Source organism: Moschus berezovskii, chromosome X, assembly GCF_049115385.1.
Source record: "Moschus berezovskii isolate FMDL1 chromosome X, NW_MosBer_1.0, whole genome shotgun sequence".
In the NCBI taxonomy this organism is placed as follows: domain Eukaryota; kingdom Metazoa; phylum Chordata; class Mammalia; order Artiodactyla; family Moschidae; genus Moschus; species Moschus berezovskii.
This window is the reverse complement of record NC_142488.1, coordinates 106,429,168-106,501,087: the sequence shown is the minus strand read 5'-3', so window position 1 is coordinate 106,501,087 and position 71,920 is coordinate 106,429,168.

The window sequence follows — 71,920 nt, the reverse complement described above, 5'->3', positions numbered from 1 at the left end:
GAACAAACCCTAGACCTAGTCGAGTGCCCCATTGTGCCAGGACACTCATCCCTCGTGGGAACCAGTGGGTGGTAAGCGGGAGAATGTCTGTGTATCTGTGGTTGCAGGGCTAACAGGTTATTCATTCCACAGACCTCAGGGCCAGTCGTTTAGGTAAGCGGGAAAGGTCATCAGTACGTTAAACCACAAGCTCAGTCCCAGCAAGTGCGTCTCCGAGCGGCTAAGTGTTCACAGTGAGTTGCATCACACAGTGGGTTTGCAGTATAGAGTCCAGACCATCCGGACATTTAGGCTGCCTCTCCTAAGGGTAGGTAGTGTCGTTTAATCGGGTGTTTTTGTTTCCGTTCTGTTGATGGAGCTAGGAGGTGACTGGTGCGTTTTTTGTTTGGTTTCTTATATTTTTGAAGCGGCATTCTTACCTCAGGATGTTGCTGTGCATCTGTGGCAAAGGGATTCAACGGTATTTTCTTTCGTTTCAGGTGGCAGCTTGCTAAGAGAATCAAAGAGTGTGATCAAGGGTTTCTGCGTTGCCTTGGGGTGGAGCCAGCGTTGAGGCGTGGAAGAGCAGGCACTGATGCCACATCTCTCATAAGTAGGTAATACAGCCCTCAGTCGTGCTTTGGTTCTATTACCTGCTTGTCTACAATAGGAACCTCTCTCAAGGCAGGTCTCTCACCGAATTTGTCGGGTTACTATCAGGTTAGTAGTGTGTTCAGCTAACTTAGTCGCTACAGTTGTAGCGTCGTAATGATCAGAAAAGTGTTCCCTGCTTGAATCAGCTATCAACCAATTGCAAGTTCAAAGGCGCCTGAATTCAACTTTCGCTGGAGCCCGGCAAGGGCCATTCTCTTCCTGGAGCAGATTTCACACATCTGATGGGTTTGGAAGACAACTCCCCAGTGTACTTTGTGTTTTACTCCTCTGCCTTTCAGAAAGATGATTTTCGGAAGTATTTTCGTCCGTTTTCTACTGGTTCCGTGGCGGTGCGTCCTTAATGCTCAGACTGAGCAAAGGCAGTGTTCGTTCAGCCACCAGAGTCCTTCTAAACGTATCAAAAGTAGCCTTCCTGCAGGATGGGCCAGGTGTCCCGGGGCAGGAGCTTCAGTGCTTTGTTCGTGAACATGGCCGCTCAGGACGCCACAACCCCGAGGGCCTGACAGCCAGGGGCTCCTTGGTGGGTAAGCCGGCCCCCAGAACACCGCTACCTGTTGCTCCCACACCTGCTGTGGTGAGGTGGGCGGCCTGCAGGTTTGCCCAGGATCTTCTGAGCGCTGGAAACCCTCACTTCCTCCCATCAGAGGCCTTCCTCCAGCAGGGTCCACCGGAAGGGCCTGCACGCCATGCTGAAAAGGCTTCCGCTTGATGGCACTGTTGCTGCAGAAATGGCAACCACCCTCTGGAGCTGGGCCTCTCCCTCCGCCCTTAGCGTGTTAAAAAAGGCCCAGGGTAGCCAACAAAGCCTTCCAAACCCTCCCAGCTGGGTTAGGTCCCCTGGAGCGTTGGGAGATGAGGTGTCTCTCCTTTGGGGGACTCTCCTGGGCAGTAAGACCATAGGGAAAAGGACATCCCGGGGAGTCGTCCAGCTCTGGGTCCATGTCCACAGCTGTCTCTGAGACCCTGAGCCGTGGGGCCTGGCCACTGCTTCCTGGGGACACCGGGATGTGATGGATTCTGTCACTTTGTCACTCCTGATGAGGGTTAGGACCAAAATTACCTCGATGTTTCACGTATTAGGGTTTGGTTGAGAACTCTTGCCACTTGAAATAAATCCAGGTTCTACCCGCGCATCTTAGAGTGCGCTCCTGTATTCATGGATCCTTTTGGAAGAGGTGTAGAGATTGGTCCCCACAGAGCATTCTTACTTAAGTGGCTCCGTCCACTTTGGTAACTTGTTTCTCTCTAGGTGACTGAGAGTGCTGAACAAACCCTAGACCTAGTCGAGTGCCCCATTGTGCCAGGACACTCATCCCTCGTGGGAACCAGTGGGTGGTAAGCGGGAGAATGTCTGTGTATCTGTGGTTGCAGGGCTAACAGGTTATTCATTCCACAGACCTCAGGGCCAGTCGTTTAGGTAAGCGGGAAAGGTCATCAGTACGTTAAACCACAAGCTCAGTCCCAGCAAGTGCGTCTCCGAGCGGCTAAGTGTTCACAGTGAGTTGCATCACACAGTGGGTTTGCAGTATAGAGTCCAGACCATCCGGACATTTAGGCTGCCTCTCCTAAGGGTAGGTAGTGTCGTTTAATCGGGTGTTTTTGTTTCCGTTCTGTTGATGGAGCTAGGAGGTGACTGGTGCGTTTTTTGTTTGGTTTCTTATATTTTTGAAGCGGCATTCTTACCTCAGCATGTTGCTGTGCATCTGTGGCAAAGGGATTCAACGGTATTTTCTTTCGTTTCAGGTGGCAGCTTGCTAAGAGAATCAAAGAGTGTGATCAAGGGTTTCTGCGTTGCCTTGGGGTGGAGCCAGCGTTGAGGCGTGGAAGAGCAGGCACTGATGCCACATCTCTCATAAGTAGGTAATACAGCCCTCAGTCGTACTTTGGTTCTATTACCTGCTTGTCTACAATAGGAACCTCTCTCAAGGCAGGTCTCTCACCGAATTTGTCGGGTTACTATCAGGTTAGTAGTGTGTTCAGCTAACTTAGTCGCTACAGTTGTAGCGTCGTAATGATCAGAAAAGTGTTCCCTGCTTGAATCAGCTATCAACCAATTGCAAGTTCAAAGGCGCCTGAATTCAACTTTCGCTGGAGCCCGGCAAGGGCCATTCTCTTCCTGGAGCAGATTTCACACATCTGATGGGTTTGGAAGACAACTCCCCAGTGTACTTTGTGTTTTACTCCTCTGCCTTTCAGAAAGATGATTTTCGGAAGTATTTTCGTCCGTTTTCTACTGGTTCCGTGGCGGTGCGTCCTTAATGCTCAGACTGAGCAAAGGCAGTGTTCGTTCAGCCACCAGAGTCCTTCTAAACGTATCAAAAGTAGCCTTCCTGCAGGATGGGCCAGGTGTCCCGGGGCAGGAGCTTCAGTGCTTTGTTCGTGAACATGGCCGCTCAGGACGCCACAACCCCGAGGGCCTGACAGCCAGGGGCTCCTTGGTGGGTAAGCCGGCCCCCAGAACACCGCTACCTGTTGCTCCCACACCTGCTGTGGTGAGGTGGGCGGCCTGCAGGTTTGCCCAGGATCTTCTGAGCGCTGGAGACCCTCACTTCCTCCCATCAGAGTCCTTCCTCCAGCAGGGTCCACCGGAAGGGCCTGCACGCCATGCTGAAAAGGCTTCCGCTTGATGGCACTGTTGCTCCAGAAATGCCAACCACCCTCTGGAGCTGGGCCTCTCCCTCCGCCCTTTGCGTGTTAAAAAAGGCCCAGGGTAGCCAACAAAGCCTTCCAAACCCTCCCAGCTGGGTTAGGTCCCCTGGAGCGTTGGGAGATGAGGTGTCTCTCCTTTGGGGGACTCTCCTGGGCAGTAAGACCATAGGGAAAAGGACATCCCGGGGAGTCGTCCAGCTCTGGGTCCATGTCCACAGCTGTCTCTGAGACCCTGAGCCGTGGGGCCTGGCCACTGCTTCCTGGGGACACCGGGATGTGATGGATTCTGTCACTTTGTCACTCCTGATGAGGGTTAGGACCAAAATTACCTCGATGTTTCACGTATTAGGGTTTGGTTGAGAACTCTTGCCACTTGAAATAAATCCAGGTTCTACCCGCGCATCTTAGAGTGCGCTCCTGTATTCATGGATCCTTTTGGAAGAGGTGTAGAGATTGGTCCCCACAGAGCATTCTTACTTAAGTGGCTCCGTCCACTTTGGTAACTTGTTTCTCTCTAGGTGACTGAGAGTGCTGAACAAACCCTAGACCTAGTCGAGTGCCCCATTGTGCCAGGACACTCATCCCTCGTGGGAACCAGTGGGTGGTAAGCGGGAGAATGTCTGTGTATCTGTGGTTGCAGGGCTAACAGGTTATTCATTCCACAGACCTCAGGGCCAGTCGTTTAGGTAAGCGGGAAAGGTCATCAGTACGTTAAACCACAAGCTCAGTCCCAGCAAGTGCGTCTCCGAGCGGCTAAGTGTTCACAGTGAGTTGCATCACACAGTGGGTTTGCAGTATAGAGTCCAGACCATCCGGACATTTAGGCTGCCTCTCCTAAGGGTAGGTTGTGTCGTTTAATCGGGTGTTTTTGTTTCCGTTCTGTTGATGGAGCTAGGAGGTGACTGGTGCGTTTTTTGTTTGGTTTCTTATATTTTTGAAGCGGCATTCTTACCTCAGCATGTTGCTGTGCATCTGTGGCAAAGGGATTCAACGGTATTTTCTTTCGTTTCAGGTGGCAGCTTGCTAAGAGAATCAAAGAGTGTGATCAAGGGTTTCTGCGTTGCCTTGGGGTGGAGCCAGCGTTGAGGCGTGGAAGAGCAGGCACTGATGCCACATCTCTCATAAGTAGGTAATACAGCCCTCAGTCGTGCTTTGGTTCTATTACCTGCTTGTCTACAATAGGAACCTCTCTCAAGGCAGGTCTCTCACCGAATTTGTCGGGTTACTATCAGGTTAGTAGTGTGTTCAGCTAACTTAGTCGCTACAGTTGTAGCGTCGTAATGATCAGAAAAGTGTTCCCTGCTTGAATCAGCTATCAACCAATTGCAAGTTCAAAGGCGCCTGAATTCAACTTTCGCTGGAGCCCGGCAAGGGCCATTCTCTTCCTGGAGCAGATTTCACACATCTGATGGGTTTGGAAGACAACTCCCCAGTGTACTTTGTGTTTTACTCCTCTGCCTTTCAGAAAGATGATTTTCGGAAGTATTTTCGTCCGTTTTCTACTGGTTCCGTGGCGGTGCGTCCTTAATGCTCAGACTGAGCAAAGGCAGTGTTCGTTCAGCCACCAGAGTCCTTCTAAACGTATCAAAAGTAGCCTTCCTGCAGGATGGGCCAGGTGTCCCGGGGCAGGAGCTTCAGTGCTTTGTTCGTGAACATGGCCGCTCAGGACGCCACAACCCCGAGGGCCTGACAGCCAGGGGCTCCTTGGTGGGTAAGCCGGCCCCCAGAACACCGCTACCTGTTGCTCCCACACCTGCTGTGGTGAGGTGGGCGGCCTGCAGGTTTGCCCAGGATCTTCTGAGCGCTGGAAACCCTCACTTCCTCCCATCAGAGGCCTTCCTCCAGCAGGGTCCACCGGAAGGGCCTGCACGCCATGCTGAAAAGGCTTCCGCTTGATGGCACTGTTGCTCCAGAAATGGCAACCACCCTCTGGAGCTGGGCCTCTCCCTCCGCCCTTTGCGTGTTACAAAAGGCCCAGGGTAGCCAACAAAGCCTTCCAAACCCTCCCAGCTGGGTTAGGTCCCCTGGAGCGTTGGGAGATGAGGTGTCTCTCCTTTGGGGGACTCTCCTGGGCAGTAAGACCATAGGGAAAAGGACATCCCGGGGAGTCGTCCAGCTCTGGGTCCATGTCCACAGCTGTCTCTGAGACCCTGAGCCGTGGGGCCTGGCCACTGCTTCCTGGGGACACCGGGATGTGATGGATTCTGTCACTTTGTCACTCCTGATGAGGGTTAGGACCAAAATTACCTCGATGTTTCACGTATTAGGGTTTGGTTGAGAACTCTTGCCACTTGAAATAAATCCAGGTTCTACCCGCGCATCTTAGAGTGCGCTCCTGTATTCATGGATCCTTTTGGAAGAGGTGTAGAGATTGGTCCCCACAGAGCATTCTTACTTAAGTGGCTCCGTCCACTTTGGTAACTTGTTTCTCTCTAGGTGACTGAGAGTGCTGAACAAACCCTAGACCTAGTCGAGTGCCCCATTGTGCCAGGACACTCATCCCTCGTGGGAACCAGTGGGTGGTAAGCGGGAGAATGTCTGTGTATCTGTGGTTGCAGGGCTAACAGGTTATTCATTCCACAGACCTCAGGGCCAGTCGTTTAGGTAAGCGGGAAAGGTCATCAGTACGTTAAACCACAAGCTCAGTCCCAGCAAGTGCGTCTCCGAGCGGCTAAGTGTTCACAGTGAGTTGCATCACACAGTGGGTTTGCAGTATAGAGTCCAGACCATCCGGACATTTAGGCTGCCTCTCCTAAGGGTAGGTAGTGTCGTTTAATCGGGTGTTTTTGTTTCCGTTCTGTTGATGGAGCTAGGAGGTGACTGGTGCGTTTTTTGTTTGGTTTCTTATATTTTTGAAGCGGCATTCTTACCTCAGCATGTTGCTGTGCATCTGTGGCAAAGGGATTCAACGGTATTTTCTTTCGTTTCAGGTGGCAGCTTGCTAAGAGAATCAAAGAGTGTGATCAAGGGTTTCTGCGTTGCCTTGGGGTGGAGCCAGCGTTGAGGCGTGGAAGAGCAGGCACTGATGCCACATCTCTCATAAGTAGGTAATACAGCCCTCAGTCGTGCTTTGGTTCTATTACCTGCTTGTCTACAATAGGAACCTCTCTCAAGGCAGGTCTCTCACCGAATTTGTCGGGTTACTATCAGGTTAGTAGTGTGTTCAGCTAACTTAGTCGCTACAGTTGTAGCGTCGTAATGATCAGAAAAGTGTTCCCTGCTTGAATCAGCTATCAACCAATTGCAAGTTCAAAGGCGCCTGAATTCAACTTTCGCTGGAGCCCGGCAAGGGCCATTCTCTTCCTGGAGCAGATTTCACACATCTGATGGGTTTGGAAGACAACTCCCCAGTGTACTTTGTGTTTTACTCCTCTGCCTTTCAGAAAGATGATTTTCGGAAGTATTTTCGTCCGTTTTCTACTGGTTCCGTGGCGGTGCGTCCTTAATGCTCAGACTGAGCAAAGGCAGTGTTCGTTCAGCCACCAGAGTCCTTCTAAACGTATCAAAAGTAGCCTTCCTGCAGGATGGGCCAGGTGTCCCGGGGCAGGAGCTTCAGTGCTTTGTTCGTGAACATGGCCGCTCAGGACGCCACAACCCCGAGGGCCTGACAGCCAGGGGCTCCTTGGTGGGTAAGCCGGCCCCCAGAACACCGCTACCTGTTGCTCCCACACCTGCTGTGGTGAGGTGGGCGGCCTGCAGGTTTGCCCAGGATCTTCTGAGCGCTGGAAACCCTCACTTCCTCCCATCAGAGGCCTTCCTCCAGTAGGGTCCACCGGAAGGGCCTGCACGCCATGCTGAAAAGGCTTCCGCTTGATGGCACTGTTGCTCCAGAAATCCCAACCACCCTCTGGAGCTGGGCCTCTCCCTCCGCCCTTTGCGTGTTAAAAAAGGCCCAGGGTAGCCAACAAAGCCTTCCAAACCCTCCCAGCTGGGTTAGGTCCCCTGGAGCGTTGGGAGATGAGGTGTCTCTCCTTTGGGGGACTCTCCTGGGCAGTAAGACCATAGGGAAAAGGACATCCCGGGGAGTCGTCCAGCTCTGGGTCCATGTCCACAGCTGTCTCTGAGACCCTGAGCCGTGGGGCCTGGCCACTGCTTCCTGGGGACACCGGGATGTGATGGATTCTGTCACTTTGTCACTCCTGATGAGGGTTAGGACCAAAATTACCTCGATGTTTCACGTATTAGGGTTTGGTTGAGAACTCTTGCCACTTGAAATAAATCCAGGTTCTACCCGCGCATCTTAGAGTGCGCTCCTGTATTCATGGATCCTTTTGGAAGAGGTGTAGAGATTGGTCCCCACAGAGCATTCTTACTTAAGTGGCTCCGTCCACTTTGGTAACTTGTTTCTCTCTAGGTGACTGAGAGTGCTGAACAAACCCTAGACCTAGTCGAGTGCCCCATTGTGCCAGGACACTCATCCCTCGTGGGAACCAGTGGGTGGTAAGCGGGAGAATGTCTGTGTATCTGTGGTTGCAGGGCTAACAGGTTATTCATTCCACAGACCTCAGGGCCAGTCGTTTAGGTAAGCGGGAAAGGTCATCAGTACGTTAAACCACAAGCTCAGTCCCAGCAAGTGCGTCTCCGAGCGGCTAAGTGTTCACAGTGAGTTGCATCACACAGTGGGTTTGCAGTATAGAGTCCAGACCATCCGGACATTTAGGCTGCCTCTCCTAAGGGTAGGTAGTGTCGTTTAATCGGGTGTTTTTGTTTCCGTTCTGTTGATGGAGCTAGGAGGTGACTGGTGCGTTTTTTGTTTGGTTTCTTATATTTTTGAAGCGGCATTCTTACCTCAGCATGTTGCTGTGCATCTGTGGCAAAGGGATTCAACGGTATTTTCTTTCGTTTCAGGTGGCAGCTTGCTAAGAGAATCAAAGAGTGTGATCAAGGGTTTCTGCGTTGCCTTGGGGTGGAGCCAGCGTTGAGGCGTGGAAGAGCAGGCACTGATGCCACATCTCTCATAAGTAGGTAATACAGCCCTCAGTCGTACTTTGGTTCTATTACCTGCTTGTCTACAATAGGAACCTCTCTCAAGGCAGGTCTCTCACCGAATTTGTCGGGTTACTATCAGGTTAGTAGTGTGTTCAGCTAACTTAGTCGCTACAGTTGTAGCGTCGTAATGATCAGAAAAGTGTTCCCTGCTTGAATCAGCTATCAACCAATTGCAAGTTCAAAGGCGCCTGAATTCAACTTTCGCTGGAGCCCGGCAAGGGCCATTCTCTTCCTGGAGCAGATTTCACACATCTGATGGGTTTGGAAGACAACTCCCCAGTGTACTTTGTGTTTTACTCCTCTGCCTTTCAGAAAGATGATTTTCGGAAGTATTTTCGTCCGTTTTCTACTGGTTCCGTGGCGGTGCGTCCTTAATGCTCAGACTGAGCAAAGGCAGTGTTCGTTCAGCCACCAGAGTCCTTCTAAACGTATCAAAAGTAGCCTTCCTGCAGGATGGGCCAGGTGTCCCGGGGCAGGAGCTTCAGTGCTTTGTTCGTGAACATGGCCGCTCAGGACGCCACAACCCCGAGGGCCTGACAGCCAGGGGCTCCTTGGTGGGTAAGCCGGCCCCCAGAACACCGCTACCTGTTGCTCCCACACCTGCTGTGGTGAGGTGGGCGGCCTGCAGGTTTGCCCAGGATCTTCTGAGCGCTGGAGACCCTCACTTCCTCCCATCAGAGTCCTTCCTCCAGCAGGGTCCACCGGAAGGGCCTGCACGCCATGCTGAAAAGGCTTCCGCTTGATGGCACTGTTGCTCCAGAAATGCCAACCACCCTCTGGAGCTGGGCCTCTCCCTCCGCCCTTTGCGTGTTAAAAAAGGCCCAGGGTAGCCAACAAAGCCTTCCAAACCCTCCCAGCTGGGTTAGGTCCCCTGGAGCGTTGGGAGATGAGGTGTCTCTCCTTTGGGGGACTCTCCTGGGCAGTAAGACCATAGGGAAAAGGACATCCCGGGGAGTCGTCCAGCTCTGGGTCCATGTCCACAGCTGTCTCTGAGACCCTGAGCCGTGGGGCCTGGCCACTGCTTCCTGGGGACACCGGGATGTGATGGATTCTGTCACTTTGTCACTCCTGATGAGGGTTAGGACCAAAATTACCTCGATGTTTCACGTATTAGGGTTTGGTTGAGAACTCTTGCCACTTGAAATAAATCCAGGTTCTACCCGCGCATCTTAGAGTGCGCTCCTGTATTCATGGATCCTTTTGGAAGAGGTGTAGAGATTGGTCCCCACAGAGCATTCTTACTTAAGTGGCTCCGTCCACTTTGGTAACTTGTTTCTCTCTAGGTGACTGAGAGTGCTGAACAAACCCTAGACCTAGTCGAGTGCCCCATTGTGCCAGGACACTCATCCCTCGTGGGAACCAGTGGGTGGTAAGCGGGAGAATGTCTGTGTATCTGTGGTTGCAGGGCTAACAGGTTATTCATTCCACAGACCTCAGGGCCAGTCGTTTAGGTAAGCGGGAAAGGTCATCAGTACGTTAAACCACAAGCTCAGTCCCAGCAAGTGCGTCTCCGAGCGGCTAAGTGTTCACAGTGAGTTGCATCACACAGTGGGTTTGCAGTATAGAGTCCAGACCATCCGGACATTTAGGCTGCCTCTCCTAAGGGTAGGTTGTGTCGTTTAATCGGGTGTTTTTGTTTCCGTTCTGTTGATGGAGCTAGGAGGTGACTGGTGCGTTTTTTGTTTGGTTTCTTATATTTTTGAAGCGGCATTCTTACCTCAGCATGTTGCTGTGCATCTGTGGCAAAGGGATTCAACGGTATTTTCTTTCGTTTCAGGTGGCAGCTTGCTAAGAGAATCAAAGAGTGTGATCAAGGGTTTCTGCGTTGCCTTGGGGTGGAGCCAGCGTTGAGGCGTGGAAGAGCAGGCACTGATGCCACATCTCTCATAAGTAGGTAATACAGCCCTCAGTCGTGCTTTGGTTCTATTACCTGCTTGTCTACAATAGGAACCTCTCTCAAGGCAGGTCTCTCACCGAATTTGTCGGGTTACTATCAGGTTAGTAGTGTGTTCAGCTAACTTAGTCGCTACAGTTGTAGCGTCGTAATGATCAGAAAAGTGTTCCCTGCTTGAATCAGCTATCAACCAATTGCAAGTTCAAAGGCGCCTGAATTCAACTTTCGCTGGAGCCCGGCAAGGGCCATTCTCTTCCTGGAGCAGATTTCACACATCTGATGGGTTTGGAAGACAACTCCCCAGTGTACTTTGTGTTTTACTCCTCTGCCTTTCAGAAAGATGATTTTCGGAAGTATTTTCGTCCGTTTTCTACTGGTTCCGTGGCGGTGCGTCCTTAATGCTCAGACTGAGCAAAGGCAGTGTTCGTTCAGCCACCAGAGTCCTTCTAAACGTATCAAAAGTAGCCTTCCTGCAGGATGGGCCAGGTGTCCCGGGGCAGGAGCTTCAGTGCTTTGTTCGTGAACATGGCCGCTCAGGACGCCACAACCCCGAGGGCCTGACAGCCAGGGGCTCCTTGGTGGGTAAGCCGGCCCCCAGAACACCGCTACCTGTTGCTCCCACACCTGCTGTGGTGAGGTGGGCGGCCTGCAGGTTTGCCCAGGATCTTCTGAGCGCTGGAAACCCTCACTTCCTCCCATCAGAGGCCTTCCTCCAGCAGGGTCCACCGGAAGGGCCTGCACGCCATGCTGAAAAGGCTTCCGCTTGATGGCACTGTTGCTCCAGAAATGGCAACCACCCTCTGGAGCTGGGCCTCTCCCTCCGCCCTTTGCGTGTTACAAAAGGCCCAGGGTAGCCAACAAAGCCTTCCAAACCCTCCCAGCTGGGTTAGGTCCCCTGGAGCGTTGGGAGATGAGGTGTCTCTCCTTTGGGGGACTCTCCTGGGCAGTAAGACCATAGGGAAAAGGACATCCCGGGGAGTCGTCCAGCTCTGGGTCCATGTCCACAGCTGTCTCTGAGACCCTGAGCCGTGGGGCCTGGCCACTGCTTCCTGGGGACACCGGGATGTGATGGATTCTGTCACTTTGTCACTCCTGATGAGGGTTAGGACCAAAATTACCTCGATGTTTCACGTATTAGGGTTTGGTTGAGAACTCTTGCCACTTGAAATAAATCCAGGTTCTACCCGCGCATCTTAGAGTGCGCTCCTGTATTCATGGATCCTTTTGGAAGAGGTGTAGAGATTGGTCCCCACAGAGCATTCTTACTTAAGTGGCTCCGTCCACTTTGGTAACTTGTTTCTCTCTAGGTGACTGAGAGTGCTGAACAAACCCTAGACCTAGTCGAGTGCCCCATTGTGCCAGGACACTCATCCCTCGTGGGAACCAGTGGGTGGTAAGCGGGAGAATGTCTGTGTATCTGTGGTTGCAGGGCTAACAGGTTATTCATTCCACAGACCTCAGGGCCAGTCGTTTAGGTAAGCGGGAAAGGTCATCAGTACGTTAAACCACAAGCTCAGTCCCAGCAAGTGCGTCTCCGAGCGGCTAAGTGTTCACAGTGAGTTGCATCACACAGTGGGTTTGCAGTATAGAGTCCAGACCATCCGGACATTTAGGCTGCCTCTCCTAAGGGTAGGTAGTGTCGTTTAATCGGGTGTTTTTGTTTCCGTTCTGTTGATGGAGCTAGGAGGTGACTGGTGCGTTTTTTGTTTGGTTTCTTATATTTTTGAAGCGGCATTCTTACCTCAGCATGTTGCTGTGCATCTGTGGCAAAGGGATTCAACGGTATTTTCTTTCGTTTCAGGTGGCAGCTTGCTAAGAGAATCAAAGAGTGTGATCAAGGGTTTCTGCGTTGCCTTGGGGTGGAGCCAGCGTTGAGGCGTGGAAGAGCAGGCACTGATGCCACATCTCTCATAAGTAGGTAATACAGCCCTCAGTCGTGCTTTGGTTCTATTACCTGCTTGTCTACAATAGGAACCTCTCTCAAGGCAGGTCTCTCACCGAATTTGTCGGGTTACTATCAGGTTAGTAGTGTGTTCAGCTAACTTAGTCGCTACAGTTGTAGCGTCGTAATGATCAGAAAAGTGTTCCCTGCTTGAATCAGCTATCAACCAATTGCAAGTTCAAAGGCGCCTGAATTCAACTTTCGCTGGAGCCCGGCAAGGGCCATTCTCTTCCTGGAGCAGATTTCACACATCTGATGGGTTTGGAAGACAACTCCCCAGTGTACTTTGTGTTTTACTCCTCTGCCTTTCAGAAAGATGATTTTCGGAAGTATTTTCGTCCGTTTTCTACTGGTTCCGTGGCGGTGCGTCCTTAATGCTCAGACTGAGCAAAGGCAGTGTTCGTTCAGCCACCAGAGTCCTTCTAAACGTATCAAAAGTAGCCTTCCTGCAGGATGGGCCAGGTGTCCCGGGGCAGGAGCTTCAGTGCTTTGTTCGTGAACATGGCCGCTCAGGACGCCACAACCCCGAGGGCCTGACAGCCAGGGGCTCCTTGGTGGGTAAGCCGGCCCCCAGAACACCGCTACCTGTTGCTCCCACACCTGCTGTGGTGAGGTGGGCGGCCTGCAGGTTTGCCCAGGATCTTCTGAGCGCTGGAAACCCTCACTTCCTCCCATCAGAGGCCTTCCTCCAGCAGGGTCCACCGGAAGGGCCTGCACGCCATGCTGAAAAGGCTTCCGCTTGATGGCACTGTTGCTCCAGAAATGGCAACCACCCTCTGGAGCTGGGCCTCTCCCTCCGCCCTTTGCGTGTTAAAAAAGGCCCAGGGTAGCCAACAAAGCCTTCCAAACCCTCCCAGCTGGGTTAGGTCCCCTGGAGCGTTGGGAGATGAGGTGTCTCTCCTTTGGGGGACTCTCCTGGGCAGTAAGACCATAGGGAAAAGGACATCCCGGGGAGTCGTCCAGCTCTGGGTCCATGTCCACAGCTGTCTCTGAGACCCTGAGCCGTGGGGCCTGGCCACTGCTTCCTGGGGACACCGGGATGTGATGGATTCTGTCACTTTGTCACTCCTGATGAGGGTTAGGACCAAAATTACCTCGATGTTTCACGTATTAGGGTTTGGTTGAGAACTCTTGCCACTTGAAATAAATCCAGGTTCTACCCGCGCATCTTAGAGTGCGCTCCTGTATTCATGGATCCTTTTGGAAGAGGTGTAGAGATTGGTCCCCACAGAGCATTCTTACTTAAGTGGCTCCGTCCACTTTGGTAACTTGTTTCTCTCTAGGTGACTGAGAGTGCTGAACAAACCCTAGACCTAGTCGAGTGCCCCATTGTGCCAGGACACTCATCCCTCGTGGGAACCAGTGGGTGGTAAGCGGGAGAATGTCTGTGTATCTGTGGTTGCAGGGCTAACAGGTTATTCATTCCACAGACCTCAGGGCCAGTCGTTTAGGTAAGCGGGAAAGGTCATCAGTACGTTAAACCACAAGCTCAGTCCCAGCAAGTGCGTCTCCGAGCGGCTAAGTGTTCACAGTGAGTTGCATCACACAGTGGGTTTGCAGTATAGAGTCCAGACCATCCGGACATTTAGGCTGCCTCTCCTAAGGGTAGGTAGTGTCGTTTAATCGGGTGTTTTTGTTTCCGTTCTGTTGATGGAGCTAGGAGGTGACTGGTGCGTTTTTTGTTTGGTTTCTTATATTTTTGAAGCGGCATTCTTACCTCAGGATGTTGCTGTGCATCTGTGGCAAAGGGATTCAACGGTATTTTCTTTCGTTTCAGGTGGCAGCTTGCTAAGAGAATCAAAGAGTGTGATCAAGGGTTTCTGCGTTGCCTTAGGGTGGAGCCAGCGTTGAGGCGTGGAAGAGCAGGCACTGATGCCACATCTCTCATAAGTAGGTAATACAGCCCTCAGTCGTGCTTTGGTTCTATTACCTGCTTGTCTACAATAGGAACCTCTCTCAAGGCAGGTCTCTCACCGAATTTGTCGGGTTACTATCAGGTTAGTAGTGTGTTCAGCTAACTTAGTCGCTACAGTTGTAGCGTCGTAATGATCAGAAAAGTGTTCCCTGCTTGAATCAGCTATCAACCAATTGCAAGTTCAAAGGCGCCTGAATTCAACTTTCGCTGGAGCCCGGCAAGGGCCATTCTCTTCCTGGAGCAGATTTCACACATCTGATGGGTTTGGAAGACAACTCCCCAGTGTACTTTGTGTTTTACTCCTCTGCCTTTCAGAAAGATGATTTTCGGAAGTATTTTCGTCCGTTTTCTACTGGTTCCGTGGCGGTGCGTCCTTAATGCTCAGACTGAGCAAAGGCAGTGTTCGTTCAGCCACCAGAGTCCTTCTAAACGTATCAAAAGTAGCCTTCCTGCAGGATGGGCCAGGTGTCCCGGGGCAGGAGCTTCAGTGCTTTGTTCGTGAACATGGCCGCTCAGGACGCCACAACCCCGAGGGCCTGACAGCCAGGGGCTCCTTGGTGGGTAAGCCGGCCCCCAGAACACCGCTCCCACACCTGCTGTGGTGAGGTGGGCGGCCTGCAGGTTTGCCCAGGATCTTCTGAGCGCTGGAAACCCTCACTTCCTCCCATCAGAGGCCTTCCTCCAGCAGGGTCCACCGGAAGGGCCTGCACGCCATGCTGAAAAGGCTTCCGCTTGATGGCACTGTTGCTCCAGAAATGGCAACCACCCTCTGGAGCTGGGCCTCTCCCTCCGCCCTTTGCGTGTTAAAAAAGGCCCAGGGTAGCCAACAAAGCCTTCCAAACCCTCCCAGCTGGGTTAGGTCCCCTGGAGCGTTGGGAGATGAGGTGTCTCTCCTTTGGGGGACTCTCCTGGGCAGTAAGACCATAGGGAAAAGGACATCCCGGGGAGTCGTCCAGCTCTGGGTCCATGTCCACAGCTGTCTCTGAGACCCTGAGCCGTGGGGCCTGGCCACTGCTTCCTGGGGACACCGGGATGTGATGGATTCTGTCACTTTGTCACTCCTGATGAGGGTTAGGACCAAAATTACCTCGATGTTTCACGTATTAGGGTTTGGTTGAGAACTCTTGCCACTTGAAATAAATCCAGGTTCTACCCGCGCATCTTAGAGTGCGCTCCTGTATTCATGGATCCTTTTGGAAGAGGTGTAGAGATTGGTCCCCACAGAGCATTCTTACTTAAGTGGCTCCGTCCACTTTGGTAACTTGTTTCTCTCTAGGTGACTGAGAGTGCTGAACAAACCCTAGACCTAGTCGAGTGCCCCATTGTGCCAGGACACTCATCCCTCGTGGGAACCAGTGGGTGGTAAGCGGGAGAATGTCTGTGTATCTGTGGTTGCAGGGCTAACAGGTTATTCATTCCACAGACCTCAGGGCCAGTCGTTTAGGTAAGCGGGAAAGGTCATCAGTACGTTAAACCACAAGCTCAGTCCCAGCAAGTGCGTCTCCGAGCGGCTAAGTGTTCACAGTGAGTTGCATCACACAGTGGGTTTGCAGTATAGAGTCCAGACCATCCGGACATTTAGGCTGCCTCTCCTAAGGGTAGGTAGTGTCGTTTAATCGGGTGTTTTTGTTTCCGTTCTGTTGATGGAGCTAGGAGGTGACTGGTGCGTTTTTTGTTTGGTTTCTTATATTTTTGAAGCGGCATTCTTACCTCAGCATGTTGCTGTGCATCTGTGGCAAAGGGATTCAACGGTATTTTCTTTCGTTTCAGGTGGCAGCTTGCTAAGAGAATCAAAGAGTGTGATCAAGGGTTTCTGCGTTGCCTTGGGGTGGAGCCAGCGTTGAGGCGTGGAAGAGCAGGCACTGATGCCACATCTCTCATAAGTAGGTAATACAGCCCTCAGTCGTGCTTTGGTTCTATTACCTGCTTGTCTACAATAGGAACCTCTCTCAAGGCAGGTCTCTCACCGAATTTGTCGGGTTACTATCAGGTTAGTAGTGTGTTCAGCTAACTTAGTCGCTACAGTTGTAGCGTCGTAATGATCAGAAAAGTGTTCCCTGCTTGAATCAGCTATCAACCAATTGCAAGTTCAAAGGCGCCTGAATTCAACTTTCGCTGGAGCCCGGCAAGGGCCATTCTCTTCCTGGAGCAGATTTCACACATCTGATGGGTTTGGAAGACAACTCCCCAGTGTACTTTGTGTTTTACTCCTCTGCCTTTCAGAAAGATGATTTTCGGAAGTATTTTCGTCCGTTTTCTACTGGTTCCGTGGCGGTGCGTCCTTAATGCTCAGACTGAGCAAAGGCAGTGTTCGTTCAGCCACCAGAGTCCTTCTAAACGTATCAAAAGTAGCCTTCCTGCAGGATGGGCCAGGTGTCCCGGGGCAGGAGCTTCAGTGCTTTGTTCGTGAACATGGCCGCTCAGGACGCCACAACCCCGAGGGCCTGACAGCCAGGGGCTCCTTGGTGGGTAAGCCGGCCCCCAGAACACCGCTACCTGTTGCTCCCACACCTGCTGTGGTGAGGTGGGCGGCCTGCAGGTTTGCCCAGGATCTTCTGAGCGCTGGAAACCCTCACTTCCTCCCATCAGAGGCCTTCCTCCAGCAGGGTCCACCGGAAGGGCCTGCACGCCATGCTGAAAAGGCTTCCGCTTGATGGCACTGTTGCTCCAGAAATGGCAACCACCCTCTGGAGCTGGGCCTCTCCCTCCGCCCTTTGCGTGTTAAAAAAGGCCCAGGGTAGCCAACAAAGCCTTCCAAACCCTCCCAGCTGGGTTAGGTCCCCTGGAGCGTTGGGAGATGAGGTGTCTCTCCTTTGGGGGACTCTCCTGGGCAGTAAGACCATAGGGAAAAGGACATCCCGGGGAGTCGTCCAGCTCTGGGTCCATGTCCACAGCTGTCTCTGAGACCCTGAGCCGTGGGGCCTGGCCACTGCTTCCTGGGGACACCGGGATGTGATGGATTCTGTCACTTTGTCACTCCTGATGAGGGTTAGGACCAAAATTACCTCGATGTTTCACGTATTAGGGTTTGGTTGAGAACTCTTGCCACTTGAAATAAATCCAGGTTCTACCCGCGCATCTTAGAGTGCGCTCCTGTATTCATGGATCCTTTTGGAAGAGGTGTAGAGATTGGTCCCCACAGAGCATTCTTACTTAAGTGGCTCCGTCCACTTTGGTAACTTGTTTCTCTCTAGGTGACTGAGAGTGCTGAACAAACCCTAGACCTAGTCGAGTGCCCCATTGTGCCAGGACACTCATCCCTCGTGGGAACCAGTGGGTGGTAAGCGGGAGAATGTCTGTGTATCTGTGGTTGCAGGGCTAACAGGTTATTCATTCCACAGACCTCAGGGCCAGTCGTTTAGGTAAGCGGGAAAGGTCATCAGTACGTTAAACCACAAGCTCAGTCCCAGCAAGTGCGTCTCCGAGCGGCTAAGTGTTCACAGTGAGTTGCATCACACAGTGGGTTTGCAGTATAGAGTCCAGACCATCCGGACATTTAGGCTGCCTCTCCTAAGGGTAGGTAGTGTCGTTTAATCGGGTGTTTTTGTTTCCGTTCTGTTGATGGAGCTAGGAGGTGACTGGTGCGTTTTTTGTTTGGTTTCTTATATTTTTGAAGCGGCATTCTTACCTCAGCATGTTGCTGTGCATCTGTGGCAAAGGGATTCAACGGTATTTTCTTTCGTTTCAGGTGGCAGCTTGCTAAGAGAATCAAAGAGTGTGATCAAGGGTTTCTGCGTTGCCTTGGGGTGGAGCCAGCGTTGAGGCGTGGAAGAGCAGGCACTGATGCCACATCTCTCATAAGTAGGTAATACAGCCCTCAGTCGTGCTTTGGTTCTATTACCTGCTTGTCTACAATAGGAACCTCTCTCAAGGCAGGTCTCTCACCGAATTTGTCGGGTTACTATCAGGTTAGTAGTGTGTTCAGCTAACTTAGTCGCTACAGTTGTAGCGTCGTAATGATCAGAAAAGTGTTCCCTGCTTGAATTAGCTATCAACCAATTGCAAGTTCAAAGGCGCCTGAATTCAACTTTCGCTGGAGCCCGGCAAGGGCCATTCTCTTCCTGGAGCAGATTTCACACATCTGATGGGTTTGGAAGACAACTCCCCAGTGTACTTTGTGTTTTACTCCTCTGCCTTTCAGAAAGATGATTTTCGGAAGTATTTTCGTCCGTTTTCTACTGGTTCCGTGGCGGTGCGTCCTTAATGCTCAGACTGAGCAAAGGCAGTGTTCGTTCAGCCACCAGAGTCCTTCTAAACGTATCAAAAGTAGCCTTCCTGCAGGATGGGCCAGGTGTCCCGGGGCAGGAGCTTCAGTGCTTTGTTCGTGAACATGGCCGCTCAGGACGCCACAACCCCGAGGGCCTGACAGCCAGGGGCTCCTTGGTGGGTAAGCCGGCCCCCAGAACACCGCTCCCACACCTGCTGTGGTGAGGTGGGCGGCCTGCAGGTTTGCCCAGGATCTTCTGAGCGCTGGAAACCCTCACTTCCTCCCATCAGAGGCCTTCCTCCAGCAGGGTCCACCGGAAGGGCCTGCACGCCATGCTGAAAAGGCTTCCGCTTGATGGCACTGTTGCTCCAGAAATGGCAACCACCCTCTGGAGCTGGGCCTCTCCCTCCGCCCTTTGCGTGTTAAAAAAGGCCCAGGGTAGCCAACAAAGCCTTCCAAACCCTCCCAGCTGGGTTAGGTCCCCTGGAGCGTTGGGAGATGAGGTGTCTCTCCTTTGGGGGACTCTCCTGGGCAGTAAGACCATAGGGAAAAGGACATCCCGGGGAGTCGTCCAGCTCTGGGTCCATGTCCACAGCTGTCTCTGAGACCCTGAGCCGTGGGGCCTGGCCACTGCTTCCTGGGGACACCGGGATGTGATGGATTCTGTCACTTTGTCACTCCTGATGAGGGTTAGGACCAAAATTACCTCGATGTTTCACGTATTAGGGTTTGGTTGAGAACTCTTGCCACTTGAAATAAATCCAGGTTCTACCCGCGCATCTTAGAGTGCGCTCCTGTATTCATGGATCCTTTTGGAAGAGGTGTAGAGATTGGTCCCCACAGAGCATTCTTACTTAAGTGGCTCCGTCCACTTTGGTAACTTGTTTCTCTCTAGGTGACTGAGAGTGCTGAACAAACCCTAGACCTAGTCGAGTGCCCCATTGTGCCAGGACACTCATCCCTCGTGGGAACCAGTGGGTGGTAAGCGGGAGAATGTCTGTGTATCTGTGGTTGCAGGGCTAACAGGTTATTCATTCCACAGACCTCAGGGCCAGTCGTTTAGGTAAGCGGGAAAGGTCATCAGTACGTTAAACCACAAGCTCAGTCCCAGCAAGTGCGTCTCCGAGCGGCTAAGTGTTCACAGTGAGTTGCATCACACAGTGGGTTTGCAGTATAGAGTCCAGACCATCCGGACATTTAGGCTGCCTCTCCTAAGGGTAGGTAGTGTCGTTTAATCGGGTGTTTTTGTTTCCGTTCTGTTGATGGAGCTAGGAGGTGACTGGTGCGTTTTTTGTTTGGTTTCTTATATTTTTGAAGCGGCATTCTTACCTCAGCATGTTGCTGTGCATCTGTGGCAAAGGGATTCAACGGTATTTTCTTTCGTTTCAGGTGGCAGCTTGCTAAGAGAATCAAAGAGTGTGATCAAGGGTTTCTGCGTTGCCTTGGGGTGGAGCCAGCGTTGAGGCGTGGAAGAGCAGGCACTGATGCCACATCTCTCATAAGTAGGTAATACAGCCCTCAGTCGTGCTTTGGTTCTATTACCTGCTTGTCTACAATAGGAACCTCTCTCAAGGCAGGTCTCTCACCGAATTTGTCGGGTTACTATCAGGTTAGTAGTGTGTTCAGCTAACTTAGTCGCTACAGTTGTAGCGTCGTAATGATCAGAAAAGTGTTCCCTGCTTGAATCAGCTATCAACCAATTGCAAGTTCAAAGGCGCCTGAATTCAACTTTCGCTGGAGCCCGGCAAGGGCCATTCTCTTCCTGGAGCAGATTTCACACATCTGATGGGTTTGGAAGACAACTCCCCAGTGTACTTTGTGTTTTACTCCTCTGCCTTTCAGAAAGATGATTTTCGGAAGTATTTTCGTCCGTTTTCTACTGGTTCCGTGGCGGTGCGTCCTTAATGCTCAGACTGAGCAAAGGCAGTGTTCGTTCAGCCACCAGAGTCCTTCTAAACGTATCAAAAGTAGCCTTCCTGCAGGATGGGCCAGGTGTCCCGGGGCAGGAGCTTCAGTGCTTTGTTCGTGAACATGGCCGCTCAGGACGCCACAACCCCGAGGGCCTGACAGCCAGGGGCTCCTTGGTGGGTAAGCCGGCCCCCAGAACACCGCTACCTGTTGCTCCCACACCTGCTGTGGTGAGGTGGGCGGCCTGCAGGTTTGCCCAGGATCTTCTGAGCGCTGGAAACCCTCACTTCCTCCCATCAGAGGCCTTCCTCCAGCAGGGTCCACCGGAAGGGCCTGCACGCCATGCTGAAAAGGCTTCCGCTTGATGGCACTGTTGCTCCAGAAATGGCAACCACCCTCTGGAGCTGGGCCTCTCCCTCCGCCCTTTGCGTGTTAAAAAAGGCCCAGGGTAGCCAACAAAGCCTTCCAAACCCTCCCAGCTGGGTTAGGTCCCCTGGAGCGTTGGGAGATGAGGTGTCTCTCCTTTGGGGGACTCTCCTGGGCAGTAAGACCATAGGGAAAAGGACATCCCGGGGAGTCGTCCAGCTCTGGGTCCATGTCCACAGCTGTCTCTGAGACCCTGAGCCGTGGGGCCTGGCCACTGCTTCCTGGGGACACCGGGATGTGATGGATTCTGTCACTTTGTCACTCCTGATGAGGGTTAGGACCAAAATTACCTCGATGTTTCACGTATTAGGGTTTGGTTGAGAACTCTTGCCACTTGAAATAAATCCAGGTTCTACCCGCGCATCTTAGAGTGCGCTCCTGTATTCATGGATCCTTTTGGAAGAGGTGTAGAGATTGGTCCCCACAGAGCATTCTTACTTAAGTGGCTCCGTCCACTTTGGTAACTTGTTTCTCTCTAGGTGACTGAGAGTGCTGAACAAACCCTAGACCTAGTCGAGTGCCCCATTGTGCCAGGACACTCATCCCTCGTGGGAACCAGTGGGTGGTAAGCGGGAGAATGTCTGTGTATCTGTGGTTGCAGGGCTAACAGGTTATTCATTCCACAGACCTCAGGGCCAGTCGTTTAGGTAAGCGGGAAAGGTCATCAGTACGTTAAACCACAAGCTCAGTCCCAGCAAGTGCGTCTCCGAGCGGCTAAGTGTTCACAGTGAGTTGCATCACACAGTGGGTTTGCAGTATAGAGTCCAGACCATCCGGACATTTAGGCTGCCTCTCCTAAGGGTAGGTAGTGTCGTTTAATCGGGTGTTTTTGTTTCCGTTCTGTTGATGGAGCTAGGAGGTGACTGGTGCGTTTTTTGTTTGGTTTCTTATATTTTTGAAGCGGCATTCTTACCTCAGCATGTTGCTGTGCATCTGTGGCAAAGGGATTCAACGGTATTTTCTTTCGTTTCAGGTGGCAGCTTGCTAAGAGAATCAAAGAGTGTGATCAAGGGTTTCTGCGTTGCCTTGGGGTGGAGCCAGCGTTGAGGCGTGGAAGAGCAGGCACTGATGCCACATCTCTCATAAGTAGGTAATACAGCCCTCAGTCGTGCTTTGGTTCTATTACCTGCTTGTCTACAATAGGAACCTCTCTCAAGGCAGGTCTCTCACCGAATTTGTCGGGTTACTATCAGGTTAGTAGTGTGTTCAGCTAACTTAGTCGCTACAGTTGTAGCGTCGTAATGATCAGAAAAGTGTTCCCTGCTTGAATTAGCTATCAACCAATTGCAAGTTCAAAGGCGCCTGAATTCAACTTTCGCTGGAGCCCGGCAAGGGCCATTCTCTTCCTGGAGCAGATTTCACACATCTGATGGGTTTGGAAGACAACTCCCCAGTGTACTTTGTGTTTTACTCCTCTGCCTTTCAGAAAGATGATTTTCGGAAGTATTTTCGTCCGTTTTCTACTGGTTCCGTGGCGGTGCGTCCTTAATGCTCAGACTGAGCAAAGGCAGTGTTCGTTCAGCCACCAGAGTCCTTCTAAACGTATCAAAAGTAGCCTTCCTGCAGGATGGGCCAGGTGTCCCGGGGCAGGAGCTTCAGTGCTTTGTTCGTGAACATGGCCGCTCAGGACGCCACAACCCCGAGGGCCTGACAGCCAGGGGCTCCTTGGTGGGTAAGCCGGCCCCCAGAACACCGCTACCTGTTGCTCCCACACCTGCTGTGGTGAGGTGGGCGGCCTGCAGGTTTGCCCAGGATCTTCTGAGCGCTGGAAACCCTCACTTCCTCCCATCAGAGGCCTTCCTCCAGCAGGGTCCACCGGAAGGGCCTGCACGCCATGCTGAAAAGGCTTCCGCTTGATGGCACTGTTGCTCCAGAAATGGCAACCACCCTCTGGAGCTGGGCCTCTCCCTCCGCCCTTTGCGTGTTAAAAAAGGCCCAGGGTAGCCAACAAAGCCTTCCAAACCCTCCCAGCTGGGTTAGGTCCCCTGGAGCGTTGGGAGATGAGGTGTCTCTCCTTTGGGGGACTCTCCTGGGCAGTAAGACCATAGGGAAAAGGACATCCCGGGGAGTCGTCCAGCTCTGGGTCCATGTCCACAGCTGTCTCTGAGACCCTGAGCCGTGGGGCCTGGCCACTGCTTCCTGGGGACACCGGGATGTGATGGATTCTGTCACTTTGTCACTCCTGATGAGGGTTAGGACCAAAATTACCTCGATGTTTCACGTATTAGGGTTTGGTTGAGAACTCTTGCCACTTGAAATAAATCCAGGTTCTACCCGCGCATCTTAGAGTGCGCTCCTGTATTCATGGATCCTTTTGGAAGAGGTGTAGAGATTGGTCCCCACAGAGCATTCTTACTTAAGTGGCTCCGTCCACTTTGGTAACTTGTTTCTCTCTAGGTGACTGAGAGTGCTGAACAAACCCTAGACCTAGTCGAGTGCCCCATTGTGCCAGGACACTCATCCCTCGTGGGAACCAGTGGGTGGTAAGCGGGAGAATGTCTGTGTATCTGTGGTTGCAGGGCTAACAGGTTATTCATTCCACAGACCTCAGGGCCAGTCGTTTAGGTAAGCGGGAAAGGTCATCAGTACGTTAAACCACAAGCTCAGTCCCAGCAAGTGCGTCTCCGAGCGGCTAAGTGTTCACAGTGAGTTGCATCACACAGTGGGTTTGCAGTATAGAGTCCAGACCATCCGGACATTTAGGCTGCCTCTCCTAAGGGTAGGTAGTGTCGTTTAATCGGGTGTTTTTGTTTCCGTTCTGTTGATGGAGCTAGGAGGTGACTGGTGCGTTTTTTGTTTGGTTTCTTATATTTTTGAAGCGGCATTCTTACCTCAGCATGTTGCTGTGCATCTGTGGCAAAGGGATTCAACGGTATTTTCTTTCGTTTCAGGTGGCAGCTTGCTAAGAGAATCAAAGAGTGTGATCAAGGGTTTCTGCGTTGCCTTGGGGTGGAGCCAGCGTTGAGGCGTGGAAGAGCAGGCACTGATGCCACATCTCTCATAAGTAGGTAATACAGCCCTCAGTCGTGCTTTGGTTCTATTACCTGCTTGTCTACAATAGGAACCTCTCTCAAGGCAGGTCTCTCACCGAATTTGTCGGGTTACTATCAGGTTAGTAGTGTGTTCAGCTAACTTAGTCGCTACAGTTGTAGCGTCGTAATGATCAGAAAAGTGTTCCCTGCTTGAATCAGCTATCAACCAATTGCAAGTTCAAAGGCGCCTGAATTCAACTTTCGCTGGAGCCCGGCAAGGGCCATTCTCTTCCTGGAGCAGATTTCACACATCTGATGGGTTTGGAAGACAACTCCCCAGTGTACTTTGTGTTTTACTCCTCTGCCTTTCAGAAAGATGATTTTCGGAAGTATTTTCGTCCGTTTTCTACTGGTTCCGTGGCGGTGCGTCCTTAATGCTCAGACTGAGCAAAGGCAGTGTTCGTTCAGCCACCAGAGTCCTTCTAAACGTATCAAAAGTAGCCTTCCTGCAGGATGGGCCAGGTGTCCCGGGGCAGGAGCTTCAGTGCTTTGTTCGTGAACATGGCCGCTCAGGACGCCACAACCCCGAGGGCCTGACAGCCAGGGGCTCCTTGGTGGGTAAGCCGGCCCCCAGAACACCGCTACCTGTTGCTCCCACACCTGCTGTGGTGAGGTGGGCGGCCTGCAGGTTTGCCCAGGATCTTCTGAGCGCTGGAAACCCTCACTTCCTCCCATCAGAGGCCTTCCTCCAGCAGGGTCCACCGGAAGGGCCTGCACGCCATGCTGAAAAGGCTTCCGCTTGATGGCACTGTTGCTCCAGAAATGGCAACCACCCTCTGGAGCTGGGCCTCTCCCTCCGCCCTTTGCGTGTTAAAAAAGGCCCAGGGTAGCCAACAAAGCCTTCCAAACCCTCCCAGCTGGGTTAGGTCCCCTGGAGCGTTGGGAGATGAGGTGTCTCTCCTTTGGGGGACTCTCCTGGGCAGTAAGACCATAGGGAAAAGGACATCCCGGGGAGTCGTCCAGCTCTGGGTCCATGTCCACAGCTGTCTCTGAGACCCTGAGCCGTGGGGCCTGGCCACTGCTTCCTGGGGACACCGGGATGTGATGGATTCTGTCACTTTGTCACTCCTGATGAGGGTTAGGACCAAAATTACCTCGATGTTTCACGTATTAGGGTTTGGTTGAGAACTCTTGCCACTTGAAATAAATCCAGGTTCTACCCGCGCATCTTAGAGTGCGCTCCTGTATTCATGGATCCTTTTGGAAGAGGTGTAGAGATTGGTCCCCACAGAGCATTCTTACTTAAGTGGCTCCGTCCACTTTGGTAACTTGTTTCTCTCTAGGTGACTGAGAGTGCTGAACAAACCCTAGACCTAGTCGAGTGCCCCATTGTGCCAGGACACTCATCCCTCGTGGGAACCAGTGGGTGGTAAGCGGGAGAATGTCTGTGTATCTGTGGTTGCAGGGCTAACAGGTTATTCATTCCACAGACCTCAGGGCCAGTCGTTTAGGTAAGCGGGAAAGGTCATCAGTACGTTAAACCACAAGCTCAGTCCCAGCAAGTGCGTCTCCGAGCGGCTAAGTGTTCACAGTGAGTTGCATCACACAGTGGGTTTGCAGTATAGAGTCCAGACCATCCGGACATTTAGGCTGCCTCTCCTAAGGGTAGGTAGTGTCGTTTAATCGGGTGTTTTTGTTTCCGTTCTGTTGATGGAGCTAGGAGGTGACTGGTGCGTTTTTTGTTTGGTTTCTTATATTTTTGAAGCGGCATTCTTACCTCAGCATGTTGCTGTGCATCTGTGGCAAAGGGATTCAACGGTATTTTCTTTCGTTTCAGGTGGCAGCTTGCTAAGAGAATCAAAGAGTGTGATCAAGGGTTTCTGCGTTGCCTTGGGGTGGAGCCAGCGTTGAGGCGTGGAAGAGCAGGCACTGATGCCACATCTCTCATAAGTAGGTAATACAGCCCTCAGTCGTGCTTTGGTTCTATTACCTGCTTGTCTACAATAGGAACCTCTCTCAAGGCAGGTCTCTCACCGAATTTGTCGGGTTACTATCAGGTTAGTAGTGTGTTCAGCTAACTTAGTCGCTACAGTTGTAGCGTCGTAATGATCAGAAAAGTGTTCCCTGCTTGAATTAGCTATCAACCAATTGCAAGTTCAAAGGCGCCTGAATTCAACTTTCGCTGGAGCCCGGCAAGGGCCATTCTCTTCCTGGAGCAGATTTCACACATCTGATGGGTTTGGAAGACAACTCCCCAGTGTACTTTGTGTTTTACTCCTCTGCCTTTCAGAAAGATGATTTTCGGAAGTATTTTCGTCCGTTTTCTACTGGTTCCGTGGCGGTGCGTCCTTAATGCTCAGACTGAGCAAAGGCAGTGTTCGTTCAGCCACCAGAGTCCTTCTAAACGTATCAAAAGTAGCCTTCCTGCAGGATGGGCCAGGTGTCCCGGGGCAGGAGCTTCAGTGCTTTGTTCGTGAACATGGCCGCTCAGGACGCCACAACCCCGAGGGCCTGACAGCCAGGGGCTCCTTGGTGGGTAAGCCGGCCCCCAGAACACCGCTACCTGTTGCTCCCACACCTGCTGTGGTGAGGTGGGCGGCCTGCAGGTTTGCCCAGGATCTTCTGAGCGCTGGAAACCCTCACTTCCTCCCATCAGAGGCCTTCCTCCAGCAGGGTCCACCGGAAGGGCCTGCACGCCATGCTGAAAAGGCTTCCGCTTGATGGCACTGTTGCTCCAGAAATGGCAACCACCCTCTGGAGCTGGGCCTCTCCCTCCGCCCTTTGCGTGTTAAAAAAGGCCCAGGGTAGCCAACAAAGCCTTCCAAACCCTCCCAGCTGGGTTAGGTCCCCTGGAGCGTTGGGAGATGAGGTGTCTCTCCTTTGGGGGACTCTCCTGGGCAGTAAGACCATAGGGAAAAGGACATCCCGGGGAGTCGTCCAGCTCTGGGTCCATGTCCACAGCTGTCTCTGAGACCCTGAGCCGTGGGGCCTGGCCACTGCTTCCTGGGGACACCGGGATGTGATGGATTCTGTCACTTTGTCACTCCTGATGAGGGTTAGGACCAAAATTACCTCGATGTTTCACGTATTAGGGTTTGGTTGAGAACTCTTGCCACTTGAAATAAATCCAGGTTCTACCCGCGCATCTTAGAGTGCGCTCCTGTATTCATGGATCCTTTTGGAAGAGGTGTAGAGATTGGTCCCCACAGAGCATTCTTACTTAAGTGGCTCCGTCCACTTTGGTAACTTGTTTCTCTCTAGGTGACTGAGAGTGCTGAACAAACCCTAGACCTAGTCGAGTGCCCCATTGTGCCAGGACACTCATCCCTCGTGGGAACCAGTGGGTGGTAAGCGGGAGAATGTCTGTGTATCTGTGGTTGCAGGGCTAACAGGTTATTCATTCCACAGACCTCAGGGCCAGTCGTTTAGGTAAGCGGGAAAGGTCATCAGTACGTTAAACCACAAGCTCAGTCCCAGCAAGTGCGTCTCCGAGCGGCTAAGTGTTCACAGTGAGTTGCATCACACAGTGGGTTTGCAGTATAGAGTCCAGACCATCCGGACATTTAGGCTGCCTCTCCTAAGGGTAGGTAGTGTCGTTTAATCGGGTGTTTTTGTTTCCGTTCTGTTGATGGAGCTAGGAGGTGACTGGTGCGTTTTTTGTTTGGTTTCTTATATTTTTGAAGCGGCATTCTTACCTCAGCATGTTGCTGTGCATCTGTGGCAAAGGGATTCAACGGTATTTTCTTTCGTTTCAGGTGGCAGCTTGCTAAGAGAATCAAAGAGTGTGATCAAGGGTTTCTGCGTTGCCTTGGGGTGGAGCCAGCGTTGAGGCGTGGAAGAGCAGGCACTGATGCCACATCTCTCATAAGTAGGTAATACAGCCCTCAGTCGTGCTTTGGTTCTATTACCTGCTTGTCTACAATAGGAACCTCTCTCAAGGCAGGTCTCTCACCGAATTTGTCGGGTTACTATCAGGTTAGTAGTGTGTTCAGCTAACTTAGTCGCTACAGTTGTAGCGTCGTAATGATCAGAAAAGTGTTCCCTGCTTGAATCAGCTATCAACCAATTGCAAGTTCAAAGGCGCCTGAATTCAACTTTCGCTGGAGCCCGGCAAGGGCCATTCTCTTCCTGGAGCAGATTTCACACATCTGATGGGTTTGGAAGACAACTCCCCAGTGTACTTTGTGTTTTACTCCTCTGCCTTTCAGAAAGATGATTTTCGGAAGTATTTTCGTCCGTTTTCTACTGGTTCCGTGGCGGTGCGTCCTTAATGCTCAGACTGAGCAAAGGCAGTGTTCGTTCAGCCACCAGAGTCCTTCTAAACGTATCAAAAGTAGCCTTCCTGCAGGATGGGCCAGGTGTCCCGGGGCAGGAGCTTCAGTGCTTTGTTCGTGAACATGGCCGCTCAGGACGCCACAACCCCGAGGGCCTGACAGCCAGGGGCTCCTTGGTGGGTAAGCCGGCCCCCAGAACACCGCTACCTGTTGCTCCCACACCTGCTGTGGTGAGGTGGGCGGCCTGCAGGTTTGCCCAGGATCTTCTGAGCGCTGGAAACCCTCACTTCCTCCCATCAGAGGCCTTCCTCCAGCAGGGTCCACCGGAAGGGCCTGCACGCCATGCTGAAAAGGCTTCCGCTTGATGGCACTGTTGCTCCAGAAATGGCAACCACCCTCTGGAGCTGGGCCTCTCCCTCCGCCCTTTGCGTGTTAAAAAAGGCCCAGGGTAGCCAACAAAGCCTTCCAAACCCTCCCAGCTGGGTTAGGTCCCCTGGAGCGTTGGGAGATGAGGTGTCTCTCCTTTGGGGGACTCTCCTGGGCAGTAAGACCATAGGGAAAAGGACATCCCGGGGAGTCGTCCAGCTCTGGGTCCATGTCCACAGCTGTCTCTGAGACCCTGAGCCGTGGGGCCTGGCCACTGCTTCCTGGGGACACCGGGATGTGATGGATTCTGTCACTTTGTCACTCCTGATGAGGGTTAGGACCAAAATTACCTCGATGTTTCACGTATTAGGGTTTGGTTGAGAACTCTTGCCACTTGAAATAAATCCAGGTTCTACCCGCGCATCTTAGAGTGCGCTCCTGTATTCATGGATCCTTTTGGAAGAGGTGTAGAGATTGGTCCCCACAGAGCATTCTTACTTAAGTGGCTCCGTCCACTTTGGTAACTTGTTTCTCTCTAGGTGACTGAGAGTGCTGAACAAACCCTAGACCTAGTCGAGTGCCCCATTGTGCCAGGACACTCATCCCTCGTGGGAACCAGTGGGTGGTAAGCGGGAGAATGTCTGTGTATCTGTGGTTGCAGGGCTAACAGGTTATTCATTCCACAGACCTCAGGGCCAGTCGTTTAGGTAAGCGGGAAAGGTCATCAGTACGTTAAACCACAAGCTCAGTCCCAGCAAGTGCGTCTCCGAGCGGCTAAGTGTTCACAGTGAGTTGCATCACACAGTGGGTTTGCAGTATAGAGTCCAGACCATCCGGACATTTAGGCTGCCTCTCCTAAGGGTAGGTAGTGTCGTTTAATCGGGTGTTTTTGTTTCCGTTCTGTTGATGGAGCTAGGAGGTGACTGGTGCGTTTTTTGTTTGGTTTCTTATATTTTTGAAGCGGCATTCTTACCTCAGCATGTTGCTGTGCATCTGTGGCAAAGGGATTCAACGGTATTTTCTTTCGTTTCAGGTGGCAGCTTGCTAAGAGAATCAAAGAGTGTGATCAAGGGTTTCTGCGTTGCCTTAGGGTGGAGCCAGCGTTGAGGCGTGGAAGAGCAGGCACTGATGCCACATCTCTCATAAGTAGGTAATACAGCCCTCAGTCGTGCTTTGGTTCTATTACCTGCTTGTCTACAATAGGAACCTCTCTCAAGGCAGGTCTCTCACCGAATTTGTCGGGTTACTATCAGGTTAGTAGTGTGTTCAGCTAACTTAGTCGCTACAGTTGTAGCGTCGTAATGATCAGAAAAGTGTTCCCTGCTTGAATCAGCTATCAACCAATTGCAAGTTCAAAGGCGCCTGAATTCAACTTTCGCTGGAGCCCGGCAAGGGCCATTCTCTTCCTGGAGCAGATTTCACACATCTGATGGGTTTGGAAGACAACTCCCCAGTGTACTTTGTGTTTTACTCCTCTGCCTTTCAGAAAGATGATTTTCGGAAGTATTTTCGTCCGTTTTCTACTGGTTCCGTGGCGGTGCGTCCTTAATGCTCAGACTGAGCAAAGGCAGTGTTCGTTCAGCCACCAGAGTCCTTCTAAACGTATCAAAAGTAGCCTTCCTGCAGGATGGGCCAGGTGTCCCGGGGCAGGAGCTTCAGTGCTTTGTTCGTGAACATGGCCGCTCAGGACGCCACAACCCCGAGGGCCTGACAGCCAGGGGCTCCTTGGTGGGTAAGCCGGCCCCCAGAACACCGCTACCTGTTGCTCCCACACCTGCTGTGGTGAGGTGGGCGGCCTGCAGGTTTGCCCAGGATCTTCTGAGCGCTGGAAACCCTCACTTCCTCCCATCAGAGGCCTTCCTCCAGCAGGGTCCACCGGAAGGGCCTGCACGCCATGCTGAAAAGGCTTCCGCTTGATGGCACTGTTGCTCCAGAAATGGCAACCACCCTCTGGAGCTGGGCCTCTCCCTCCGCCCTTAGCGTGTTAAAAAAGGCCCAGGGTAGCCAACAAAGCCTTCCAAACCCTCCCAGCTGGGTTAGGTCCCCTGGAGCGTTGGGAGATGAGGTGTCTCTCCTTTGGGGGACTCTCCTGGGCAGTAAGACCATAGGGAAAAGGACATCCCGGGGAGTCGTCCAGCTCTGGGTCCATGTCCACAGCTGTCTCTGAGACCCTGAGCCTTGGGGCCTGGCCACTGCTTCCTGGGGACACCGGGATGTGATGGATTCTGTCACTTTGTCACTCCTGATGAGGGTTAGGACCAAAATTACCTCGATGTTTCACGTATTAGGGTTTGGTTGAGAACTCTTGCCACTTGAAATAAATCCAGGTTCTACCCGCGCATCTTAGAGTGCGCTCCTGTATTCATGGATCCTTTTGGAAGAGGTGTAGAGATTGGTCCCCACAGAGCATTCTTACTTAAGTGGCTCCGTCCACTTTGGTAACTTGTTTCTCTCTAGGTGACTGAGAGTGCTGAACAAACCCTAGACCTAGTCGAGTGCCCCATTGTGCCAGGACACTCATCCCTCGTGGGAACCAGTGGGTGGTAAGCGGGAGAATGTCTGTGTATCTGTGGTTGCAGGGCTAACAGGTTATTCATTCCACAGACCTCAGGGCCAGTCGTTTAGGTAAGCGGGAAAGGTCATCAGTACGTTAAACCACAAGCTCAGTCCCAGCAAGTGCGTCTCCGAGCGGCTAAGTGTTCACAGTGAGTTGCATCACACAGTGGGTTTGCAGTATAGAGTCCAGACCATCCGGACATTTAGGCTGCCTCTCCTAAGGGTAGGTAGTGTCGTTTAATCGGGTGTTTTTGTTTCCGTTCTGTTGATGGAGCTAGGAGGTGACTGGTGCGTTTTTTGTTTGGTTTCTTATATTTTTGAAGCGGCATTCTTACCTCAGCATGTTGCTGTGCATCTGTGGCAAAGGGATTCAACGGTATTTTCTTTCGTTTCAGGTGGCAGCTTGCTAAGAGAATCAAAGAGTGTGATCAAGGGTTTCTGCGTTGCCTTGGGGTGGAGCCAGCGTTGAGGCGTGGAAGAGCAGGCACTGATGCCACATCTCTCATAAGTAGGTAATACAGCCCTCAGTCGTGCTTTGGTTCTATTACCCGCTTCTGTACAATAAGAACCTCTCTTAAGCCTGGTTTCTCACTGAATCTCTTGGTTTACTGTCTGTTTAGTAGCGTGTTCAGCTATACTTATTCGGTACAGTTGTATCATGCTAATGGTCAGAAAACTGTTCCAGGATTGATTCAACTATCAAACATTTGCAAGTTCAAAGGCGCCTGTATTCAAGTTAAACTGTAGCCCGGCAAGGGCCATTATTTTCCTGGTTCTGATTTCACAGGAAGAGACCTCCCTGGTATACTTTTTGTTTTAGTCCTTTGCCTTCAGAAAGGTGATTTTTCCGAAGTATTTTAATCTGTTTCTACTGGTTCAATGGAGGTACGTCCCTAGTGCTAAGACTAAGCAAAGCCAAAGTTAGTTCAGACACCAGAGTCCTTCTAAACCTTCAAAAGTAGCCTTCCTGAAGGATGGGCCAGGTGTCCGGGGGCAGGTGCTTCAGCGCCTTGTTCCTGATCATGGCCGCTTCTGCCGCCACAACCCGGAGGGCTTGACAGCCAGTGGATCCTTGGTGGGTAAGCCAGCCCCCAGAACACCGCTATCTGTTCCTCCCACACCTGCTCTGGTGAGGTGGGCCGCCGCCAGATTCGCCCTTGATCTTCTGATTGCTTGAAACTTTCACTTCCTCCTGTCATAGGGCTTCCCCAGCAGGGTCCTCTGGAAGATCCTGCATGCCATGCTCAAAAGGTTTCCCCTTCATGGTACTGTTTTCCTAGAAATGCTATTTCCCTCTTCTGCTGGCCCAGTCCCTCCACCTTTTTTTTTTGTTAAAGGCTCTTGTTATGTCCAAGAGCCTCTTCGTGATGTAAGGGGGCATCGCTCTAGTGGACTATTGAAGAATGTGTTGTCTTCTCATTAGGAGGCTTCTCCTTGGCACTAAGGTCATAGCCTTGAGGATATCTTAAAGATCCTGTCCTCATGTTGTCCATGTTCACAGCAGTCTAGAAGATTCTGAATCCACACAGCCTGGACCCTTCGTTTTCTGGCGATCCCTATGTGAAATGTTCTGTCACTTTGTTATTGGTCAAGTCTGAGGCCAGAATTCCCTTGATGATTTAATAATTAGGCTTTGGTTGAAGGCCTTTGCCACTTGGAATAAATCCAGGTTATAACCACGCATACAAAGTGTATGCTTGTTTTACATGGATCCTTTTGGAATAGGTGTGGAGATTCTGTAATTATCATCACTATAAATATCTGCATAGTTTTAAGAAAGCTTTAAATATACTATATATTCAGTAAGTGTCCATTTTTACCTCTTGAGGTTTCTGACAGTCTTAATTTCAAAGAGTTGTTGGTTATTTTTACAAAATTACCCGTTAAGGTGTGGGTGGAGGACTCTTTGTGGTAGTCGTAGCAAGGTGAAATATGCCCCTGACTTCATGGAAAAAATGACATCAACTCCAAATGTTAGTGAAGTTGTTAATCAAGATGAACTATTCTTTTCCAGTAGGAATACAAAATATTCTAAGCACTCTATGTAATAAATGAAAACTTAATATGGTCCATTTTGATGGGTAGCTATCTTTGAGGAGAAAAGAAAATTCACTAGCACTCAGATGGAAAGAGGGATGCTCAGGGTTTCGCACTGGCTCCTTCTGTTGGTGAATTCAAAAGATAAGAACCCTAATAAATGTGAGCAAAAGTGGAAACAAGGTGTTAGGAAAGGGCCAGCCCATAAAGAAGGAAATATACTTAGGCAACCTCTGGAAAAATTGTTTATCTACCCCATAGTACTCAGCCAGTGAGCAACTGGGGAAGGGACTTGCATGCTAGAAAATAAATTCTTTGTTTTAACTGCCCTGGGTGTGCCTTCCCACCAGACACCTCATCTTGCTTGCAAGACCTTCACTAAAGCCTTGCTTCCCACTGCACCTCGTGTCTCCAAGTCCATTCTCTGGATTTAGGCCATTGGGCTTTATTTCCCACACTTTGCAAGTTTGGCAATCACACAGAACCATGTACACAAATGTTTATACTTTTTTTCATAATTTCCAAACCTTGTAAGCAACCAAGATGTCCTTGAGCCGGTGAATAGATGAACAAATATAGTGTGGAATAAAAGAAAGGAGCTGTCAAGCTGCAAAGGTACTTGGAGGAATCCTAAATGCACATTGCTTGGTGAAACTCCAATACTTTGGCCACCTCATGCAAAGAGTTGACTCACTGGAAAAGACTCTGATGCTGGGAAGGATTGGGGGCGGGAGGAGAAGGGGACGGCAGAGAATGAGATGGCTGGATGGCATCACCGACTCGATGGACATGAGTTTGAGTGTACTCCGGGAGTTGGTGATGGACAGGGAGGCCTGGCGTGCTGTGATTCATGGGGTCGCGGAGAGTCGGACACGACTCAGCAACTGAACTGAACTGAAAACTACTAAAAATGTATTAAATTTTTTTTCCTCGTTCACACTGAATTTTATTTGTATTTTACAGTTGATGAAACTGAGGCTCAGAGAAGTAAAGTTAAATTTTCCAGACTTTATAACAGGCTTGAAGAAGCGCCAGTGCTAGAAACCAGTTCTTCTGACCCAGTGGTCAAGCTCTACCGTGTTTACTACAGGATAATTAAATGATCCTATTTGACAACATAACCTTCAAGTACAGTAATTTATAAATTTCAGAAGAAATGTGCCAGAGAATCTCTATCAGAAGGAGCTTCAGAAGCATCCAGTCTCACTTCCCAGTATGTCAGGAATCCCATTAGAGTTCACAGAGAGAAGATATTAGAGTAATGCAGCTGCTGCGACTGTGACCCCAGTCATTTAACAATACATGTGTTCCTGACCGGCAGCAGCTTCCACATGTTGACTCAGGAACCCAGCCTCCTTTTATCTGTGGTCTCCTCTTCCCAGGGTTTTCACCCTTTACATGCAGGAGGAGGATAGGGTAAAAACAAATGGAGAAAGATTCTTAATCTTGGTCTTGAGAGAATACATCTCAGTAGTTCTCAGTGAGAACTATTCGCATGTCCCTATCGCGTTGCAAGAGAGGCTGGCAAGTGTAGTCCGTGGCTGGACAACTGCCTCTGTAGACTGTGGAAGGAGGCTTCATCTCTGACTTAGGCAGCTCCAGTCATCCAAATGCAACCTCCTGGGGAAAGTGCAGGTGTAGTTAGCAGCCAACACTGGTACTCCAGTTTGTAAAGGGGATTTCATGCATGCTCAGTTATGTAACTCGTTGTGACCCCACCAACTGTAGCCCACCCAGCTCCTCTGTCCATGGAATTTTACAGGTAAGAACATTGGAGTGGGTTGCCGTTTCCTCCAGGGGATCTTCCCTTCCCAGGGATCAAACCCACGTCTCCTGTGTCTCGTGAACTGGCAGGCGGATTATTTAGCCCTGAGCCACCTAGAAGGCCCCAGTTGCATCTGCTACAATCTACCCTTTGTACCAGAGCCAGTTGTTTCTCACGTTATTGTCATTCCATCTGGTTGCAGGTCCTCCAGCATTAAATTTTTAATATTAAAAATATTTAAAAATATTAAATTTTTAAAAAAGCTCTGACAGTTCATTTCTTAACTGTATAACCTTGAAAAGAGGTTGCACTGTACAATAACACAAACTGGAATCTTTTTACAACCTTAATTGAGCATCCAAAATGAGATTCTCACCAAAATCTGAGTATTGAATGATATATGCTTTATGATGATTAAGTAAAACATTTGTATAGAAAGTTACGAGAGTGAAGGTGATAAGTTAAAATATGGATGCTATGTAAAAGACACCCATCTGAATAGGGGTTAAAAGTATGCCACCCCAAAACCTGCCTCTTTGTAATGTTTTCGGGTAAAGGCTCCAACACATGAAAAGCTCCAAAAACAATACAGGCTTTCCTTCTACAAAGGAAATTTCCATTTATAAGGGAAATTTTCATTTGTAAAATGTGTCTCTCCTTTAAAAGGAAGAGGAACTCTTATTTAACTTTGACCTCTAACACTGTATGGGTGTACAACTATGATGATCTCTATACATATATCCTGCAAACTGATTACCACAATAAGCTTAGTTAATATCATCTCACATAGTTGGCTAAGATTTGCTGTTAACGACTTTCACGTGTACAGAAAATTCACTGTGCTGTATATTAAATCTCCAGCACTTATTCATTCATCCCTTATAAGAAGAAATTTGTACTTTATGACCATTTTCACCTACTTCCCCTGTCTCTAGAAGATCCCACATATAAAGAAGTATATTATTTGTCTCTTTGACTTATTTCACATAGCATGATGCCTTCAACATTTATCCATGTTGCTGCAAGTAGTAGAATTCCTTCTTTTCTGTGACTGAACAGTAATTCATTGTATGTGTTTGTGTGTGTGTGTATCATATTTTCTTTGCTATTTTGTTGGAAGGGGGCACCACACAACTTGTGGGATCTTAGTTCTCTGACCAAGGATCGAACCTGGGTCCTTGGCAGTGAAAATGCAGAGTCCTAAACACTGGACTGTTGGAGAAGTCCCTGTATCACATTTTCTTTATCCATTCTTCCCACAGTAGACACCTACGTTGTTTCTGTGTTTTAGCTATTGTAAATACTGCTTCAATGAACATGGGAGCGCAAGTATCCCTTCAAGATAATGGTTTCTTTTCTTTCAGATATATATCCAAAAGTGGGATTAGGGGTTACTGATGAACACTCCCATGTTTACTTGGGCAGTACATATAATAAACTTCTATTTGTTTTTCTCTTCATAATCTGTCTTTGGCCAGTCAAATTTATAGGGTTCTGGGTGTAGAACCCAGGATTTTTTTCCTCTTTTAAAAGGGACATTGATCTGGTGAATCCTGTCCCAGTTTTACCTAATCACTCCTCTAAATAGGTTCAAACAAGCCAGAATACTTATACTGAACACAGCTTAAGTCTAGCTATGTATAGATAATATTTCCATCTTCTTTGCCCTTGCAAATGTCACCTCGAGTCAAACATTTTAGAAAGCTATGTATATATACATCATTTCTTTCTAAAAGTGATATATATTGCTAACTATATTTGTCTTTAGAGTCTGTGAAGTAAAAAGTGTTCTTGGCTAAATATTCATTCTCAGAGCATATTTGAACATGAGAAGTCCATTTTGAACATAAATAAGAAAATTGCCTGAATTCTCCTTTTGTCTAACATTTTACTAGTCTAAAATAAATGTAAAATAAATAGACATAAATATAAAATAAACATAAGTCATTAGCACAAAAAAGCAAGAAATGTACATTAAAATGATGTATAACATAACCACATTTATTAAACAATGTTTGCCAATATAAAGGGCAAAGTTCAACAATGCAAAAGTGCAAATATTTTTGCACCAACCTAATATTACAATTACAAATAATAACCTATTCCCCTTTCATATTACTGAGCCTACCCTGTGTTATACCAGAATAATAATACAGAACAGGCATTTGACAGAACTAGTTTTCTTCCTATAAAGAAACTACAAATGAGTTTCTGCTGGAACCTTCTCAACAGAGATTTCAATAAGGTATAAACTAAGTTTCTTAACTAGAAGGGGCTATATAACAAAGTACATTTCACATGCGAAGTTTCATGTCGTTCACATGCGAAGTTTCATGTCGTTCTTCAGAGATTCCAGCATAGAAAGACAGCAGGTTTTTCCTTCAGCAACCCAGGGGAGAAACAAGATCACCTCAGAATCCTTCCTAGCTCTAGGGTTAGTGAAAATATCAGGCTATTTTGATAGATTTAAAAGGTTTCAGGTTACTGAAGTAACCCCGGCTTTGCTCACTCAGTTCAGTTCAGTTACTCAGTCGTTTCCGACTCTGCGACCCCATGAACCGCAGCATGCCAGCCCTCCCTGTTCATCACCAACTCCTGGAGTCCACCCAAGCCCATGTCCATTGAGTCAGTGATGCCATCCAACCATCTTATCTTCTGTCGTCCCCTTCTCTTCCTGCCCTCAATCTTTCCCAGCATCAGGGTCTTTTCCAATGAGTCAGCTCTTTGCATCAGGTGGCCAAAGTATTGGAGTTTCAGCTTCAACATCAGTCCTTCCAGTGAACACCCAGGACTGATCTCCTTTCAGATGGACGGGTTGGATCTCCTTGCAGTCCAAGGGACTCTCAAGAGTCTTCTCTTGAACACCACAGTTCAAAAGCATCAGTTCTTCTGCACTCAACTTTCTTTATAGTCCAAATCTCACATCCATACATGACCACTGGAAAAACCATAGCCTTGACTAGACGGACCTTTGTGGACAAAGTAATGTCTCTGCTTTTTCATATGCTGTCTAGGTTTTTCATAACTTTCCTTCCAAGGAGTAAGCATCTTTTAATTTCATGGTTGCAGTCACCATCTGCAGTGATTTTGGAGCCCAGAAAAATAAAGTCAGCCACTGTTTCCCCATCTATCTGCCAAGAAGTGATGGGACCAGATGCCATGATCTTAGTTTTCTGAAGTTGAGCTTTAAGCCAACTTTTTCACTCTCCTCTTTCACTTTCATCAAGAGGCTTTTGAGTTCCTCTTCACTTTCTGCCATAAGGGTGGTGTCATCTGCATATCTGAGGTTATTTCTCCCGGCAATCTTGATTCCAGCTTGTGCTTCCTCCAGCCCAGCGTTCCTCATGATGTACTCTGCATATAAGTTAAATAAGCAGGGTGACAATATACAAACTTGACATACTCCTTTTCCTATTTGCAACCAGTCTGTTGTTCCATGTCCAGTTCTAACTGTTGCTTCCTAACCTGCATACAGGTTTCTCAAGAGGCAGGTCAGGTGGTCTGGTATTCCCATCTCATGAAGAATTTTCCACAGTTTATTGTGATCCACACAGTCAAAGGCTTTGCTCACTAATAGCATTAATAACACATCTCCATGGCACCAGTATAAATTCGTTTAAAACACTTAGGAAACTCATCTTTGTAAAAGGGAAAGGAGTAAAACACAGAGTACACATGGGAGTTCTGTTGCATAGCTATCAGATGTATGAAATCAGATCCAGTAAACTAATAGCCTTTCTGGGCTTGAGTTTTAAACTGAGTTCAGGGGTGTTGGAACTTAAAAATAGGTTGATATGTGAATCGCACAGGCAGAACTCTTCTCATCACTATGATGAACAACTATAGTAACTAAGTATACCTAAAAGATTGAAAGCAGGCAGAAAAGGGGATCACAGAGGATGAGATGGTAGGATGGCATCACCAACTCTATGGACATGAGTTTGAGCAAGCTCCAGGAGTTGGTGACGGCCAGGGAAGCCTGGCATGCTGCAGTCGGTGGGGTTGCAGAGAGGCAGACATGACTGACCTACTGAACAAAAACAACAAATACCTGTACACACTACTAACCAGAGAATAACCCAAGGAAATTTGGTGAGACACTTGCCTTGAGAGAGGAGCCTACTGTACAGAAGGGGGAAACGGAATCAAAGCACAACTGAGGCCTGTATTGCATACCTATCAGAAGTGTGAAGTCGGTGTCAGTTCTTTGTCTGTGCTTGCAATCTGGGTCCACACTGAGGCAATGTATGAGCTGTTGATCACGACCTCTGACTTTCTTACCAAACTGTGAACAGAAAAGGAAAGGAAATACTGTTGAATACACTTGCCAGAGATGCAAATTACCTTCCCTCAGTAAGAATCAGCATGAAAAACATGAGGAAACAACACAAAAATCATACCAGTCTTCTTCTAGTTGCAATTAAAAAAAAAAAAAAAAACAACGATCCAGCCACACTAGCTACCCTTAGGAGAAATAAGTCTAAACATACAGATGGTCTGGAAGTTATACTGCAAACACACTGTAATATAACCCACTGTGACCATTTAGTCACTTCCTAGAATACTTTGCTGGGATTGAGGCTTGTGCTGAAACAATGAGCCTTTCTGCTTACCTAAACTACCATCCCAGAGATTCCTGAAATAAATAACCTGTTAGCCCTGCATCCACAGATACACATTCTCCCGCTTACCACTTATTGATTCCCATGAGGGATGAGTGTCCTGGCACAAGAGACATACGACAATTTAGGGTTTGTTCAGCACTCTCAGTCACCTAGCTAGAAACAAGTTACAAAACTGGATGGAGCCACTTAAGTAAGATGCTCTGTAGGGAACAGTGTACACATACTGGATCCATATTATAGGAGCACACACTTTGTATGAATGGCTGAAACCTGGATTTATTCAAAGTGGCAAGGGTTTCAACCAACCCCTGATATGTAAATCATCAAGGTAATTCTGCCCCTAGTGACAGAATATATCACATCCTGGTCCCCAGGAAACTGTGGCCAGGCCATATGACTGAGAATCTCCTAGAGGGCTGTGGACATGGACTCAGATATGGACGGCTGCCTTTTCATGTCCTTTTATCTATGTTCTTTATGCCAAGGAGAAGCCCCCAAAGGAGGAGACACCTTTCCCACAACACTCCGGTGGACCACTTGGAACACTCTTGGTCTCCATGGGCCTTTCTTCACCTGCAAAGGCAGAGGGAGAGGCCATGCTCCAGAGGGTGGATGTAATTTCTGGAGCATCAGTGCCATCAAGCAGGAGATTTTTGAGCTAGTCCATCAGACTCTGGCTATGGATCCTGCTGGAGAAGGCCTGTGAGGAGAGAAAGGGAGTGTCTGAAGTGCTCAGGGGATTCTGGGCAAACCTGGCTGCCAGGCATCCCTCCAGAGCAGGTGTGGAAGAGAAGGCAGTGGTGTTCTGGGGCCTGGCTCTCACACAGAGGAGCCCAAGACTGCCAGGCCCTCTGGGGCTTCGTCTCAGAAGCCACCATGTTCAGGAACAAGGCGCTGAAGCTCCTGCCCCAGGGCCTCTGCCTAGGTGATCCTGGCCCATCCTGCAGGAAGGCTACTTTGATAGCTTTAAAAGGTCTCAGGTTACTGAAGTAACCCTGCCTTTGTTCAGTCTTGCCATTAAGTATGCACCTCCACGGCACCAGTATAAACTGGATTAATACACTTCAGAAAATCATCTTTGTAAAAGGCAAAGGAGTAAAACACAAAGTGCACCTGGGAGTTCTATTCCATACCTATCAGATGTGTGAAATCAGCTCCAGTAAAATAATAGCCTTTTCTGGGCTGGAGTTTAAAATGAGTTCAGGGGTGCTGGAACTTACAAATAGGTTGATACTTGAATCGCACAGGAAGAACTCATGACATCATTACAATGAAAAGGTATAGCAACTAAGTATACCTGAAAGATTGAAGGCAGGAGGAGAAGGGGACAACAGAGGATGAGATAGTTGAATGGCATCACAGACACAACGGACAGGAGGAGTTTGAGCAAGCTCTGAGAGATGGTGAAAGCTAGGGAAGCCTGGTGGGCTGCAGTCCATCGGGTCACAGAGAGTTGGACAGGACTGAGCAGAAGTTCCAGAACACACTGCTATCCAGACACTGACCAGAGGAAATTCGGTGAGAGACCTGTCTTGAGAGAGGAGCCTACTGTACAGAAGGGACAACAGAATCAACACAACTGAGGGCTGTATTACATACCCATCAGAAGTGTGAAGTCAGTGTCTGCTCTTCATCTCTGTTTGTACTTTGGGACCACACCAAGGTTAAATGAGCTGATCACGCCCTTTGATTTTCTGACTGCACCTAAAAAGACAGAAAATACTGTTGAATACATTTGCCACAGGTGCAAATTAACTTCCCTCAGAAGGAATTCAGCAAGAAAAGCAAGAAATAAAATAACACACCAGTCTTCTAGTTCCATCAAAAAAAAAAAAAAAATCCAGCTAGCCCCTGCCTATCCTTAGGAGAAATAAGCCTAAAGGTACAGATGGTCTGGACTTTATAGTGCAAAGCCATTATGACGTAACCCACTGTGACCATTTAGTCATTTCAAAGAGTGACCTCTTCCCTCAAGACTCCAGTAGAGCCAACCCTCTTCTAGGGCTTGGTAGGCTCTTGGGCCTCCGAGCACCTTTTTTGACCCACAAAGGGTGGAGGGAGAGAGAATGCTGGAGATAATGGTAACATTTCTAGAGCAACAGTGCCATCAAGCGGATGTGTTTTGAACATGGCCTCCCACCCCTGCCTGTGGTCCTGCTGGGAAAGGCCTCTGAGGGGTGGAAAGGAGGTATCAGAACACTCAGAGGATTCTGGGCAAACCTCCCTGTGGGACATGCCTCCAGAGCAGATGCGGAAGGGACAGGTCATCCTGCCTGGGCCCAGGATGGCACACCAAGGAATCTATGACTGTCAAACCACTGGGGGCATGGCCTCGGCAGTCGCCATGTTCAAGAACAAGGAGCTGAATTTCCAGTTTCTAGTATTGTAAGTCCCCACTTTCTGAGACTACATGACCTAAGTGATCCAGACTTTTCAAGGAGCAAGCTGAGTTACAGAGGCAGAAGGAGCAGGAGGTTGTGTAAAATTTTAACTGCTCCTCTTAACACTACCTACCCTTAGGAGAAATAAGCCTAAATGCACAGATAGTCTTGACTTTGTACTGCAAAGCTATTGTGATGTAACCCCCTGTGATCATTTAATCACTTCATAGAGTACTTTGCTGGGATTGAGGCTTGTGGGTTAACATAATGATGAGCCTTTCTGCTTACCTAAACTACTGGCCCTGAGGTTCCTAAAATAAATAACCTCTTAGCCCTGCATCCACAGTTATAGAAACTTTCTCCCAGTTATAATTTACTGAGAACTTCCAGATGTTCAAGCTGGATTTAGAAAGAGGAACCAGAGATCAAATTACCAACATCCTCTAGATCATCGAAAAAGCAAGAGGGTTCCAGAAAAACTTATACTTTTGCTTTATTGACTATGCCAAAGCCTTGGACTGCAGGAGCTGCTTGTATAATTTGGAGATTAATCCTTTATCAGTTGCTTCATTTGCTATTATTGTCCTCCTGCAGCTTAATTCCAGAAAACTAAGTGACCCAATCAAAAAATGGGCCAAAGAACTAAACAGACATTTCTCCAAAGAAGACATAAAGATGGCTAATAAACACATGAAAAAATGCTCAACATCCCTCATCATCAGAGAAATGCAAATCAAAACCACAATGAGATACCATTTCACACCAGTCAGAATGGCTGCTATCCAAAAGTCTACATGCAATAAGTGCTGGAGAGGGTGTGGAGAGAAGGGAACCCTCTTACACTGTTGGTGGGAATGCAAACTAGTACAGCCACTATGGAGAACAGTGTGGAGATTCCTCAGAAAACTGGAAATAGAACTGCCATATGATCCAGCGATCGCACTCCTGGGCATACACACCGAGGAAACCAGAATTGAAAGAGACACATGTACTCCAATGTTCATTGCAGCACTGTTTATAATAGCCAGGACATGGAAGCAACCTAGATGTCCATCTGCAGATGAATGGATAAGAAAGCTTTGGTACATATACACAATGGAGTATTTCTCAGCCATCAAAAAGAATGCATTTGAATCAGTTTTAATGAGGTGGATGAAATTGGAGCCAATTATACAGAGTGAAGTAAGCCAGAAAGAAGAACATCAATACCGTATATTAACGCATATATATGGAATTTAGAAAAATGGTAACCTGAACCCTGTATAAGAGACTGCAAAAGAGACATAGGCATTTAGAACAGTCTTTGGGACTCTGTGGGAGAGGGTGAAGGTGGAATGATTGGAGAGAATGGAATTGTAGCATGTATATTATCATAAGTGACCAGTCCAGGTTCGACGCATAAATTTTCCTCTGTTCAAAAAAAAAACAAAAAACAAAGCCTTGGACTGTGTGGATCACAACGAACTGTGGAAAATTCTAAAAGAGATGGGAATACCAGACCACATGACCTGCCTCCTGAGAAATCTGTATGCAGATCACAAGCAGCAGTTAGAACTGTACATAGAATACAGACTGGTTCCAAATCAGGAAAGGCGTACGTCAAGGCTGTATATTATCACCCTGCTTATTTAACTTATATGCAGAGTACATCATGTGAAATGCCAGGCTGGATGAAGCACAAGCTGGAGTCAAGATTGCCAGGACAAATATCAGGAACCTCAGATACGCAGATGATACCACCCTTATGGCAGAAAACGAAGAAGAACTAAAGAGCTTCTTGATGAAAAGTGAAAGAGGAGAGTGAAAAAGTTGGCTTAAAACTCAACATTCAGAAAACTAAGGTCATGGCATCCGGTCACATCATCTCATGATAAATAGATGGGGAAACAATGGAAACAGTGACAGACTCTTTTTTGGGGCTTCAAAATCACTGCAGATGGTGACTGCAGCAATTAAATTAAAAGACGCTTGCTCCTGGGAAGAAAAGCTATGACCAACCTAGACAGCATATTAAAAAGCAGAGACATTACTTTGCCCTCAAAGGTCCATCTAGTCAAAGCTATGGTTTCTCCAGTAGTCACGTATGGAGTGCGAGTTGCACTATAAAGAAAGCTGAACATCAAATAATTGATGCTTTTGAACTGTGGTATTGGAGAAGACTCTTGAGAGTCCCTTGGACTGCGAGGAGATCCAGCCAGTCCATCCTAAAGGAAATTAGTCCTGAATATTCATTGGAAGGACTGATGCTGAAGCTGAAACTCCAATACTTTGGCCACCTCATGCGAAGAACAGACTCACTGGAAAAGACCCTGATGCTGGGAAAGCTTGAAGGCAGGAGGAGAAGGGGACAACAGAGGATAAGATGGTTGGATGGCATCACTGACGCGATGGACATGAGTTTAAGCAAGCTCCAGAAGTTGATGATGGACATGGAAGTCTGGCATGCTGCAGTCAATGGGGTCGCAAAGAGTTGGACATGATTGAGCAACTGAACTGATGAGGGATGAGTGTCCTCGCACAAGGGACATGTGATGGTTTGGGGTTTGTTCAGCACTCATTCAGTTACCTAGCTAGAAACAAGTTCCAAAACTAGATGGAGTCACTTAAGTAAGAATGCTCTGTAGGGACCAGTCTTTACTCATATTCCAAAAGGATCCATTATTACAGGAGCAACAGTTTGTGTGCATGGCTAGAACCTGGATTTATTCAAAGTGGCAAGGGTCTTCAACCAATCCCTAGTATGTGAATCATCAAGGTACTTCTGGCCCTAACCCTGACCAATAATAACAAAAGTTGACAGAATAATCACATCCTGGTTCCCAGGAAAGAGGGGCCTGGCCACATGACTCAGAAAATCCTAGAGTGCTGTGGACATGTAACCAGAGATGGAGGACTCCTCTTAATGTCTTTTTCAGTATGTTATTACTGCCAAGGAGAAGCCCCCAAAGGAGGACACACCTCTTCCCCCAACACTCCACTGGAGCTAACGTAGTTTGGAGGGTTTGGAAGATTCTTTGGCCACCATGGGCCTTTTTTGTTACACAAAGGGTGGAGAGAGAGGCCCAGCTCCAGAGGGTGGTTGGCATTTCTGGTGCAAGAGTGCCATCAAGTGGAAGCTTTTGGAGCAGGGGGTCAGTCCCTTCCTGTGGATCCTACTGAGGAAGACCTGTGAGGAGAGGAAGGGAGGGGTTTGGGTCACTCAGAGGATTCTGGGCAAACCTGGCTGCCTGGCACTCCACCAGAGTAGGTGTGGAAGCAACAGGTAGTGTTGTTCTGGGGCCTCCCTTGCCCACCAAGGAGCCCATGGCTGCCAGGCCTTTGGGGGCGTGGCCACGGCAGCGGCCATGTTCAGAAACAAGGAGCTGAAGCTCCTGCCCCAGGACCTCTGGCTAGGGGATACTTGCCCTTCATGCAGGAAGGCTACTTTGATAACTTTAAAAGGTCTCAGGTTACTGAAGTAACCCTGCCTTTGCTCCACTAATGCTCCACCCTGCATTAAGTATCGGAGAAGGCAATGGCGACCCACTCCAGTACTCTTGCCTGGAGACTCCCATGTACAGAGAAGCCTAGTAGGCTACAGTTCATGGGGTCGCTAGGAGTCGGGCTCGACTGAGCGATTTCACTTTCACTTTTCACTTTCATGCATTAGAGAAGGAAATGGCAACCCACTCCAGTGTTCTTGCCTGGAGAATCCCAGGGATGGGGGAGCCTGGTGGGCTTCCGTCTATGGGGTCGCTAGGAGTCGGGCTCGACTGAGCGATTTCACTTTCACGCATTGGAGAAGGAAATGGCAACCCACTCCAGTGTTCTTGCCTGGAGAATCCCAGGGATGGGGGAGCCTGGTGGGCTTCCGTCTATGGGGTCGCACAGAGTCGGACACGACTGGAGCGACTTAGGCACAGGAGTAAAACACAACACCTGGGAGTTCTGTTCCATACCTATCAGATGTGTGAAATCGGCTCAAGTAGAATAATGGCCTTTTCTGGGCTTTGAGTTTAAACTGAGTTCAGAACTTACAAATAGGTTGATATTTGAATTGCACAGGCAGAACTCTTCTGATCATTTCGATGAACAACCATAGCGACTATGTGGGAATGATGTTTTGCTGCTTTCTCAGAAATATCACCTAGAATTTAATCTTATTCATTCCCTCTTGCTTGCTTGCTCTCCCCCCAGACCATCACCACCCCCAGCCTTAAGCTAGACATTCTGGGTGACACATCGGCATTAGTTAGATGCTGTTCTGCACGCAGAACAAACGCCTTTATCTACCAAATCCTTTCTTTACAACTCTCATGTTGTAAAGAACCTGCAGACCTCCAGGAGCAAGCCTACTTAATCCCAGAGTTCTGGTCTCTGGCTTGCTTTACTGCTCTTCGTTAAAGATTACAAAATAAGTTACCAATAAAATATGCGCTCATCATATTCTTGGGGAATTGCTTTTCCATGAGCTCTCCCTGCGCTGTCTCTCATAATCCTGTGTGTTTGTGAGAATTGTTCAGTGCAAAACTGCAACAAATGGCACCCAAACAGGCACCACACATCCGTTTCTCAAGCCCCAGAGCAAGGGAAAAGTAGGTCCGCTCATCCAGGTGGGAACTACACCCTTGAAGGCTAGCAAGGGAATGAAGTCTTGTAGAGGCGCAGTACTTTTGCTTTCACTTTCTGATATGGGTAACTCTCCTCAACAGCTTGTGCGTAAGCATCAGCTTTCTTTTCTGCTTGTCGCTGCTGGTGGTAAGGTGTCTGACTCAGACTTAACTAAACTTCTTACGGTGATTTATACCTGTTGTCCTTCATATCCACAAGAAGGTTCTTTGAAAGTGTATCATTGGGAGGGAATAGCTCATTAGTTAAGAAATGGTGTAGGTGTTGTTAATGTACAGCATCTAAATACTTGGAATTTATGTTGTATTGTATATTGTCACCTTGCTTATTTAACTTATATGCAGAGTACATCATAAGGAACGCTGGGCTGGAAGAAGCACAAGCTGGAATCAAGATTGCCGGGAGAAGTATCAATAACCTCAGATATGCAGATGACACTACGCTTATGGCAGAAAGTGAAGAGGAACTCAAAAGCCTCTTGAGGAAAGTGAAAGAGGAGAGTGAAAAGGTTGGCTTGAAGCTCAACATTCAGAAAACAAAGATCATGGCATCTGGTCCCATCACTTCATGGGAAATGGAAAAACAGTGGAAACAGTGTCAGACTTTATTTTTTTGCGCTCCAAAATCACTGCAGATGCTGATTGCAGCCATGAAATTAAAAGACGCTTGCTCCTTGGAAGGAAAGTTATGACCAACCTTGATAGTATATTAAAAAGCAGAGACATTACTTTGCCAACCAAGGTCCGTCTAGTCAAGGCAATGGTTTTTCCCGTGGTCATGTATGGATGTGAGAGTTGGACTGTGAAGAAAGCTGATCGCCGAAGAATCGATGCTTTTGAACTGTGGTGTTGGAGAAGACTCTTGAGAGTCCCTTATACTGCAAGGAGATCCAACCAGTCCATTCTAAAGGAGATCAATCCTGGGTGTTCATTGGAGGGACTGATGCTAAAGCTGAAACTGCAATACTTTGGCCACCTCATGCTATGAGTTGACTCACTGGAAAAGATTCTGATGCTGGGAAAGGTTGGGGGCGGGAGGAGAAGGGGACGACGGAGAATGAGATGGCTGGATGGCATCACCGACTCTGTGGACATGAGTTTGAGTGTACTCCGGGAGTTGGTGATGGACAGGGAGGCCTGGCGTGCAGTGATTCATGGGGTCGCGGAGAGTCGGACACGACTGAGCGACTGAACTGAACTGTGGTTTCTGCCATAGAAGAGCAAGAGACTCCTTGCTGCTAAGTCACTTCAGTCGTGACCGACTCTGTGTGACCCCATAGACGGAAGCCCACCTGGATCCCCCGTCCCTGGGATTCTCCAGGCAAGAACACTGGAGTGGGTTGCCATTTCCTTCTCCAATGTGTGAAAGTGAAAAGTGAAAGTGAAGTAGCTCAGTCGTGTCCGACCCCTAGCGACCCCACAGACTACAGCCCACCAGGCTTCTCCATCCATGGGATTTTCTAGGCAAGAGTACTGGAGTGGCTTGCCACTGATCTTATTCCTCCTCCGGAGGCACCTCCACCTCCTTCTCCTATTACATCTAAGCCCATTCAGTCTAAGACTCCAGCTGTGAGCAAATTAGTAGAACTTCAACCCAAGAGAAAAAAAAAAAGGACAAAGAGACATTTTAATTATCAAGTGAAAAACTATAAGATTTCTGTTTGTCTGTCTGGATTTATGTATGTCTCAGTGTATATCTTTGTTTTTTGTTAATGCTGAAGTTAAGCTGTGAATGAGCTCTAATTTAATTGGTCTAAAAAAAAAGTAAGCGCTTATAAATCATACAAGAGGAAGAAATTAACCTAAATGAGTTTCAGGTTGACGTGAACTAGGAAATATCTAATATTAACGTTTGTTTGCTAATCTAATGTAGACATGTCTAAGAGTCATTAACATTAAGCATAATATTTTTTTCATTGTGCCTAGGTTTAACATAAATATTGTTATATCTGTTACAAGTTTGTCAGCAAGGAAAGGACTTTGAAGAGAGTTCTGAAAGAAAAAAGTAAATGAGATATGAGCTTTTAGATAAACTCTATTAAGAATAATTATCCTTTAAAAATGTCTGTCTAAAATAGTCTCTCCAGGTTTTGGTAACCTGAATTTCTAGGGTTATGCTAAACTAAGTGACAAAAGTTTATTGAAGAGCTAGGTCATTTCCAAACAAAATAGGATTCTAAAAACATTCATTACTGAACACTAACTTCCTCATACAGAGAAACTAAAGAGATTTTGGACTATTAATATGTTTGGTACCATCCTGAAATGTTTTCTATAAGAAAGCAAAGGTCTTTTTAGAAATTATCACTGGTATTTATGTTCACCAATCTATAGAATGCTAATATAAAGATCAGTTCCTGGTTGCTTAAGTAAAATAGGATGTATGTTTTTAATAAAGAAGGTATGAGGAATGAAATTACATTTTATGAAGGGAAAAGGAAGTAGGTCTGACTTACATGTGGCTATTTCAAGATGAGAAAACAGAGTGATGGGTACAGAAAGTGATTAGAAGGTTTGTGGAAAGTGGACCCTGAAACAAGAGTTTATGTGCATGATTCAGTTCAGTTCAGTAGCTCAGTCGTGTCCGACTCTCCGCGACCCCATGAATTACAGCACGCCAGGCCTCCCTGTCCATCACCAACTCCCGGAGTACACTCAAACTCATGTCCACAGAGTCGGTGATGCCATCCAGCCATCTCATTCTCAGTCGTCCCCTTCTCCTCCCGCCCCCAACCTTTCCCAGCATCAGAGTCTTTTCCAGTGATTCAACTCGTCGCACTGACTAAAATAAATTTAATTAAGTTTACCTAAATGAGTTTAAAAGTAAGCTGGTACAAAAACTTGAATTTGGCTTTTCTATTAAGAAGCCATACTATTCAAATGTTGAACTGCTTCTAATAATTGATTTAAGTTTCTTTACCTCTTAATTGTTCTGTTCCATATTTACCTTTGAAATCCTTTCTGTTACTTTGGCTAAGTGAATAACTATTGTTTCACAGTAAGTGACCTATATGATCCTATTTGAGTGTCATTAAACCCTTTTGCGGAGAAGGCAATGGCAAGCCACTCCAGTACTATTGCCTAGAAAATCCCATGGATGGAGGAGCCTGGTAGGCTGCAGTCCATGGGGTCGCTAAGGGTCGGACACGACTGAGTGACTTCACTTTCCACTTTCACACATTGGAGAAGGAAATGGCAACCCACTTCAGTGTTCTTGCCTGGAGAATCCCAGGGACGGGGGAGCCTGGTGGGCTTCCGTCTATGGGGTCACACAGAGTCGGACATGACTGAAGTGACTTAGCAGCAGCAGCAGCAAACCCTTTTGAATTTATCAACAATAATTTCCTAAATAACTTGACTTCTAGCTAACTTTGGGATGCTTCAGAGGGCCCCTGAGACATCCCAAAGAGAGATACTAAACTACCTAAGTTCATTTGACATGTTAAACTACATGGGAAGTATTGTTGGAGGAATGATGAATCTTCTCAAGTTATCTTGTATGGTGTTAGGAGCCCTAACATCTGAGTAGCCAGGATAGGCCTGAGACCTTGCTTAGGCCTAAGTTTCGATTTCCTGGAGACAGGGTGGAGGCTAAGTTCACAGAAACTCCTCCCTAAGAAGATCCCGCCGGCGCAAAAATTAAGAAACTCCTCCCTAGAAAAGTCCCGCCGGCGCCAAAAATCAGGCCAATCAGAGGAAAAAGGGAAATCCCCCAGAAAAACCCCGCGCGCGCATAAACTGGCCAATGAGCTTCCGTGCGTGCATGAACTGGCCAATGAGCTTCTGCCAGCTTGATCTTTTGAACAAAAATAGGTGCTTATGTAATCTAAGACTATAAAAACCGCTGTGACCTGGGCTCGGGGCTCTTGTCCGCACTCCACTGCGCTGGAGGAGGCATGAGCCCTAGCTCGAGCTAGAAATAAACCCCATTCTTGCTTTTGCATTGCTGCGAGTGTCTTACTCTACCAGTATGGGGGGACCAGACTCAGGGCATAACAATGGTTGATGTTACTAATGTAGATATCCTAAAAATTATGTGGAATTCGTGAAAATCTGATATGTCCTGGCAAAACGTTGTCAGTTTTAATTCTAGTTATCGTGTTGAAGTATTGCAAGTCACAGCAATGACCAGGTTACTCTGTCAATCACAATTTAATCAGATTCTAGTTATCGTGTTAAAGTGTTACCAGTCACAGCAATGACCAGGTTACTCTGTCAATCGCGATTTAATCATATTTTAAACATGCCTTTGCAAGAATACTGCTACTTCAAGATTTATGCAAAAGACTGTTGGTTTGTTATCTGGTAAGCTGGTACCAGACTGGAATGTGGTTTTCTCTCCCTGATAAAAAACAAAGTTTTCTTAAAATGTACCTTTTGATAACAGTCTATGGCACACTAAGATAAAGCTCTTTCTGCTTCCACAAAGTTAACCCCTCATCAGGAAATTTAAAATGGATTAACAATGGCTACAAATCAAACAGTCAGGGCTATGGACAGTCCAAGACAGCCGCTTGGCTTTTCCCGGCTCCCTGACAAACTTCACTTTTATTTGAAGTGAAATTTTAAATATTAAATATTTAAAGCCTTTCCTGGCTACAGTGTGAGTATCTCACAATGAAAACAAAAACGGGTTAAAATGTGTTTTTTACAATCTCCAGTGACTGGGGCACCCACTTTGCAGGACAGGTTGTACAGACATTGACAAAAACTTCATGAGCTTCTTGGAGACTATCACTTTCACTGATGCCCTCAGTCCTCAGGAAGGGACAACAGAACAAAGGGGTCAGTTACATGGGATTAAACAGACTGCTAAGTATGATCACAATTTTCATGACTTTGTCTGACATATTCAGTTCAGTTCAGCCGCTCAGTCGTGTCCGACTCTCCACGACCCCATGAATCACAGCACGCCAGGCCTCCCTGTCCATCACCAACTCCCGGAGTACACTCAAACTCATGTCCACAGAGTCGGTGATGCCATGCAGCCATCTCATTCTCCGTCGTCCCCTTCTCCTCCCGCCCCCAACCTTTCCCAGCATCAGAGTCTTTTCCAGTGAGTCAACTTGTCGCATGAGGTGGTCAAAGTATTGCAGTTTCAGCTTTAGCATCAGTCCCTCCAATGAACATCCAGGATTGATCTCCTTTAGAATGGACTGGTTGGATTTCCTTGCAGTATAAGGGACTCTCAAGAGTCTTCTCCAACACCACAGTTCAAAAGCATCGATTCTTCGGCGATCAGCTTTCTTCACAGTCCAACTCTCACATCCATACATGACCACGGGAAAAACCATTGCCTTGACTAGACGGACCTTGGTTGGCAAAGTAATGTCTCTGCTTTTTAATATACTATCAAGGTTGGTCATAACTTTCCTTCCAAGGAGTAAGCGTCTTTTAATTTCATGGCTGCAATCAGCATCTGCAGTGATTTTGGAGCGCAAAAAAATAAAGTCTGACACTGTTTCCACTGTTTCCCCATCTATTTCCCATGAACTGATGGGACCAGATGCCATGATCTTTGTTTTCTGAATGTTGAGCTTCAAGCCAACCTTTTCACTCTCCTCTTTCACTTTCCTCAAGAGGCTTTTGAGTTCCTCTTCACTTTCTGCCATAAGGGTAGTGTCATCTGCATATCTGAGGTTATTGATATTTCTCCGGCTTCTAATCTTTGTTTTCAGATACAAAGCTCTCCTCAAGTTACTGATGGTTTAAAATAATTTAGTGATTTACACCTGTGGGTTAAAGTAAAACATTTTTCTTTTCTCTCTACCTCATCCCTCCAGAAATTAGAGACACTTGGGTTCTAAATAGCCTGATCAAGGTAAAAAGACTATCTCCCCAATACAAAATTCTCAAAGTATACTGGGGAGCTCTAAAAGAAAAATCCACCCAACTGACGTCAGACCCACGGCATCTATTATGTTTCACTAAATATTAGTTTTGTTAATTAAGGTCCCTGTCTACCAGGCTCCTCTGCACATGGCATTTTCCAGGCAAGAGTACTGGAGTGGGTTGCGATTGCCTTCTCCGATTTACTGGGACTCACTTCTGAGATAGTTTTCTTGTTATGCTGTAGCACTAAGGGTTTTAATTAACTTATTAAAAAGGACACTCTAGGTTTGTTTCTAAAACTGATCTCAATGACCAATCTTTAAATAAAGATCAGATGCTCCAAGAGGTACAACCAGGAGGTTAACAGCAGGCTATAGTCATTTAACAAACTAAATCAGATAACCTGAAGATATCACTGGATTATACCTAATGGAAGTTCTTGACTTAAGTTCTTACGTATGATTTTACTACTACTGCTAACTATATTATATTGTTTTCTATATCACCTGTTTCAAAAGGTGTTGTCTCTTACATTGCCAAATGTGTGACTGAGCTACTGAAATAGTGATGGTACATAGGTACCTATAAAATCAATGATTATAATAATGTTATTCTTTGCTGCACTCAATATGCCAGCAAATTTGGAAAACTCAGCAATGGCCACAGGACTGGAAAAGGTCAGTCTTCATTCCAGTCCCAAAGAAAGGCAATGCCAAAGAATGCTCAAAGTACCGCACAATTGCACTCATCTCACACGCTAGTAAAGTCATGCTCAAAATTCTCCAAGCTAGGCTTCAGCAATATGTGAATCGTGAACTTCCAGATGTTCAAACAGGTTTTAGAAAAGGCAGAGGCACCAGAAATCAAATTGCCAACATCCGCTGGATCATGGAGAAAGCAATAGAGCTCCAGAAAAACATCTATTTCTGCTTCATTGACTATGCCAAAGCCTTTGACTGTGTGGATCACAATAAACTGTGGAACATTCTGAAAGAGATGGGAATCCCAGACCACCTGACCTGCCTCTTGAGAAACCTGTATGCAGGTCAGGAAGCAACAGTTAGAACTGGACATGGAACAACAGACTGGTTCCAAATAGGAAAAGAAGTACGTCAAGGTTGTATATTGTCACCCTGCTTATTTAACTTCTATGCAGAGTACATCATGAGGAACGCTGGGCTGGAAGAAGCACAAGCTGGAATCAAGATTGCCGGGAGAAATATCAATAACCTCAGATATGCAGATGACACCACCCTTATGGCAGAAAGTGAAGAGGAACTCAAAGGCCTCTTGATGAAAGTGAAAGAGGAGAGTGAAAAGGTTGGCTTGAAGCTCAACATTCAGAAAACGAAGATCATGGCATCTGGTCCCATCACTTCATGGGAAATAGATGGGGGAAACAGTGGAAACAGTGTCAGACTTTATTTTTTTGGGCTCCAAAATCACTTCGGATGCTGATTGCAGCCATGAAATTAAAAGACGCTTGCTCCTTGGAAGGAAAGTTATGACCAGCCTAGATAGCATATTAAAAAGCAGAGACATTACTTTGCCAACCAAGGTCTGTCTAGTCAAGGCTATGGTTTTTCCCGTGGTCATGTATGGATGTGAGAGTTGGACCGTGAAGAAAGCTGATCACCGAAGAATTGATGCTTTTGAACTGTGGTGCTGGAGAAGACTCTTGAGAGTCCCTTGGACTGCAAGGAAATCCAACCAGTCCATTCTAAAAGAGATCAATCCTGGGTGTTCATTGGAAGGACTTAAGCTAAAGCTGAAACTGCAATACTTTGGCCACCTCATGCGACGAGTTGACTCACTGGAAAAGAGTCTGATGCTAGGAGGGATTGGGGGTAGGAGGAGACGGGGACGGCAGAGAATGAGATGGCTGGATGGCATCACCGACTAGATGGACATGAGTTTGAGTGAACTCCGGGAGTTAGTGATGGACAGGGAGATCTGGTGTGCTGTGGTTCATGGGGTTTCAAAGAGTCGGACACGACTGAGCGACTGAACTGAACTGAACTGAACTGATATATATATATATAAAAGAGGAAATATTTTTCCTGGACCAAGAGGCTAATAAAACAGGTGTGGTCCAGAGACCTTTACTACTCACAGGGCCTAATCCAATAACAACACATTGAATGGCCTATCAGTATAATCGTCAACAGACCTGGGAATGAGCCTTCCCAACACCATGTAACATAGCAGCTATAAAATGCCACCAAAGTATGGTCAAACTCATGGGCATAAAGGGGCCCTGTGACTAAAAACTGGAACTTGCCATCTCCCTCTACAAAGATTAAATCATGACAACATCCTCTGAAAAGAATTCAGGATGGAAGTAAAAAATTAGTCACTCACTCTGTGTTCTGGGAAAATGGACAAAATAGACCTTCAGATAGTCAGATATCAGAAAAATTATTTCTTAAGCCTAAATTCTTATATCTTCTCATACCTAGGAAAACACTAAAATTTTTAATGGTGACAACTGGCTACCTAAAACACCTGTCTACATTAGGTTTCAGACTCATTCTTCTAAAAGAAATGCTTGCTTGGACTGCTGATTACAATAATTCTTTTTACTTTTTAAGGGACACAATAACTTAGGATCAGCACCACTCACATACAGAAAACAATTAGAGACAGATTTCTCTGCCCCTTATCCCTCAACAACAATATTCTCCTAAAGAAAAAAGGGGGAAATGAGAGAGTTAACCGAGGCAGGTTGATAAGGATTCCAAGCCTAAGGCTCCTTTAAGGAGTAGGTAAACATTCTTTCTTTCTTCTGCCTTAGACAGGTAGGCCTCATAGACAACAGTATCTCTTGTTCAAGGACTTGCTTTTTTTGAGCTAAAAATGTATATTATGGAAAAAGGTCTAAGTAAAGCTTCCATAGCCTTAAGTTCTGGGTTAACCCATCCCTCTGGATCAGTTCAGTTCAATCGCTCAGTCATGTCCGACTCTTTGCAACACCATGGACAGCAGCACGCCAGGCCTCCCTGTCCATCACAAACTCCCGGAGTTTACTCAAACTCATGTCCATTGAAGCAGTGATGCCATCCAACCATCTCATCCTCTGTTGTCCCCTTCTCTTGCTTTCAGTCTTTCCCAGCATCAGGGTCTTTTCCAATGAGTCAGCTCTTCGCATCATGTGGCCAAAGTATTGGAGTTTCAGCTTCAACATCAGTCCTTCCAATGAACAATCAGGACTGATCTCCTTTAGGATAGACTGGCTAGATTTCCTTACACTCTAAGGGACTCTCAAGAGTGCAACACCACAGTTCAAAAGCATCAATTCTTCTGCACTCAGCTTTCTTTATAGTCCAGTTCTCACATCCATACATGACTACTGCAAAATTCATAGCCTTGACTAGACGGACCTTTGTGGACAAAGTAATGTCTCTACTTTTTAATATGCTGTCTAAGTTGGTCGTAACTTTTGTTCCAAGGAGTAAGCGTCTTTTTATTTCATGTCTGCAGTCACCATCTCCAGTGATTTTGGAGCCCAAAAATATAAAGTATGCCACTGTTTCCACTGTTTCTCCATCTATTTTCCATGAAGTGACGGGACCAGATGCCATGATCTTTTTTTTTTCTGAATGTTGAGCTTTAAGTAAACTTTTTCACTCTCCTCTTTCACCTTCATCAAGAGGCTCTTTAGTTCTTCTTCACTTTCTGCCATAAGGGTGGTGTCATCTGCATATCTGAGCTTATTGATATTTCTCCTGGCAATCTTGATTGCAGATTGTGCTTCATCCAGCCCAGCGTTTCTCATGATGTACTCTGCATATAAGTTAAATAAGCAGGGTGACAATATACAGCCTTGACGTACTCCTTTTCCTATTTGGAACCAGTCTGTTGTTCCATGTCCAGTTCTAACTGTTTCTTCCTGACCTGCATACAGATTTCTCAAGAGGCAGGTCAGGTGATCTGGGATTCCCATCTCTTTCAGAATTTTCCACAGTTTATTGTGATCCACACAGTGAAAGTTTCTGGCATAGTCAATAAAGCAGAAGTAGATGTTTTTCTGAAACTCTCTTGCTTTTTCCATGATCCAGCAGATGTTGGCAATTTGATCTCTGGTTCACATGCCTTTTCTAAATCAAGCGTGAACATCTGGAAGTTCACAGTTCACATACTGTTGAAGCCTGGCTTGGAGAATTTTGAGAATTACTTTGCTAGTGTGTGAGATGAGTGCAACTGTGTGGTAGTTTTAGCATTCTTTGGCATTGCCTTTCTTAGGGGTTAGAATGAAAACCGACCTTTTCCAGTCCTGTGGCCACCGCTGACTTTTCCAAATTTGCTGGCATATTGAATGCAGCACTTTCACAGCATCATCTTTTAGGATTTGAAATAGCTCAACTGGAATTCCATCACCTCCACTAGCGTTGTTCATAGTGATGCTTCCTAAGGCCCACTTGACTTCACATTCCAGGATGTCTGGCTCTAGGTGAGTGAGCACACCATCGTGATTATCTGGGTCATGAAGATCTTTTTTGTACAGTTCTTCTGTGTATTCTTGCCCCCTCTTCTTAATATCTTCTGCTTCTGTTAGGTCCCTACCACTTCTGTCCTTTATTGGGCCCATCTTTGCATGAAATGTTCCCTTGCTGCTGCTGAGTCACTTCAGTCGTGTCCGACTCTGTGTGACCCCATAGACGGCAGCCCACCAGGCTCCCCCATCCCTGGGATTCTCCAGGCAAGAACACAGGAGTGGGTTGCCATTTCCTTCTCCAATGTGTGAAAGTGAAAAGTGAAAGTGAAGTCACTCGGTCATATCTGACTTGTAGCGACCCCATGGACTACAGCCTACCAGGCTCCTCCGTCCATGGGATTTTCTAGGCAAGAGTACTGGAGTGGCTTGCCATTGCCTTCTCCGGAAATGTTCCCTTGGTATCTCTAATCTCCTTGAAGAGATCTCTAGTCTTTCCCATTCTCTTGTTTTCCTCTATTTCTTTTCATTGATCACTGAGGAAGGCTTTCTTATCTCTCTTTGCTATTCTTTGGAATTCTGCATTCAAATGGGTATATCTTTCCTTTTCTCCTTTGCTTTTGGCTTTTCTTTCCACAGAAAAGGCCTCCTTGTAATGCCTCCTCAGACAGCCTTTTTGCTTTTTTTACATTTCTTTTTCTTGCAGATGGTCTTTCTTCCTGTCTCCTGTACAATGTCACGAACCTCCATCCATAGTTCATCAGGCACTCTGTCTATCAGATCTAGTCCCTTAAATCTATTTCTCACTTCCACTGTATAATCATTAGGGATTTGATTTAGGTCATACCAGAATGGTCTAATGGTTTTCCCTACTTTCTTCAATTTAAGTCTGAATTTGGCAGTAAGGAGTTCATGATCTGAGCCACAGTCAGCTCCCAGTCTTGTTTTTGCTGAACTGTGGTGTTGGAGAAGACTCTTGAGAGTCCCTTGTACCGCAAGGAGATCCAACCAGTCCATTCTAAGGGAGATCGATCCTGGGTGTTCATTGGAAGGACTGATGCTAAAGCTGAAACTGCAATACTTTGGCCACCTCATGCGTGGAGTTGACTCACTGGAAAAGACTCTGATGCTGGGAAAGATTGGGGGCGGGAGGAGAAGGGGACGACAGAGAATGAGATGGCTGGATGGCATCACCGACTCTGTGGACATGAGTTTGAGTGAACTCCGGGAGTTGGTGATGGACAGGGAGGCCTGGCGTGCTGTGATTCATGGGGTCGCGGAGAGTCGGACACGACTGAGCGACTGAACTGAACTGATAGAGCTTCTCCATCTTTGGCAGCAAAGAATACAATCAATCAAATTTCGGTGTTGACCATCTGGTGATGTCCATGTGTAGAGTCTTCTCTTGTGTTGTTGGAAGAGGGTGTTTGCTATGACCAGTGAGTTCTCTTAGCAAAACTCTATGAGCCTTTGCCCTGCTTCATTCTGTGCTCCAAGGCCAAATTTGCCTGTTACTCCAGGTGTTTCTTGATTTCCTACTTTTGCATTCCAGTCCTCTATAATGAAAAGGACATCTTTTTGGGGTGTTAATTCTAGGTCTTGTAGATCTTCAGCTTCTGGCTAATCTTGTGTTAATGTCATTCCAGAATGTATGTTATGGAAACGAGTCTAAAAAATTTTTAACAACCTTGAGGTGTTTTATTTTTCTATTCTAAGCAGCTAACAAAAAAGTATTTAACGTCCTATTTAAAACTAACAAAACAGATTCTCTTCTTAACAATTCTGTTACACATTTACAAAATGTTCTCCACGACTGTTGAGGTTTTTTAATGGACCGGAACATGGTGGTCTGGTGTCGACCGATAAGAAAGTAAAGGAAAGAGAGAGGCTGATATTCCTTGGTTTACGCAGAAAGCCAATAAAGTCCCTGACACGGGACTTGTTCTGTTCACGAAGGCCTCAGGCACCCTCTCGAGGGGATGAAGGCACAGAGCTCCTTCTCGAGAGGGTCTTAGAAGCCCGGGCAGGAAAGTGAACTCAGAGAGCTTCTATGCTCCAGGAATTAGCCTGAAAGAGAGAGAGAGAAAGATACGGTGACCAAAGCTCTTATGGAGCAAAGGTGTTTTATTCAACACTGTGTAGGTATTTATACTGTCTTACAAGATAGCTATTTTCAGCAGAGATAAAATCAAAACTTACAAGTTATCAAGGAAACATGAGGTCATCCATATGAAAGAGACAGGGTTGTAAATAATCACTTTTACATATGGTTCATAAAAAGGAAGAGGGTACTTATCACCATATAGAAAAACTAATGAAGGAAATGCCTGGATTCCTCAGCCCCGGGGACAGGCTTGCCTCTCAGGAATTAATAAGGAACAGAGAATTCCTGATAGATCCAAAACAGCACACAGGAAGCCTCCTGTTAAATGCTTCCTGACACATGACCAGATCAGATCTCTTCATCAACATACTTCTGATGCCACTATTCAGACTCTCTCTGACATTACTACCAGGCTTAATCCTAATAATTGGTCTTCCAGTCTCAATTTGAAGTCATGGTTTTTCCTTTTTATGTTATTCATAATTATTCTTTGTGTTCTATTCTTAGTCTGAGAACTGATTATTTTCTCGCCTTACGCATAATAAGGCCATACTAACCCTACTTCTACGGCAAGAACAACAACGATGGCAAGAACAATGACATGCCATTTAAACAAGACAAGACTGGGGAACTGTGGGAACCATATTTTACTGCTTTCTCAGAAATGTCTTCTAGAATTTAATCTTATTCATTCCCTCTCCCTTGCCGGCCTTAATCTAGAAATTCTGGCTGACACATCAGCATTAGTTAGTTGCTGTTCTGCACACAGAACAAACCCCCTTATCTTCAAAGACCTAGCTTTACAGCTCTCATGTGATTACCTGCAGACCTCCAGTAGGAAGCCTGCTTAATCCCAGAGTTCTGGTCTCTGTCTTGCTTTACTGCTCTTAGTTAAGGATTACAAGATAAGTTACCAATAAAATGTGCGCTCGGCCTGTTCTCCGGGAATTGCTTTTCCATGAGCTCTCCCTGCTCTCTCATAATCCTGTGTGTTCATGAGAATTATTCAGTGCAAAACCGCCACACAACTACGTATACCTGAAAGACTGGAGGGAGGAAGAGAAGGGGATGACAGAGGCGGAGATGGTTGGATGGCATCACCGAATCAATGGACATGAATTTGAGCAAGCTTTGGGAGTTGGTGAAGGACCAGGAACTCTGGTGGGCTACAGTCCATGGGGTCATAAATAGTCAGACACGGCTGAGTCTGGACAGGATTCAGTGACTGAATAACAACAACAGATACCTGAACACACTACTAACCAGAGACAAACCCGAGGAAATTCGATGACAGACCTGCCTTGAGATAGGAGCCTACTGTAGAGAAGGGGGAAACAGAATCAAAGCACAACTGAGGCCTGTATTACATACCTGTCAGAAGTGTGAAGTCAGTGTCTGCCCTTCCTCTGTGCTTGCACTCTGGGTCCACACCAAGGCAATGTATGAGCTATTGATCATGACCTCTGACTCTCTTACCAAACTGTGAACTGAAAAGGAAAGACAATACTGTTGAATACTTTTACCACAGATGTGAATTAAGTTCCCTCAGTAAGAACGCAGCAGGAAAAATATGGACAAAACAAAACAAAATCAAACCAGTCTCCTATTTCCATTAAAAAAAAAACAACCTATCCAGCCACACTACCTACCTTTAGTAGAAATAAAGCTAAATGTACAGATGCTCTGGACTTTATACTGCAAAGCCATTGTGATGTAATCCACTGTGACCATTTAGTCACTTTATAGAGTAATTTGCTGGGATTGAGGCTTGTGGCTTAACACAATGATGAGCCTTTCTGCTTACTTAAACTACTGGCCCTGAGGTTCCTAAAATAAATAACCTGCTAGCCTGGCATCCACAGATACATAAACATTCTCCCACTTTTAACTTAACAGTTGGACTGCATCCTTTACATGTACTAATCTATATATTCATACTGTTGAGGAAAAGTCCCAAAAGAGGCGACTCTGCATCCCACAACACCCCTGTGGAGCCAACCAGGCTTGGAGGGCTTAGAAGGCTCTTGGGCCTCCAAGGGCGTTTTTCAACACCCAAAAGGCAGAAGGAGAGGCCACTCTAAAGTGGGTGGTTGGCATTTCAGGAGCAACAGTGCCATCAAGTGGATGCATTTGGAGCACGGTCTCCAGGCCTTGCCTGTGGATCCCTCCGTGGAAGGCCGGTGAGACAAGGAAGGGAGGGTTGGCACACTCAGAGGGTTCTGGGTGAATCTGGATGCTGGGCACCCCTCCAGGATAGGTGTGGAAGCAAAAGGTGGTAGAGTTCTGGGACCAGCTTGCCAACCCAGGCGCCCCTGCAAGCCAGGACTAAGGGGGCGTGGCCACGGCAGAGGCCATGTTCAGGAACAAGGAGTTGAGGCTCCTCCTCCATGGCCTCTGGCTAGGGGATCCTTGGTCTCAAGTTACTGAAGTAAACGTGCCTTTGCTCCCTTTTAGCATTAAGCACACACCTCCTAAGCACCAGTATAAACTCGATTAAAACACTTCAGAAAATCATCTTTGTAAAGTACTGGAGTAAAACACAAAGTACACTTGAGAGTGCTCTTCCATACCTATCAGATGTGTGAAATCGGTTCCAATAAAACAATGGCCTTTTCTGGGCTTTAAGTTTAAACTGAGTTCAGGGCTGTTGGAACTTACAAATAGGTTGATATTTGAATCGCACAGGCAGAAATCTCATCATTACGATGAACAACTATGAGTGACTAAGTACACCTGAACACAGTACTAACCAGACACTAACCTGAGGAAATTTGGTGAGAGACCTGCCTTGAGAGAGGAGCCTACCATACAGAAGCGGGTAACACAATCAAAGTACAGCTGAGGGCTGTATTACATACCTGTCAGAAATGTGAAGTCAGTGTCTGCTCTTCATCTGTGCTTGCACTCTGGGTCCACACCAAGGCAATGCATGAGCTGTTGATGATGCACTTTTATTATTTCTGCAAACTGCGACTTGAAAAGGAAAGAAAATACTGTTGAATACCTTTCCACAGATGCAGATCAATATCCTTCAGTAAGAACTCAGCTTGAAAAACATAAGAAGCAAAAGAAAAACACACCAGTCTTCTTCTAGTTCCATTAAAAAAACACACACACAATCCAGCCACACTACCTACCCTCAGGAGCAATAAGCCTGAATGTACAGATGGTCTGGACTTTATATTGCAAACCCATTGTGATGTAACCCACTGTGACCATTTAGTCACTTCAGAGAGTACTTTGCTGGGATTGTTTCTTGTGGTTTAACACAATGATGAGCCTTTTTACTTACCTAAACTACTGCCCCTGAGGTTCCTGAAATAAATAACCTGTTAGCCCTGCATCCACAAATACACAAATGTTCTCCCGCTTAAAACTTATTGATTCCCATGAGGGATGAGTGTCCTGGCACAAGGGACAAATGGCAGTTTGGGGTTTGTTCAGCACTCTCAGTCACGTAGCTAGAAACAACTTACAAAACTCGATAGAGCCACTTAAGTAAGAATGCTCTGTAGGGACCAATCTCAACACATAATCCAAGACGATCCATTATTACAGGAGCACACACTGTATGCATGGCTAGAACTTGGATTTAATCAAAGTGGCAAGGGTCTTCAACCAAACCCTAATATGTGAATCATCAAGGTAATTCTGGCCCTAACCCTGACCAATAATTACAAAGTGACAGAATACATCACATCCTGGTCCCCAGTGAGAGGGTGACAGGCAGGAAGCCTTGGGGCCCCCAAAGGGAAGAATTAGGTTGCAAGTGTCAAGACATTTTTTAATCTCTCTCTTAAGCAGCAGGAGGAAACAAACTACAAGTGTCAGATTTTTTTTCTCTTCTCTACACAAAATAAAAGGTTTCCTTTAAAATGCAGTGTTACCATGACAACATCTAGTTCCACCTAAGCTTAACTTTTCTCAAACCTTGAACTAACCAATGCATTTTTCTATGGAAATGTTTTTCTTAAGCTTTGCTAGTGAACTATGTATTTATCTTAGACAGTCTTTCTTCAAGTCTGTTCTGCCTAAGACTCAGAACTGACTTGACAAACCAGCATGTTTTACTCAACAGTATGTTTCACTTGTGCAAATGTTCTCTTAAGGTATGTTAATGACACTAGGTATTTGCTTGGAAACCTGCCTTTCTTCAAGATTCAAGTCAATTGTTTTATGGCCTGGGATGACTCACCTTGTGCCAATTTTATCTAAAAATGCATGTTGTGGGTGAGGGGCCTGGCGCCACTCTCTGAGTTTTGAGACATTTCCTTTCTCTAATTAGCAACCTGCTAGTAGATATACAACTTCCTGCTAAAGTCTCTTTCTGCCCCCCTCTGATGTCTATGTCAGAAGGTTTCACTATCTCTTTTATACTTTAATAAAACGTTATTACACAAAAGCGTTATTACACAAAAAGTGATCAAGACTCGTCACTGGCCCCAGATTGAATTTCTTTCCTCTGGAGGCCAAGAATACCAGCATCTTTCATGGTTCAGGAACAACCTTTCACCAGGAAGCAGTGGCCAGGCCAAATGGCTCAGAATCTCCGAGAGTGCTGTGGACATGGACCCAGAGATGGACGGCTCCTTCGGATGTCCTTTTCAGTATGTTTGTACTGCCAAGGAAAAGCCCCCAAAGGAGGAGACACCTCTTCCCCAGTACTCCAGTGGAGCCAACACAGTTTGGAGGGTTTGGAAGGTTCTTGGGCCATCATGGGCCTTTTTTGACATGCAAAGGAGGGAGAGGCCCAGCTTCAGAGGGTGGTTGGCATTTCTGGAGCAACAGTGCCATCAAGCGGCAGTTTTTTGAGCACGGTGTCCAGACCCTTCGTGTGGAATCTGCTGAGCAAGACCTGTGAGGGGAGGAAGGGAGGGTTTGGAGAACTCAGAGGATTCAGGGCTAAACTGGCCCCCTGGCACCCCACCAGAGCAAGTGTGGAAGGGACAGGCAACAGTGTTCTGGGGCCTGGCTTGCCCACCAAGGAGCCTCCGACTGCCAGGCCATCGGGAGTGTGGCCTCGGCAGCAGCCATGTTCAGGAACATGGAGCTGAAGTTCCTTTAAAAGGTTACTGAAGTAACCCTGCATTTGTTCAGTGTTAGCATTAATGATACACCTCCATGGAATCAGTATAAAGTGGATTAAAATACTTCAGTCATCTTTGTAAAAAGCACTGGAGTAAAACACAAAGTACACCTGGGAGTTCTGTTCCATACCTATCAGATGTGTGAAACTGGCTCCAGTAAAATAATGGCCTTTTCGAGGCTCTGAGTTTTAACTGAGTTCAAGGCTGTTGGAACTTACGAATAGGTTGATATTTGAATCACACAGGCAAAACTCTTCTCATCATTAGGATGAACAACTATAGCGACTAAGTATACATGAACACACTACTAACCAGACACTAATCGGAGGAATTTTGGTGAGACCTGCATTGAGAGAGGAGCCTACTATACAGAAGCGGGAAACAGATTCAAGCATAAGTGAGGGCGGTGTTACATACCCATCAGAAGTGCGAAGTCAGTGTCTGTTCTTCATCTGTGCTTGAACGCTGAGTCCACACCAAGACGTTGCATGCATGAGCTACTGATCACACCCTTTGATTTTCTTACCAAACTGACCTGAAAAGAAAATACTGTTGAATACCTTTGCCACAGATGCAGATCAATATCCATCAGTAAGAATTCAGCATGAAAAACATAAGAAACAAAACAACAACACACATCTTCTAGTTCCATTTAAAGGAAAAAAATATCTAGCCAGCCATTACCTACTCTTAAAAGAAATAAGCCTAAATATACAGATGGACTGGAGTTTATACTGCAAACTATTTGTGATGTAACCCACTGTGAGCATTTAGTAGTATCATACAGTAATTTGCTGGGATTGAACACAATGATGAGCTTTTCTGCTTACCTAAACTACTGGCCCTGAGGTTCCCGAAATAAATAACCTGTTTTTCCTGCATCCACAGATACAGAAATGTTCTCCCACTTACAACTTATTGATTCCCATGAGGGACGGTGTCCTGGCACAAGAGACAAATAACAGTTTGGGGTTTGTTCAGCATTCTCAGTCAACTAGCTAGAAACAAGTTACAAAACTGGACGGAGACACTAAGTAAGAATGTTCTGTAGGGGCCAATCTGGACGCATATTCCAAAAGGATCCATATTACAGGAGACACACTTTGTATGCACGGCTAGAACCTGGATTTATTCCAAGTAGCACAGGTCTTCAACCAATCATTAATTAATGTAAAACGTCAAGGTAATTCTATCCTAAAGTGACAAAATAAATCACGTTTGGGTCACCAGGAAATGGGGATCAGGCCATGCGGACTCAGAATCTCTTAGAGTGTTGTGGACATGCACCCAGAGATGGATGGCTTCCTTTGCTTGTCCTTATCTGTACATTCTTACTGCAGAGCAGAAGCCCCCAGTGGAAGAGACACCTCTTCCCACAACACTCCAGTGGATGGCTTGGAAGACTCTTGGGCTTCCATGGGCCTTTTTTGACCTGCAAAGGGTGGATGGCATTTCTGGAGCAACAGTGCCATCAAGCACAAGCTTTTTTGAGCTTGGTCTCCAGGTCCTGCCTCTGGATCATGCTGGGAAAGACATTTGAGGGGAGGAAGGGAGAGTTTGGAGCACACAGAGGATTCTGGGAGCACCTGGCCACCAGGCACACCTCCAGACTGTTGTGGAAGCAACAGTGTTGTTTTGGGTCAGGGCTCGCCCATCGAGGAGCCCATGGTTGCCAGGGACTCCGGGGCATGGCCTCAGCATCAGCTATTTTTAGGAATAAGGAGCTGAAGCTCTAGCCCCAGGGCCTCTGGCCAGGATATTCTCACCAGTCCTGCAGGAGCAAGGTCCTCCAGTGGGGTACCTCGGGTCTCAGGGCCACCAGGGACCCAGGAACTGTTGCCCTGGTGGAGCCACTGTTCTTGGCTACATGGACAAAGCCGAAAGGGGAAGAGGTGGCCGCGCTGTCAGGGACGAACATCCAGCAGACAGGATGTGGAATTTTGCCTGATGAAGGCTCGGTCCCAGACCCAGACAAATGCACGTGCACTTTATGTCCAGGTGGAAGTTGAGCTTTTGTTTACTTTTGTTACTGCCAAAGAGAGTCTGGGTGCCATGCCCCACAGGATTCCATGAGGCCCTTCTTGTGCCCTGTGACACAGGGTATCCAGGCAGTGGGATGAAACTGGCCCCAGAGTGGTACGCTGAGTTGGGTGTCACCATCTGCAGCCAGCGAGGGGATCCAGGTCTGTTTCCCCGGGCATTTTATTTCAGGGATGGAACTGCGCTGCCAGGTGAACCCCTATTCCTCGCCCCCACCGCCCCACCGTGGAGGACCCAGGTCCTCTTCTTGGGGAGGACTGCTGTGATTTTCACGAGGGACTCCGTGTTCTGCATGTGCAGACATTGGTCCTGGGCACAGGGGCACAAGGAGACCACCTGTGCCAGCTGATCCAGCAGACCCCATAGGTTGGTCAGGGCCCGGTCCTAAGAGAGGCTCTGCCCACATAACCTCGCCTGACAACATTTCGGGCAACTCAGTAGTGTGAAAGAAGGGACATGGGGTGGGATTCAGCACCCTTCAAGGAGGGGTGAAAGACAGGGGGTGTGTTTGGAAGAGGTAGTGCTCCCGCATGGAAATTTCAGTCCAGGTGGAAGCCATCCCCCCTCAGCCCTGTCCCTTACCACAAAACCACCCCACCCCCCAGCCCAGGCAGGTGAGAGCCAAGTAAAGGGCAGGCATGAGCCACCCCAGAGCTTGCTCCACAAGTGGCATTTGGGGTCAGCCACGGACTAGAAGGCAGAGCCCTGTGCCCGGCAGGATGCACCAGGTTCCTGGCCTTGGCAGACAAGCTGGAAGAGTGGTGGTCTTGAAAGAGAGGGAAGCAGGAGGCGTTTCTCTTGGTCCAATAGAGGTAAGCTTCAGGCAGCTTCTTCAGACCTCTTCTTCTTGATGTCCTGCCTGGGCTGCGGGTGCAAGCACAGGGTTGAGACCTGGAGAGCCAGGGCTGAATGGAAGGTAGGGCCCGTCCTCCTCTCGTCGCTGAACTGAGGCTCAGGGCTTTTAGAGGAGAAAGCTGAAGCCTGCAGAGACATGGTCCAGGGATCCACTTGGCTGAGCTCTTCTCTGCTCTCTGGGACACGGTTCTGGGAGACCTGGGGACAAGACTGGCCAGGGCCAGAATCCTGGAGACCCTGGAAGATGACATTGCACCTGCCAATGAGATTCTTCGGCTTAGGACAAGGGCGCCTTCTGCGGTGCCTCCTGTGTCTGGAGAGTACCGTTCCCTTTGGAGGCTGACTGGAATTTGCTGGGCCTCGGGATCCTTTGGCACTGGGTAGCCAGGATCCACGTGTCATCTGCACTGGACAGAAGGTCACTAGGCCTGCCTCCGTCCCTGATGGCTGTGGAACTCCAATTGTCCAGGGTGGTCTCTGCCTGGGCCACATAGCGGCCCAGAGAGAGGCTTCTGGGGCTTTGAGCCCACCCAGGTCCATTCTGCTCTGGCTCCCAGGGGAAGGGGCCGGCGGGCCAATGTCCGCAGCCCCGCACTGGGTTCCTTCAGAGCAGCTTCCTCTAGTCCCACCCAGACATGGTGGCCACCAGGGTCCATGGAGACTCCACTTCCTGTACCCCACAGGGCAGGCACCCTGGCCGTGCCCCTTGTCCTGGTGGCGTCTTGGAGCTTCCACAGCCCTGCCCAGCCCTGCGGCCTGCTTCTCGCACCTCCCTGGCAGAGCTCTCCACTTCCCGGGGGTCACTGTCCCTTGTCCCTTCAATCCCTTATCAGTCCTCCCCAGGAAGGGACAGTACGGGGTTTGTGTATTTGGCAGATCCCTTGTCCTGTTGATGGCAGCACTGCACCAGAGATGGCCACCTGCCCTTCCCCTTCCCTCACCCTAAGATGTTTCCCTCTGCCATTTGCTGAGGAAAAAAAGAAACACCAAGCCCTGGCCAACCTGGCCAAAGAGAGATGGCTCAACAGCCTGGCCACTACAGAGGGGCGTGCCTCAAAGTCTGGCACTCCAGTCTGCAGGGCCTGGTCTCCGTGGCATCCTTTCAGTCTGCCCTCATACAAAAGAGGGAAAACTCCCCATGCAGGCACCCAGCAGTGGACCTGCAGCAGTGTCTTTAGCACCTACATCTGCCTAAGACTTTGGGAGACATCCTGAGTGTGGGCACACAGATCAAGTCATGCCCATCCAGTGGCTGGAGAGCCCCATTCTCATGAGTCACAGAGGGACACAAAGGATGGCAACCCAGAGGCACTGGACGGGTGTCAACAGTTGACGTCAACTTTGTTTGGTCGGACAATGGATCGATGGCCACCAAGGACCTGGCTCTTCTCCTACAGGTGCCCAGGGGCATTCAGGTGTGGACAGTGGCACACACGGGTCAGTCCAGAGCGGCACTGGGCATTGCAAAACAGCAGCTTCCAGTAGTCCTGCCCAGACACGGTGGCCACCAGGGTCCAGTGACTTCACCTCTGGCTATGTGTTATGCAGTAGCACAGTTGGTCATTTTCCTAGAGCCTGGAATTTTCCCAGTTTCAGCTGCTCTTGGCCTAAACTTCACCAGGCCGGGCCAAGCTTGGACCCTGGGGGTGTGGAGGCAGAGCTGGTCCCTTGTCCTGCCTGGGACTCTGACTTCATTCTGCATAGTTTCTAAAAGACAGTACAGTGTGCGTGGGATGTGAGGATGAGTTCCTCACGATAGTAGCAGTGGACAAAAAATGCCATCCTGCCCTTCTCCACCCCACCCCCCAATCCCTAAGACTTGTCCCTTTGCCCTACTCACGGGGGAAAAAACCCATCCAACCCCTGTCAAAAGACTCCAGTATGGCAGCTCACTGTCTTGGCCACATTTGGGGAGCCTTTCCATATGTCGGTGAGTCGAGCCTCATCCCTATTGGGTCCTCGGCCTGCCTTGCTGAGCAGAAAAGGAAAGGATCCTCATCCAGGAAGGTAGCAGTAGATCTGAACCTATCCCCTTTTCGTTCCTGTGCCTTTAGCACTGGGGCAGCGCAAGAGACCTCAGGAGACGCACCATGCATGGTCCTACCCCGTTTACTAGTGCAGCTGAGGTACTGTCTCTACAGTCACAGAGAGGTCAGCCTGACGGTTGTACACACGGTCCATCCAGACAAGGTAGGTTCATATCAGAGACAGCAAAGGAACCAGAGTTGCTGCAGGGTCACTCTGTTTACCACTGTTTAACACAGTGCCAGAAATTAAATACAAATTCTTCTAAATGAGTGTCAAAAGCCCCATCCTTAGTTAATGCAAGTTTCTAGCATTTCCTGTTTGAAAACATTTTATGTTTCCCCCCTCTATCCACCCCTAATCACTAATGTAGAGTCTATATATCATAAAAGAATAGATAATATCAACGGAAGTCTTTTAAGAAGAAAACTCATCAGCATTTGGTAATTTGTTTCAATAGAGAAGATTTTTACCCCTTTTTCTCAGCAATGCAAAGGAATTGTAATGCAAATATATCAAGGTTATTTTGTTTGGACCTTTTTAATGTCTGGGTCTTAGTCTCCAGAGTTTCTTAGCCCATCTTGTGATGTATTGGGTAGGATGTCTCTATGCTTTCATTATACATTTATTGAGATATTCATCCTCTTCTGGAATCACTGGATCAAAGTCTGTTATCAATACTTTTTGTCCATAATAATCAATTGAGTGCCTAATTCCTTGTTTCTGACTGATTTCAAGATCCTCCTGTTTGGAAAGACATCTGGGACCTCAAGCAGGTGGTCTATCTGGTGTATTTTTATGTGCCCAGGTGTTAACTTTGGTCAAAAAGGAACACCTTGTTCACAGCCTTGGGTAGGAAGTTTATGTGGCTCCAGACTTCTTTCAAATCATTGATTAGAACACGATAATATACCATTCAGTAAAACTGAGAAAATTAATAAAATTGCTAACAATTAAGTGCCTTATGGATGGTTTTTATAAGCCAATTTCATAAATAAATATCCAGCTAGTAACGTTTACAGGGTTCTAAGTGACCAATGACGAAAGAGTATATGCTTAGGATAATGTAAAAACACAATATGAAAATTTACAGGAGGAAAACTTTAAAATTCCTGTAAGACAGAAAAGTAGACTCAAACAAGAATAAAGATGTACTATATTCTCAAATAAAGACACTTAGGCTCAAGAACATATCGATTCATCAGTAAATCATCAATCCATTCGAATAGCAAAGAAAATCCAAAAGCTTTTCAACACTTAGTTATTTTCCATTGTTCATAAGGCAAAATAAATAAGCAGGGATATCCAAGAGAGTTACGACAATGAATAGCCATGTTGTGCGAGAACTACTCATACCATACATGAAAATATATAGTAGAACACAAAGTTCAAGAACAGACCTGAAAACATACCAGAATTGAGTATACAATGAGGCAGCCTCCTAAATCAATAAGAGCACAGTCAGCTGTGGGACAAAGCGATACCCATTTAGAATAGACTCATAGTGCCCCACCTCTCACAAGTAACCGGGATAAGCTGTACAGGGATCCAAGAATTAAACGGACAATACACAGAACCATACAACTATTCACAGAAACAATGGGCAACATTCCTTTATAGCTGTGGAGCAAGAAAAGCCTATTGTACGTTGACTCAAAAATCCGTTAAAAAAAAAAAGATAAATGTGAACACATAAAATTTACCATGCTAACAACAACAAAAGCATACTCTAAGTTAGAAAAGCACTGACAAATGGGAAAAAAAATTGAATTCACTTCAGTAGTCTTCCTAAATGCAGAAGGCAATGGCACCCCACTCCAGTACTCTTGCCTGGAAAATCCCATGGATGGAGGAGCCTGGAAGACTGCAGTCCACGGGGTCGCTGAGGGTCGGACACGATTTAGCAACTTCACTTTCACTTTCATATTGGAGAAGGAAATGGCAACCCACTTCAATGTTCTTACCTGGAGAATCCCAGGACGGGGGAGCCTGGTGGGCTGCCGTCTGTGGGGTCGCATAGAGTCAGACACGATTGAAGTGACTTAGCAGCAGCAGCAGTCTTCCTAACATATAGAGAACTAGCTTCTAGATATCCATTTAAAGACAGTAACAACCAAGAGAAAAAGAATTAATAGTTCACAAAAAAAGAGCCACAAAAGGCTCTTAAATATGCAAAAATATTCCCGAGCCACATATATAAATATATATTATATAACATGTTAATATAAAGGAAATACAAACAAAAACTACACTCTGGTATAATTTCATACAAGGTATGAATTCCCAAACAAGACCTGCCCTTTTGGACGGACCTGTATTACCTGAAAACCTCTCACCTCTAGAACTGTCTCAAGTGGCCCCAAAACCCCTTTACCCATGAAAGGCTTATAATCCCATGGTAAACAATGTATAATCCTTTACATGAAAATCCCTGACCCTTTTATTTCTATTGCCGTGTCTTCCTAGTGGCTCAGTAGGTAAAGAATCTGCCTGCAATGCGGGAGACCCGGTTCAATCCCTGGGTTGGGAAGATCCCCTGGAGGAAGGCATGACAACCCACTGCAGTATTCTTGCCTGTAGAATCCCATGGACAGAGGAGCCTGGCGGGCACAGTCCATGGGGTCGCAAAGAGTCGGACACGACTGAGTACCTAAGCACAGCACATTCTTCCACGTGGTTCAACGCATACGTGAGAATGGAGCTACAAAATTTTTTAAGGTCAAAAACTCATGAAAGGAAATGTTACTTCTATAGGGATGCATTCAGATATGACCTAAATCAAATCCCTTATGATTATACAGTGGAAGTGAGAAATAGATTTAAGGGTCTAGATCTGATAGAGTGCCTGATGAACTCTGGATGGAGGTTCGTGACATTGTACAGGAGACAGGGACCAAGGCCTTCCCCATGGAAAAGAAATGCAAAAAAGCAAAATGGCTGTCTGAGGAGGCCTTACAAATAGCTGTGAAAAGAAGAGAACTGAAAAGTAAAGGAGGAAAGGAAAGATAAAAGCATCTGAATGCAGAGTTCCAAAGAATAGCAAGGAGAGATAAGAAAGCCTTCCTCAGAGATCAATGCAAAGAAATAGAGGAAAACAACAGAATAGGAAAAACAAGAGATCTTTTAAAGAAAATTAGAGATATCAAGGGAACATTTCATGCAAAGATGGGCTCGATAAAGGACAGAAATGGTATGGACCTAACAGAAGCAGAAGATATTAAGAAGAGGTGGCATGAATACACAGAAGAACTGTACAAAAAAGATCTTCACGACAAAGATAATCAAATGGTGTGATCACTCACCTGGAACCACACATTTTGGAATGTGAAGTCAAGTGGGCCTTAGAGAGCATCACGACGAACAAAGCTAGTGGAGGTG